The 62097-nt window shown below is 40.7% G+C and overlaps 3 protein-coding genes across 6 annotated transcripts; 1 reads left to right on the top strand and 2 right to left on the bottom strand.

The window, feature by feature from the left end:
* The first annotated feature begins 5000 nt into the window (after positions 1-5000).
* LOC121654248 lies at positions 5001-9261 on the top strand. Its single transcript, XM_042008286.1, has 10 exons — positions 5001-5060; positions 5266-5331; positions 5695-5850; positions 6007-6322; positions 6588-6783; positions 6893-6938; positions 7069-7160; positions 8211-8321; positions 8677-8953; positions 9029-9261. The coding sequence occupies exons 1-10, from the start codon at positions 5028-5030 to the stop codon at positions 9227-9229; spliced, it is 1494 nt and encodes a 497-aa protein (XP_041864220.1). The 5' UTR covers positions 5001-5027; the 3' UTR covers positions 9230-9261.
* Positions 9262-11722: 2461 nt separating this feature from the next.
* LOC121654251 lies at positions 11723-14236 on the bottom strand. Its single transcript, XM_042008289.1, has 5 exons — positions 14151-14236; positions 13379-13539; positions 12474-12687; positions 12259-12334; positions 11723-12082 (listed from the first exon to the last, which is right to left on the bottom strand). Exons 1-5 carry the CDS (start codon positions 14181-14183, stop codon positions 11739-11741), a joined length of 828 nt encoding a protein of 275 aa, XP_041864223.1. The 5' UTR covers positions 14184-14236; the 3' UTR covers positions 11723-11738.
* Positions 14237-14775: 539 nt separating this feature from the next.
* Positions 14776-57397, bottom strand: nsd1b (nuclear receptor binding SET domain protein 1b). 4 transcript variants are annotated; one of them, XM_042008492.1, is made up of 25 exons: positions 57306-57397; positions 57117-57207; positions 54472-55361; positions 52740-52884; positions 43289-43461; positions 40178-43169; positions 37806-37918; positions 37412-37664; positions 35973-36073; positions 35524-35566; positions 33294-33565; positions 33048-33185; positions 30431-30554; positions 28958-29158; positions 28699-28878; positions 26371-26527; positions 26041-26246; positions 25823-25935; positions 24618-24764; positions 22638-22760; positions 22445-22561; positions 19382-19523; positions 19163-19269; positions 18870-19071; positions 14776-17386 (listed from the first exon to the last, which is right to left on the bottom strand). In XM_042008492.1, exons 2-25 carry the CDS (start codon positions 57142-57144, stop codon positions 16725-16727), a joined length of 7629 nt encoding a protein of 2542 aa, XP_041864426.1. In that variant the 5' UTR covers positions 57145-57207; positions 57306-57397; the 3' UTR covers positions 14776-16724. The 4 variants fall into 4 exon arrangements, with proteins under 4 accessions (XP_041864426.1, XP_041864430.1, XP_041864427.1 ...); XM_042008496.1 differs by having other exon boundaries at positions 33294-33421; XM_042008493.1 differs by lacking the exons at positions 57117-57207; positions 57306-57397 and adding an exon at positions 56308-56404.
* Positions 57398-62097: the final 4700 nt, after the last annotated feature.

Below are 62097 nucleotides of genomic sequence, written 5' to 3'. Positions count from 1 at the left end.
CCTGAGCAGAGGGGCTCTGCAAGGTTTTGATGGCACAGAGCCGGTGCTTTTGTTAAAATTAAGGCCATGTCCACACGGAGACAAGTTGGGGTGTATCTGCTCTTTTTTTTTTTTTTTTTTTTTTTTTTTGTCTCCCATGATTTAAGCCTGAAAACACAAACTCTTGAACCCAGGTCCCAAAGAAAATACAGAGGTAATTGAAATCTGCTACACAACAATATTTTAATACAAATAATCTTATTAAAAAAACAAAATCTATCCAGGTAAACTGGTAATCCACAGTTGTTTGGTAGCTGCTTGAAGAGGGTCTGCAAAGAAAGCCACTGATCTGCTGGATGAACAGGATATAAAGGATGAATGTGGTTAACATGTAGAGGAGACGGGTATGGTTGTAACATGGGAAGAGTTATACCACCATAAACAGTGTTACAAGCATCCCCTTACATAAAACTAAAAAATCTTTCTTGATTTCTTTTATTTCAAAGCAAGCCTAGGCAGGGTGAAGAAAAAGACGGAGAAATGTGCCTGCTGACCTTTTAAAAGAAGGAACATCTTGGAAATGTTGAAAGCCAACCTTGAATAATCTGAGACCTCAGATGACTGAAGAATTTGTGTTGTCTTAATGGAGTCATTTGGCAATTTAAAACCAAAGGAAGTGTGGCTAAAATGTGCCCCATGCAGACTTTGGACCCATTAAACCTGCACTCCTGAAATACCAGAACTCATTTGTCAGCTGGATGGAGGGACTGACATTATTCTCGATTGTTTATTAATCTCAATATACATCTTCTTGAAGCATATTGCATGGTGTGACCTTTGCTTTTGCTTGTTTTGTCTGTTAAACTCTCCCCTAACAGTAGGGGCTGGATTAGAACAAAGGACCGCGATGTGTTTGACACAAACAAGGTCCGTGATATTCTTGCAGGTTTTTGAATTGTTGCCATTTGTAGTAGACAAATGTGTGTATTTTATATAAAAGTTTCAATAGCTCAATATTCAGTGAGTTACAGTGCTGAAGCAAAACGTGTTAAACCATACCACTCCCTACTAATGGTTATGCCTTCAGCTTGGACAGTGAGGACATAGCTGGGACATTCCGTGATTGGAGGACATTTTCTGTCCCACCTGTAAAAATTTTAAGCAATCCGTGCACAATACACTAATACATGCACTGCTTGTGTAAATTACACTTGTCCTGAAAAAAATGTAATATAGATATAATATAAAGATATTATTCAAACTAGAACATAGATCTCTAGCACCCCTAAAATGCCATTTTTCTCTTGTTCTATCTTCTAAATGACAAACTTGCACATCAAATACAATCATTGGAATAAGTTTTCAGTGCACCTTTTTTTGGATGATCTTGTCTAAGTGTTTCTCTTTTATTAATGAAATGGTTAGTTTGATAATCAATATATCTTTAATAATAGTAATAATAGAATGGCAGAAGAAGAAAAACAGTGAGTCACATGACCCAGAAGAAATGACTCATCAAGATTTATGCTAACAGCATGGTTAGCCCACGGGTAAAGTTTCTCTATAACTTTTAAAATACTTTCCCAATCTTTGCAGCCTTGACTGAGTGTGTCACTTTAACTAATGAAACCCTGTTTCTCAAACTAAGAATAACACAAACTGATTTTTTCTTTAGTTATTAATATAACTAACTCTGTCTTCAGTGTTAACAGTGACATTAAATTTCACAGCTATCACATTTTCCCATATAAAAGCTAACATTAGCACTGATTTACAACCGTTACTTGCAACCCTTTAACTCAATTAAAGTAACAGGGTTGCATCTATTTCAGTTCACTCAGAAGAGACAATCCATCATCTAAAGTAAGATTAAATATCCATGTTTAGAATGTATTACTGTGTTATTCATTATATGACTAGCCTCTCTTCTTATTTTATTGCCACGAGGCAGCATAATGTCAGTGTGGCAAAAACTTCCTGGATTATTAACTTTTTTCACTATATATGTTCTGAATATTTACTATAGACATTACATTTTTTAAATTTACCACTGAGTGCTGCTGAAAAACAGAGAAGGTATCGTGCCAGGCGTGATGAACAGAGGGGACAGCAGTACTTAGAAAGAGGGAGAAGTGGAGGAAGGATGTAGAAAAGAAACACTGCAGGAGGATTAAACAGCCCTCCAGCCAGCCCAGAATCTTCAGTCATTTCTCAACCTGAAACTTCAAGGTCAGGACAGAAGTTTGCAGGAATGCAAGTTAGTGTTTGCACGGATCAATTATGACAGTATTCATGTTCCAGAAAATGTTGATATCTAGTTTGCTGCAGCTGAAATAAATTACATATAGCAGTGTTTGTTTCTTTTAGGCAACATGATCTTGGCAGAGAGAAAAGCAGGCTGCTAAAGCTGAAATAAATAGTGAGTTGAAGAAACTACGGGATCATTTGATGTTGAACAAAAAGCAGAAAAATACAGAAACAGACTCCAAAGACTGAAGAAGGAGGACCATCCTTCTCCAAGATCTAAAGTCAATACGTTGCTTCTGCAAATTTCAGGCACATCCTTAAGAAGAACCTTGATTTTCACACAGCAGCGGCTGAAGAAGCGCTTACAAAGTATGTACTTTCAACGAGAGTCGCCGACAAACAATTCCAGTAACAGTAACTAGCAAAGTCTTAAAGAAGTACAGGCTGCAGAGATGGGCTGACGGGGTGTTTGGATTTACAAGGAGTAGGTGTAAACAGCAAGGGAATGAAAATGTCTGCAGGTTCTAAAAGAAGAAATATCAGGGCCTTGCTGCCAAGCTGAGATCAACGGTGACTCTGTTCTTTTTATGTGACGATGTCAGCAGGATCACAACAGGAGAAAAGTAAACCATCACAAAAAAGAGAAGAAAGTGCAGAAACTTGAAATTAGCTGAGCACACCAACCTCCATATATCATACTCACTGTTCTGCACACTTCACCCCTGCTGGGTTGTGCATCCAACGTTGGCAGATGGTGAAACATGCAACACCTCAAAAATATGTGTGTATGTGGAATGTAGCAATAACTCAAACCAATACACAGCCACCGATCACATCACTTACCTTCAGTGTGCCACCATGGACAAAGAGCACAAAAATGATCCTGGAGCAACTTCAATGATAACTTTGAAGAAAGAATTTGAATGTTCCCAACAAGAACTGGTGGAAACATTTGGCCTTTTACTCCAGAAGTTCAGATGATATGCTTTATGCTTTCTCACGGGCCCTGAAGCGGAACCTCCCTGCAAGTAAATGTCCAGTCCACATCGACTTGAGAAAACTACTGCTGCAAGGACAGTGCAAAGAACTTTTACACCAACAGGCCACTTTGCACACTGGTGTTTACTATCTGGGTGCATCTGCCCCCACCTCCTCCTGCACTATATCAGCATCCAAACTGAAGGGACCACCTGTAACTCCTGAATGACATTAGAGAGAGATGCCCTGATGTGACAAGCATACATTTTTTTTAGTGATGGTCCATGCAGTACAAGCAATGTGGTCATTTTAATCACTTTAGTATCAAAATCTTCAAGAATGGATTTACAAAACAAACCTGGAACCTTTTTGAATCTAGCTATGGCAAAGGTGCCCCAGGTGGTGGCACACTGAACAGGGCAGCCAAGGGTCTGATACTCCCACAGCATTCTCCTTGTACCAAGTTCTGAGTTGTGAGAGAGGGACAATCGAAAAGGAAATTGTTTTACATTCAGGAGCAGGCTGTGGAAGATGCAGTGAAGGAAATGCCAGCTGGACTCCCATCTACCATGAGGCTCCACCAGGTGGTCACTGTGTCACCTGCCAAGCTTCTCCACCACAATGTCAGCTGTATGAGCTCTGCAACAGGGAATCTGGAGTGTGACTGCCAAAAAAAGAAGTGCTGCAGCTTCAACACGGAACCACACAGATGGTCTGATGCACAGCACACCAGAAGAAGTGTAATGGTACAATCCAGAGGATGTGGGGAATGGGTGAGGCCAGGCGTCGTCCTGGAGGTGAACGAGACCCACTGCCAGGTGACATCTATACACTGAGGTTAAAAATCATTTTCTCTTACAGTGTTGATCAGCTTATGACTACTTTTTTTTTTTGTTTGTTTGTTTCTTCCAATTTTGTTGCTAGATTGTTGACTCACTTTAACACTGTTTTTCATTTTTGCCTTTAGATGTTTGATCAAACCCAATTTGTGGTCTTGCTGGCATGTAAATATTTTATTCCTGCTCAATGTTCCTTTATTGCTAACGTGTTTACAACTAGTTAGTTTACTTTATGAAATGTAGACATTCCTGTGGTGATGAGTATATATTCTCACAGCTGAGTCATTATCTACAATAAAAGTAAAACTTATTTAACCCTGTGCCTTTGCACAACCCTGTTGCTATAATTTCAACTCTGTTCATATAATTTTTATTGAGATAATCTTTAATTGTTTTATAAATTTATACAGCTTTCAGCTATGGTTTGTGTAATAGTTTTAATAATTTATGCACAGCAAATTTGGACTAATACTTAAGAAATAAATACAGAAATGAGAAAAAAAAACACATCTTGAAAAGTTGGGTAAGCAAAATTCAAGAAGTTTATTAATAAATCAAGTTTTAACTGAAATTAAATCATTATTCAACATGTTTATGTAATGGTAAAGGATTTCTTACACTTCTATAATTTCTCTCTCTCTCTCTCTCTCTCTCTGTATACACACACACACACACACACACACATATATATAGAAATAAAAGCAAATTATTTCAGTTTGTATTTGCAAACAAAGTTTTGTCATTCTGTAAAATAAATAAATAAATAAATAAAAACTACATAATAAATCCAATCTAATGAGTCCCGAACATCCTTTTTTAAAGATGCAAAGAAAAATAAAAAGTGCAAAGTTGCATAATTTTTTGGCCCAGTCTTTACACCTTTCTCTGATTGGATGGTGATAAATCAAACTGTCCAATCAGAGGACAGATTCTTCGTAGTCTTCAGCTCTACTGTGACTTCTTAAAGGGGAGGAGATTTTCAACATGGATGAAAGCGCGAGTACGTCTGTGACTCTGGTAGGTTAAAATGTATTAAAATGTCGAAATGAAAGTACTTATTTAATGTCTCGATTGTACAGAAGCGTGAAGTTATTTTCTCATCACTCCAGCGAGGTTGTCCGTGTGCTGGTTATCTTTGCTACGTGTATTGTAACGTTGTTATAACACACAACCCCGGAGACGTGCAAATGTTTACGTGTGTGCTTACTGTTTGTCCTAATAGACTATAAACCCAGACAAACCCGGTGTAGTTCCTTCCAACAACACGGGCGGCTCCGTTGACTCCCTGGTGAGTTGAATTCAGCTGTTCGCAGATGTAAATAAAAAACTGGTGGAGGTAATTATTTTACTTCTTTGTAAATAGTAGGCTGGAAAATGCATTGCCCTGAGTGTGCCTTAAAATAATTAGTTGCACTAACTAGTAAATAATTGAATTTTTAATTTCCCAGGTTCTGATTGGACTACTTTTCTTCATAGCTGCTTAATCCTAGTCATTTTTAATTTAAAGTAGTAACTATCACGTTTGTACTTGTCCCACCTTCTCAAAATGATAATTTTCTTTGATCTAATATCCTAACTGGCACGGTTCAAGCAACATGCATTGTATTTCACATCATGTCAGCAGTGTAACAACCTGTTTCTTATTTCTCAGGTTGATTTAGGAAAACGGGTCCTACAGCAATTGCAAAGCAGACTGGAGCGGGCCTGTGAGCAGCAGCCCTTGGACCTTGACCATGTGGATTTCCTCACCACCAGCACAATGACTCTAATCACCTCCCTTTCACCTCATGTGAACTTTCCACAATCGGTGTGTTCATTTCTCTCAGTGCTGAGATCATGTGAATGTTGCACTGCATGTATTTCTGTACTAACTTTTTTTAATGTCAATGTCTGTATCCAAATGTCAGGGTATGTAAAATTAACATTGTTGTTGTATACATACATATACAAATGTTTTTTATAGGTACTTGACGGTCTGGAGGAGCTTATCGCCCTCATCCAATCTGAAATGGATAAGAGAAGGCCAGCCGGTATAACCAACAGAATAAGTGGTGAAGTGGGGCGCCCCAAGCTGAGCATTTCTAAAGATCACCTTCAGGACCTAATGGAGATGGACCTTTCTGTGGCCTGTATTTCCAACATTCTCGGTGTGTCAGTGAAAACAATCCACCGTAGAATGAGAGAATGGGGCCTCTCAGTAAAAGATACCTACAGCTCGCTGTCCGATGATGAGCTTGACAGCTTGGTATCAACAATCAAACAAGAGTCAAAAAATCTGGGTCAGTTTGACAATCTCTTCTTCATGCTTTCTTCTTTTTTGTCATTAAATCAAGTCTCCCTCTTAGATTTTCATACAGAATAAGTTGTATTTATAATCAGTGGGTGAACATGACTGAGTACTGTACTCATTCATTAATCTTGTGATGTTGCATGATGGTCTCAGCTTACTGTATGTGTGTCGGGTAATTGTCTAAAATGCTGCAGTTTCCATCCATTTCTGATGTAATCTTCTGCCATCATGTTTAACCGCATGTATTCCGGCAGGTCACAGAATGGTGAAGGGACGTCTGAGGGCACTGGGCTACAGGGTGCAGTGGACCCGGGTGTGGGACTCCATGCACCGTGTAGACAGTGTGGGAATACTGGACAGGACGGTAAATCTGGGTTGTGTTAGAAGGACGCACAGTGTTCCTGGTCCTCTGTCACTCGTACATATCCACACCAACCACAAGCTAAACAGGTGAGCTTCATGTCAAGAGTTTGAACACACCGACACAGTCCTGTGTGACTCCTTGTGTATGTGCTTGATGCATTACAATGTTAGCAGCGCTTTGTGTCTATTACTGTAGATACGGGATTGTGATGTTTGGTGGTGTTGATGCCTTTTCACAAAAGGTTTGTTTCCTATCATTTCTTTTTGTTCATCACCAAAAGTAAGCAGAAGCAGAAAACTGCTGCAAAAGTAACTTGTGAACAGTTTATTTGAGTGACCGTCTGTGTAGATTTAAAGTCCTGTCATTTATAGATCCTGTACCTGAAAGCAGCCAACAACAACAAGGCATCTACAGCGCTGGACTTCTTCCTTGAAGCTGTGAAGCGTTACGGCTGTCCATCTCGGTACGATGCAGATTCTTTTTTTAACCTTCATAAATCAGCCAAGAAGTAATGTGCTTTCCAGTCATGCAGGGGTGTCCAAAGTCCTCCAGGGTTTCAATGTTTCCCTGCCACAACACTCCTGACTCAAATCAAATGCATCCAACAGCCAATCAAGTTGTGTTTGTTGGAACAGGCAAACATCAAAAACCTGCAAGATTGTGGCCCTTGAGGGCCGGCGCTGGACACCCCAGACTTAAGGCGACCTGCCACATTTAAGGGCAAACTTATAATGTCTGGTAACATTCAGGCAAGAGTGTTTTCCATGTTAATTTTCTGAGGACAGTGTATTCAACACCTGCTCAGCTTTTAAATATTGGTGCATAATTTCATACATGCTAGGAAAAGATTGATTCCTGGAATCAAAGGACAACATGCTAAAGTATAAAACTAGTTTCCAGCTTGGTGTTAAAACCGTATCTGTGTAGAAGATGACTGGCTTTTGCTCAGACACACAACCTTCAGCCTCTTAAACTCGTCTCTTCGTCGTAGTGAATAAGCCATCAGGTCATGGAGCCTCTCATCAGCAGTTCAGGCTGAAATGTGTTGGAGCTGGAATCTCACGTTCCAGTCCTTAAGGGCCTCTACCCTGCAGGTTTTTTATGTTTCCCTGCTCCAACACACTTCATATAGACGGGATCCAACAGCTTGTCAGGTTCTGCACAATGGCCCATTAATGTGAATCAGGTGGAGAATTTTAGCTCATATGGAATGAAAAACTTGCACGATAATTTCACATTTAATAAACTCTGGAACTTGTCCTTTAAAGCTGGTTTAAATGTGGGTAAAATGCATGTGCAGGTATGCAGAAGTTTTCTTCTTTTAGGGGGAACAGTTAACATTTCAGTGCTTTTACTTGAGTTTTTAGAGGCGGATGAGGGAAATCCAGAGCCATGAAAACCCTCAACATGATGAGTAGTAAAACAAAATCCACAGTGTGGATTCTCAGGGTCTGCAGGGTTTGTTGTGAGGCATATTTCAAAGATAATTTGTGCTTTCATGACTTGTTTCTAGTGTGAGAGGAAACCGAGAACTGGAGAACGTGGACATTGCTCGATACATGTTTGATGTTCGAGGCTGTGAACGAGGAAGCTTCATGTTTGGAAAAAATGTGCACAACCAAAGGTAACGTGCTAGAAGTCGACGTGAGCTTTGCATCGACTGCATTTACTAGTTTGTCCCAGTGGAGAATCTGCTAACTGTGTTGTTGTAATTCCTAGTTTGAGTGAATCAAAGAATTAATTTAAAATGGGTTCAAGCTACCACTGTTTTTCTATCACAGAAAAACAGACAAATTCTTGTGTAAACTCGAACATTAAAGGGTTTCTATGACTTTTCTCCCCTTTTTTCAGAGCTTTTCGACATTTCAGTTTATTTTCTCTCCATTTTAGTTTTCCTTCTTTCCTTATGATACCTCTTTTTCTTTGAACATTGTTGACAGGTTTGTAAAAAATTTCTCAGACCTGGTCTTTGTTTTCAGGGTAGAGCAGCTGTGGCGTGATGTGTGGGGTGTGGTGTCAAACATCTACAGCGACGTCCTCCGTGGCCTTGAGGAGAACAGGCTGCTGGATACGTCAAACTGCATAAACCTCTTCTGTGCACAGTATGTCTTTTTACCACGCATCCAGAGAGATTTGGACGCATGTGCAGAAGACTGGAACAACCGTTTGCTACAGACTGAGCAGAACTACACCCCAAACCAGCTGTGGGAAACTGGGAGGACTGGGACTCCAGTCAGCTGTCCTGAAAAGCTTGATGTAAGGCTGAACATTTACTGTAGTTTTTCTTTCACATTCTTTTTAAAAGTACTCACACACAGCGTCTCCTTTCAGGCCGGGTTTGTAGATGCAGACATAGCAGATATGGAGGATGCTGGCGTTCTCATCCCAGAGCTGATGTCGTCCCTGAACCGTGACGAGTTGGCGATGCTGAGCCAGCTTTTCGATCCCATGGCTCCCTCTTCTTGTTTTGGGGCTGATATTTACAGTTATGTTGTCCAGTATGTAGAAAATGTTGAATCACAACACTCCTAAGGCATTATATAAAAAACCTCTTGGAAAGAACATCAGTGGTCCTTGTTTTTTTGGTGGGGCTATTGTAAATGGAAAAAATGAATCTATAGTTGGAGCTAGCCACTGTTTTGCTACCTTCAGTTATTAAAATGTATGAATTATTGTATGTTTGTAGGACTTGTTAATGGCTCGTGTTGCCTCTGGCTACCTGTTAGCAAAGCAGTTGAAATAAATACTGATCAAATTAAATGGCACTGAAGTGTATAATGGAACAAAAGCCAAGCAGACCAGGTTACTTAAAACACTAATGATTTAATATTGTGGAATTATGTGTGAAACGTACTGCTGACTATAAACAGATCATTCTTTAATGAGCTCATACACACAAAATCACAGCCACATGTACAAATACAGTATAAACCCCTTACACTGCAGTTTCTTTTCTGAAACATACATATTATAAACGTTTGCTTAGTGTTGAGGTTGATCCTGTTCTTGTTTCATGCAACGTGTGTTACTTGGATAAAATTATCATCGGAGAGATGTCCCACTCTGACTCAGGATAATAACGAACCAGGCTGGTGTGTACTGGATAGAAGAATAATGCACACACACATGATATTACTACCAATGATTGTGTATGTACTGTGTATATTTTGGGCCTGGATACTAGAAATGCTGCCCTGCTGCCATTAATGCGCCCTGATAATCAGTTTCATGATAAAACCCAGAAAAACAACTGTTAGACTTTACATGCAGGGTTCCTACAGGTTTTTACAAGTTAAATTTAAGACTTTTTAAGACAACTTGGAACAGAATTTAATACCCATGTCACCGCCACACTGGCAAAAATGAATGACTCCTAGAATTGAAGAAAATGCATATTTACATCAGTGGTTATTAGTGACCTGGGTGTGTATGTAAAATCCAAAGCTTCACTTAAAGGCTGAATAATTGGGATTTTTTCCTTAAAAATAATTTAAAATGTTCTCATTTGCTGCGAGGGATAAAAGGAAGCTTCCCTGTAAACAATGTCTCCTACATCAACAATGTCTTTGTCAACTTTTACTCCTTCAAAATAAGAGTTCCATGCTGGAATAACTTGGGTGCACCGTGTTGCTCTTTCCTACTTCCTGGTTCTGTCCTGCGGGTTCTTTCGGTCTAGTTGGGTGGCTCCTCTGCCTCTCAATTGGCCGTGTGCCCTGGGTCGGTGTCCTGGCAGTCGTGGCCGGTGGGCGGCTCCCGGTGATACTGTTTCCTTAACAGGCTCATCTGTGCTCAACCTCACATTAGTCTTTTAATATGTGCAAGTATGTGTGTGTGTATGTGTATGCTTGCTTGTACACAAGCGGGGAGGGAGGGGGTTATGCGTGGGGGTGGGGGGTGGGGTGGGGGGGATTGTTTTAACCATGGAAAGCACTTTGTGCTGCATTCATGTATGAAAAGTGCTCTATAAATAAAGATTGATTGATTGATTGATATGCGACTCCCCACGGTTGCCTAACAACAAGAAGGCAGCGTTTGGTATTTTATGTTGGAAAAAGAGCAGCGGCGTGCAGGTATGGAAGCTGGTAAAAGAAGCGACCAGTTTCAGAAAAACCTAAAAAGCCTCGGCATCCTGCTCAAAAAGCAAACGACCAAAAATTGAATAAAATGAGGATCAATATTGGAGAATCTTTTGAAAGGTGGAGAAGTCTGAGCTGGCAAAGTTTCTCCTCGACAGGTACGCACCAGAATTTTGCTTAAATAAACTGAAAAGTTTATCTTGATTTACAAAGATTTTAGTCTAATTTATTTCTCTGCACTCGTTAAATGAATGTGTGTGACTGTATGGACGTATTAGTGGAGTAAACTGGTGGCCTGTTAGTTTACAACAACAAATGTAATGATGTTTGGACCGAGTGAAAACTGTGTTTGTCCTTATAAACGTATGAAATTACTATCAAATTCATTTATTCGCTCATGTGCCTCCAAAGCCTCGATCCTCATCGTTCTCAGCTTATGTTCTCCACCGAGCTTCGAACGGGTTCTCCACCGGTGTCAACCAGGCCGAGAATGACCCTTTGTCCAGCCGTGTCATATTACATTTACACTTTCTCATTTTACTCATCGAACCCACTAAATTCTCAAGTCCCTGTCAGCTAGCGCTCTTTCAAGCCAAAATGAAAGGATTCGTGTGTGTTGGGCTAAATGTTCCCCCATCATTTCTCCCTACAAAGTCAGTGATAACTGGTTCCTAATTTCAATATAACGGTCGGGTTGGAACGGGAGGAAATGACTTCACTTCTGTCACTCTGCAGTTCGGACATTTCCCGACGCATTTTAACACAACACAGCATACAGCTTTAGGTAGATATAATTTAAGACCTACTGTATAAAATTTAAGAACAAAACTGTCCAATTTAAGGACTTTTTAAGGTATTAAATTTATATTTGCAAATTCAAGACTTTAAAGACTTTTTCAGACCTCGCGGGAAGCCTGTACTTGGTAATAAATTACTTCCTCCACATTAGTTGTTTGAATGTGTCTTTATTTAACCTGGAAGGTGCCACTGGGATACAAACTCCCTTCCTCCAGTGAATCCTGAAACTTAGTGGCCTCTATTTTGCTCTGTGAACTTACCTGTCCACAGCTTTCCACATGACTAACAAATAGCTGAAGAGGCATACTCAATCCACAGCTTTCGCACAGGGACTTTGGCATTTTGCTGAACTCTGCAGCATCAAGAGGAAGAGGTGTAGTATCAATTTCTTCTTGGAGAGGAACGATGTAAAGCCCGTGCCTCCCACTGCTGGTGGCCATCTTCAGCATCTTAGAAGTGTAGCCCTGTGATCCCTGAGCTACCACTGACAAGTTTCTCTGTCCGTTACCACCTGGGACGTAAGAAAGAGAAGCAAAATATTATCCGTCACACATGGAAGCAAAGTTTTCAGTCAATATCATTTAGATATGTTTACAAAGCATTTCACTGTACCAGGCGTTTTAGAAGATTCCTACAAATCTTAAATTTGATCGACTTTCTAAGTTAACTAGTGATAAGAGTTGTTACCTGCAGCTTTATACAAAAGCCATCCTCCAGTTAGGGTCTTCATTTTGGGATATTCCTCATGAAGAACTCTTGTGATCTATGTCATGAAGAAGAAAAAAAACATTTGGAAAGACAAATATGCCAAACATACGTCTGCTATAATCCCAGAAACAAACCAGGGTTTGTTCTGGAGATGAAAGTGCCAATAATGCATCAACAGAGTCCAAGAAAAAGACCTGCTCATGATCAGCATTGTCAGCTACGCCAACTGTCCGCCTTCCCAGTCCCGCCTGAAGGAGCCGCGTTTCATTCTTGGGAGTTTTTGTCGTTGAAGCAGGTAGAAGACAGAAACTGAGCTTTATGTGGCGAACAGCAGGTATGTTGGGATGTGGTTCTGGAAAAAGCTGCTTTCTTCTCTTCTGTCTTCTCTTAAAGATTGAAGGAGATGACCTATCATATGAAAAAGAAAAAAACTCAACTGAGACATTACAATACTTGATAGAAAATAGAGCCAAATCTAAAATGTTTGCTCTGGAAGAGGCTCCTAACCCTGTACAGGAGGAAAGGCACTGCCTTACAACCCGTTTGGTTTCACCAAAGAGCTTCTTGGACAGCAAACAGCGGACCGTACGAAGGAGGAAACACCTTCACACCTTCAGTTTTTAGCAGTGATGGGAGTAACGGCATTAAATAAACAGCGGGTGATCTAACTAAGTATTTTTTTCATCGTTACACCCCCGTTACCGAGGATTAAATGTTACTGACAGTGTGTTACCATTGATAAGATTTGTTTTGCTTTTCGGTGAACAGAAGTTGTGACTTCGTTCTGACTATACTGTGCTGCTGCTACAGTGGAGAGGAGGTTTCCTACGAAAAACACACACCAAAAGAAGTAAAGAAGGATAAACTTGAGCTTAATGAAATAATAGACCAAAAAAAAAAAAAAAAAAAATCTTTAACAGCACAGAGGCAGCAGAAAAAGCATCCAGGTGTCTCTGGATAAAAACAGCTGATCCGTGGCTGAGCTGCCAGGGTACCTGCTGAGGCTTGATCAGCCGCAGGGTCGCCGAGGGAGGGTGTCTGATGTTCAAGAGACCCCAAACACCCAGGATGCATCACTGATGATCGATTCAACAGGTACCTTTGTACTTTCCTTTGTGTGCTCTCATGGGTGGTCTGCAGGCAGGCGGGTGGATGACTCCGTAAAGGTGTAGTTCCAGTTTTACCCTGGACCTCTGACTGGGCATTTGACAGAACTTCAACAAAATTACGTATAGCTCTCTCTATAGCAGAGTCCGGTTTCTGTGGAAGACAAACACATTTTTTTAAATAAATAACATCAAAATATCATTAAACTGAACTTTAAATAAACTTAATATTCAACCATCTTGGGTTATGTGGATAAGTAATATCCATAAATCTTGTGTTTATTAAATGCAGCTTTTGTCAGATATTGGTAGGGAAGTTTTTCTCTCTGTCTTATTCAGAAGATCCGACTAATATTTACTATGATCAGCCTTTCACCTCGTTGTGTACTCGGCTACAATATAATTAAGTCAGGTTTTAATACAAGTGTTTTCGTACACCGTCGCCCCATCACAGACCCTGGTGTAACAACACAACCCGTTTAACAATCTTTATGAATTATTAACAGTTGTTTCTGCACCGTAACGACTCTTCGTTTCTCCTTAGGTTGTCGCGGTGAGGACGTTTCTTTCTAGCGTGTTTTTACACACGTTTTAACGGTTTATTAGTAAGAAACCTGGAACTGTAGAAGTAAACAAGTCTGTTCGGGCTGGATTATTTGGTAAAATAAGTAGGATAACTACTAAGGCTAATAACTGAACGCTTCTACACACTCATGACATCAAATGTGAACTGTAATTTCTACAATATCAGAAATTACAACCCACCAGAGTCGCAGCTGTTCTGTCGTCATCATCCATGTTGAAAATCTACATCCCTTTAAGAAGCTGCTGAAGAAGCTGTCCTCTGATTGGACAGTGAACCCGGAAGCACCGGAAGCCCCGTATCCAAAAGCTCCTCTTGGCAAAGTCGATTTGTTCGGCACAAGACAGGGCAGGTAAAATAAAATAAAATAAAATAAAAAAAATTAAATTAAATTAAAAATAAAATAATAAATAAATTAAATAAAAAATAGAGAGCAAAAGAGAGCGATAAATGGCTAATTCTAATTGAATAAAAACAAAAAAGTTATTTTAGTAACATAATTAGATACCAAAAGAAACCGTTTTCAATGTCTTTTTTGTTTGTTTTGTTTTTTGTCACTGATTTTGTTCCACACTGCACCTTTAAAGCATTTCAGCTTGATAATTAAACAGCATTAAGCGTAAAATACCTTGAAAAATAAGATTGGTTTAAAAACATTTTATTGTTCAGAAATTTGCTGTAATGGAGTAAAGGTGACTTGAGGTTAGCTGCTTACCAAGCTGTCAGCGGTTAAAATAATTGTCTCTTGACTGATGAATTAGGATTTCTTCTAACCAAACATCCACATTGCAGGACTCCTGTATCTCATTGGTTTTGAATGTAGCTTTATTGTTAGACATACACATCTAAAAAAGATGCCAGTACAATGGGACTAATTTCATAACTTCCTTTTCTCATATATTCATATAGCAGTTGTTTTAACAGGTCAGTGGTTGAGATCTAACAGGTCATAATTACACTGGAATGAAGATTTACTTGTAGGGCAACTTTTAAAAAAGGCATTTGCAGGGAAACGTGGCTCTCACACACCAAACCATTCCTTAAAAATGTCTCAGAAGAAATACAGTCTAAGGCATTGGCAGATAACACAGACAATATTAAGCTTTCAGACAAAGCGAAACACGTGGCAAGAACACGTACTGAAGTGCAAGCGTCACAGCAGGAGTCCATCGTTTGTTTCCCCCTTGATGGAGAGTCAGAAATAACGGGAGGGAACGCTGACACCTCAGCTCCCCTTTGTTGACATTTGTGCGTCACAGAACAGCATATAAATAATGACTAATAAAGCGCTGAATAAACATTTGAGCCATCTACCTGGGTCATTTCATGTTGCCTTTGATAACATGAAGTGGTTCAGAGTCAGTCTGTGTAACAGTTCACAGCCAGATTCGTTGGGGCTGATAAATAATCCATGTGACTGTCCTGCAATGGCAAATACGGTCGAACAGAGGATGGCAGCTGCATCTAAAAAAATGATTCTGTTTGATGCAAATATTTTTCAACAGTCAAGGCCAACAATGATAAATTCCAGGCAGCCAATCACTCGGCTGTTTTTTACTGACAGTCGTTATCTTGAAGCACCAACTGACCACGTGAGGCATCAAGAAAAGCTAGAAAAAACTGGAAAATTCATGGAAACAACAACATTTCAAGTCCTGGATGGAAGTAGTGCATCCGGGCTAAAGTAGCTTTCAGAAATGTGGAGTGATATTAAGGATTAAACATTTATGGAGGAAACAGTAAATTCCAAATGTTTTAATAATTACGGACAGATAAAATTATGTCTCTTCACATCTACCCTCTGCCTAAACAGATGTTGGTCAACATGTGAGAAAACAAAAATAATGAACTGAAATTTGTTTCAAAGTTTTCGGAGCAGTTTGACATCAAATCTCCCTTGTAAAGGTGCAAAGGTGTGATGAGGTCAGGGAGTGATTATTAAGACAAAAAAACATAAGGCAAGCATAAATAAACTGTGAAATGTTTGGATATACAGTATTTTTATATCTATATATTATTAAATGTTCATATCTTTATTTATAACCTTCACAATTTATTTATGTTTATATGATTTAATGTGCTCCTAAAATCCCTCCATACATCCAACTGATGATTAAATACAAACAGTGACCGACTGTGACTCATTCATCCCGAAGTGCTGTCCCACTGTAGTGACTGTGAGTTGCTCTAGTATAAACGCCCATTTATGCTCCCTTACATATATAAATAGCAACACCCGTTTCAAACGTTGTCATACATCCCCGTCCTCACTTCCACGCATCTTTTGCATCACCATGGTTGTTAAGTCTATTCCTCCACTAGTAGGCAGTGCTAATTTCAGAGTTCCTGCGAGTCGACGTCAGTTTCAGACACGTTTAATGGACTGGTATGAAGTTGTTTTCAACTGTCCAACACGCCCTAAACACTCGCATATCCATTCTTCAAAAGCTTGCACAATTTCTACAGTTGTTGACCTCGTCTTCATTCTTCTTCTGCTTTTTTGTTCCTTTATTGATCCATTCTTCTTCTCTGGTTTGTTTCTTTCCCTAGCTGCATGTCAGCCACTCTGCTCAGCACTGCCCCTCATGATTTCCGGTGGTTTTGCTCCGTCTTCTGCGTCAAACGATGGATGGCTAAGCTGCCTGAAAACTGACCAAATTACGCGCTTAACCGATGCAGAAGACGGACAAAACTGTCCATCTGTCTGCGTGTCCCTCTTCTGTGCCGAGCATAAATGGGCCTTAATACTCTGTGCATCACTCCTCATCATCCTCCTCTTCTTCTTCTTTGAGCTCAAGGTATTCCAGCCCCATGTCCTCCACCACATCTTCCTCACGAGAGTCAGATTTCTGCCGACTTACATCACCCTCTTCCACCAAGTCCTCTTCCCCCTCTGCAAGCAGTTCCTCTTCATCCTCCCCTAAAACATCCCTCTCCTCCTCGTATGAAGAAATGGGGGAGTAGTGAGGGAGGTCGAATACATGTGGGCTGCTGGGAGCATCAGAGCTGCTGTGAGTAGGTGAGATGGCAGGAGCAGCAACAGGGATGATGGGTACTGGGATGGAAAAGGCAGGAAATGACTCGGAAGCACACATCCTGCCACTGTTGCCGACCCCTGTGACACGCCTGCCGGTTGGGTTGATAGTGTTGGTAGTGCTGGCGGTGGAGGGAATGATGGCCATGCCCAGCCCAGAGGTGATGGCTCTGGTTTCGGGTGCGTACTCGCGGATCTCCCCTGGTTCCAGTGGCTCCAGCCCACAGGGGTCATGCTCACTGCAGGCCAGCTTGCCATCCAGTTTAGAGATGAAGAGCAGGCCCTCACGATGCTGGCGGCAGTAGGAACTGGGACACATCTCACAGAAGGACGCTGCCTCCTTACCGCATATGTCGCATTGATGCCATGGGCATTCCCAGCGACCTACAAAGAAAAACAACCCAGGAAATTCTTTAAAATAATAAAAACTTTTTTTGTGTATTACAATTCAATGAATAAGCAAAATAATAAAAATACACAAAAAATAATAGCAACGAAGAGAAACAACAGCTCTGAAATTAAATAAAAAAAAAAACAACTACAGAGTGAGACATCATCTTCTAATCCTATCTCTGCTGAGAGTTGCACAATGCACATGCACAAAGAGGGGAAAAAAATACAGAGTGAGACATCGTCTTTCTTTTTTTTATCTCTGCTTAGAGTTGCACATGAGCAATAAAGGGGAAAAATATGGTGGAGGACTAGGGAGCAAAACGGCAGTACAGAAAGTCAAAAGTCTGGGATAACTTCACGTTAAACTTACAAAATAAATTAAATACATGTGAGATTTGTAAAGCGGACCTTGTGTACCACGGAAGTACGTCTGCAGGGCTCAAACATTTAAAGAGGAGGCACGTCAGACTTACATAACAACCTTATGCAAAATTTCAAAGCTGAAAGTGAAATAAGATCTATTTATAATAATCATGAGATACATAATCCGATTGGTCGACTACTCGTTTTAATAGTCGGTGACAAATCGACCATCAGAATAGTCATTAGTTGCAGCACCAGACTTTGGTGTGGCAAGTGTGAACCGAGGTGAACCACTGTGTGAGCAAGCCCCTTTATCCCCCAACTGCTCACTAGGAACTGAAATATGGTAGCCCACTGATTTCTAGTAAATATACTAGAGATGGGTGAAATGCAGAGCCCAAATGGAATGAATAATGTAAAAAATACTATTTTACCTGCTTTGTTTAACCCTATGCCTTAGAGTGGATGAGAGAGAGAGCAGAGCAATGATATGGTGATCTTTAACAGAAAGAATATGTGACACATGGACACTTGGTCCTTCTATGTTAGGTGTTCTTGGTTTAAACCACAAGACTTTTGGAACAATGGACCTCATTCAGTTTTAAAATCTTCTTAAACTCATTCTTAAGTTGTTCCTCAGAAGCTTTTTAAGAAAACTCGTCGACAGATTCATGAATGTACGAATGTTCGTATCTTTCCTCTGAGATTCCCAAATACCAATCTTCCCAAGTTGAAAGGACGTGCCAACTGGCAAAGCACACAACAGTTCAGGAAACTGAAGTGCAGACACAAAGAGTTGAGACAAAGACAAGAAAAAAACAGAATGGCAAAAGAATACATGGAAATAATTTATAATGATTAAAGGTTTCCACGAAAACGTGATTGTCATCATTTTTGAAGTGATGCATGTGTTTATAAGTAATCACAGTAAGATTCAAATCATACACATAAAAGCAGCTTTATGCACAAATAGACAATTATTTATGACTTAACTTGGAGAAATTAACCCCCATGTACAGTCTAGTCCCATGTATGTATTTTTAACGTAACTACATCAATGTCACATAGAAACCAGCACAACAACGGGACTCTGGTGAGTAAATCCACTGACCTGCAGGCCTCTTGGTGAGGTTTAAGCAGTCTGCATGATACACTTTGGGGCATCCGGGTCTCTTACAGGAAACCATCTGTCCTCCGTCTCCACAGCTGAAACACTCATCCTCTCTTTCTTTGGTCAACACCACCTTTTTCTTCTTCTTGCCATGACCTCTCCTCTTCAGCTTGCGGCCTTTGTCTTCAGATGGCGGGTTGTTCTGTTTTGAGGTAAGTGAGGTCGAGAACATTTGTGGTTAGTATTTGTTGTATTTTTGAGAAAGCTGCTGCACCTTGGAACATGTGGCTCACCTTTGGCCTAACCCCCAAGAAGCCGCTGCAGTTCGGTGCACCACATTTACACACTGTCTTCCCGTTTCCTAAGCACTCCAGGTTGTAGTTGAAGGTGAGTTCAGTGCCTGGAAAACAAACACGAAACAGTGAGACAAAAAAAGGTCTGATTAACTGGTAACAAATCCGGTCTGAAAAGTGAAGTTGGACAATGTGCGTAATCTAAATGGAGCATCAGACCTGCAGGGATGTCAACGAGAGCAAACAGTCCCACCCGGGTGTCTCCGCTCACTGTCCATTTCTGTGTCTCACAGTTTGGCTGACAACAGTGGTTCATGAAGCGAGCTTCGTTTCCTTTCGGCCCAGCATCAATTATCCTGTCCTAGAACACACACACGCGCGCACACAGTTGAATACATTATTCATTCATTTTTACAAGCTCTGGTCACCTTTTTTTAGAACTGATAACAAACTTTTCTGTATAGACAACTATGTGTGAAGATGTGCAGAGAGAGTTCTGTCGCCTTCGTCCCAGGAAAGCTGCGGGCCCTGATGGCCTCAGCCCCAGACTGCTAAAAAGATGTGCCTTTCAGTTGTGTGGGATCTTCAAACACATCTTCAAGCTGAGCCTGATCCAGATGGCTGTCTCTGACAAGTGGAAAACCTAATTTCTGGTTTCAGTGCCCAAGAAGAAGCATCCCAGCACACACAGCGACTATAGACCAGCAGCCCAGAGGCTCGTGCTTAGGCACCTTTGCACAGTCATCGGCCCACCATTGGGTCCTCTGCAGTTTGCCTACCAGCCTCAGATAAGAGTGGAAGATGCCATCATCTTCCTGCTGCACAGAGCCTACACCCACCAGAAGGAGGCAGGCAGCACTGTGAGAGTCATGTTCTGTAACTTCTCCAGTGCTTTAAACAGCATTCGACCTGCCCTGCTTACCAGGAAGCTACTGGACATGCAGGTGGATGCTTCACTCGGAGATCCACAGCTACCTCACAGGCCAGCCACAGTATGCGAGGTTGGAGAATACCACATCGTGATGGTGAGCAGCACGGGGGTGAAAAAGCACGGGGGCTCTCCCCATTCCTGTTTACCCTTTACACCTCAGACTTCAGGTTCTCTTCACAGTCCTGCCACCTGGAATGACACTGCCATCGTAGGCTGTATCAGCAGGGGCCAGTAGGAGGAGTACAGGAGTGTGGTGGACAGGTTTGTGAAGTGGTGTGGACTGAAACACCTGCAGCTCAATGTCACGAAGACAAAGGACTTGGTTGTGGATTTCAGAAAACAGAGGACCCGTCTGAACTCTGTTACCATCAGGGTACAGAAGTGGACATTGTGGACAGCTACAAGTACCTGGGTGTCCACTTGGACAGTAAACACTGATGCCATCTACAAGAAGGGTCAGAGTCGCTTGTTCTTCCTCAGGAGGCTCAGATCTTTCGGTGTCTGCAGGACCCTGCTGGTATCCAGCGTCATCTTCTACACTTGTAGTGTGTTGGGCAGCAGGCTGAAAACAGCAGACACTAACAGACTCAACAAGCTCATCAGGAGAGCTGGATCTATCCTGGGAGTTGAACTGGAGTCAGTGGCAGAGGTTTCTGAGAGTAGGAAGCTCCTCAGTATCATGGACAATGTCTCTCACCGCCTGCATGCTACACTGACGTCTTGTCAGAACTCTTTCAGCCGTAGACTGAGACCACCGAGGAGCTCCACTGAATGCCACAGGAGGTCTTTCATACCTGAGGCTATCAAACTTTATAACTCCTCCCCCTTAAGCGGCAGGGAAACTTAAAACACTTACTGTAAATAAGAATTGCAATATTTACCTGTTCATACCTGATCATAACCATAACATGAGCAATATTTTCCTATTCTTTTCTGATCAATAAAGTATTGATATTAAAAATATGAAGCTGTTTGGTGGGTTGGGTTTTGTTTGGGTAGGTGGGATTATAGGATTAATTTATGTATGTTTGTTTACTATAACATTAATAAAACATTTTGGAATAAAAACAGGCTTCAGTTTGTCTTAAAAAAGCTTTCTCTATTGCACTTAATCTACTGTATATGTATATTCAGACAACACATTTAAGGGCTTTGTTTTCAGTTTAAGCAGCAATCTTAGAGACATAGCATATAAATGATGGTGTCGTCTGCATAGAAATGAAAATTTGCATTTTGGACATATTTTTCTAAATCATTTATGCACATAGTAAATCGAATAGTAAGTTGAATTGAACTGAACTGAACTGAATTGTATTGAACTGAATTAAATTGAGCTTTATTTGTATGGCACCAATTCACAACAACATCATTTCAGGCACTTTCCAGACAGATCAATAAATAGCCAAAATGTCAGGGGAGCAACCATCAACTTTGACACACTGAGTTCTGTCTGAAAGGTAGTTAGTGAACCAGGTCACAGCAGAATCAGACCGCCCGATGCTGACCAGCCTATGCTTCATTACCTTATGGTCTACTGTATCAAAGGCTTTGGAGAAATATTTTCTAAATTTCCTCTATGGCTATTAAAGAAGATAAACTCAGCCATGCCATTCTTAAATTTAAAAACCGGAAACTGACTAAAATGCCATATTGTTCTGGGAAATCTACATCTAAGGTTGCATAATGTGCACTAGCAATAAATGAAGTATGCCGTTAACTGCATGCCTTGTGCTACAAAGTATGTATAGTATGTAGTAGAGGGTTTCAAAAACAGCCATGACCTAAGGTCATTGTCAGTGTTTTAACCTCAAAGATTTGTTTGAAAATGAATAGTTTTTAGTCTGAACATGTCATGTTGCTGTCATGGATCTCAAATCTGTGCAGGTTGACTGCATTTTGAACTGATCTATATCACCTTCAGCTATTTGTCTTCAAGCAACTACTAAACTAAAAGGCTTTAGTAGGTTAATTTTATATTCTAGATGAGTTCTCGAGAGCTACAATCCTGTAACTTTTAGATACATACCTTTTCCAACACACCTGAATCAAATGAATGTCTCATTACCAGAGCTGAATGACAAGCAGATGAGGGCATTCAGCCATTTGAGGTGTTTGGAGAAGGGATGCATCTAAAAGTTGCATGATAGTAGCTCTGTTCTAGATGTTGTCAGAAACGCTAACATATGAAATACTCGACTGAGTGAATGAGAAATGAACCTGATGACTGCCAGCTTTTATTGAATATTGGAGTAAATCCATTTCTCAGCATCGATTAGTGACAGTGTACTGTTAGATCAATATAACACCAGTGTAATATTTCTGGATGTGGAATTCTGCTGCTGCAGCTGTACCTTGTCCAGAGTTAACATGTAGAAGTTACAGATGTCGTTCTCTTGCGCGTGTCTGATCCTCGACCTGCATTCTTCCTCGTCAATCACCTCCCCAACGTACTCACTCACAAAGTGACCCTGAGAGAAACACAGGGAGCATTTTTCATCAAGTCTGCAGCACAGTATGAGTAGTGATTACAAGGACAACAGTTACCTTCTTGATGTCATGGACACAGCGGAGCCCCCACCCTCGAGACAGCGTCCTGAAGATCTCCACTTGGCTGTACTGACGCTTGGTAAATGCCTGGTTGAGGCATCGCTCGCCTGCAGGGCAAACCTGCAAGTTTAGAAAGTCATCTTTTATTTAATCTTTTTATTGTTTTATTATAAAAAACCATGGCTGTATCACAACACTGACTGGTACTATGTTTCCATAGCTTCCCAAGTACAAACTAGCATCTGCTTTTACTTTATTAAAATTTATTTATTTAACCTTTGCTTTACTAAGCAGATGCTTGACATCACATGATCTCTTTTACAAGCAAAACCTACCCAACATGGCAGCAATAACACAAACAACAGGGGGGTTATACAGGACAGCATATTATACAATACCTAACAATATCAAAACACACATTAAGACATTAAAACAAGAATAAGACAAAGACCATCCACCAGGTCAAAGCAGATCTTGCAGCATCCCATAAAGCACCTGTTCCATCCCTTATTACCATCAACATGTCTGTGACAAGAGTGTTAAACAGGGAGGCAACTTTGTGAAGCTTGATAGTGTTTTGAAGCCTGTTCCAACTAAAAAGAGCAGGCTATATGAATGCCCTTCACCCAAACTCTGTGTGGGTTCTGGGCACTGAGGCAGAGAGACAGACCTGGGATCACAGACTGTGAGGAGGGTTGTGTTTATGAAGGCTGCATCCTGATAACAGCTTTATAGATAAACGTGTACCAGTGAAAAAGCCTCTGAGCAGACAGGAACCAACCAGCCGTAGTATAAAGCGTACAGTGATGTGTTTGTAATTTATACCCAGTAATTAGTCTAAACGCAGCATGCTACACTGTATGCAGCACTGGTTGCACTGGCATTCATGTAAAGTAACTCTCCATAGTCCAACAATGGCAAAAATGATGCAGCAACAAACTTTTTTTTTTTAATTCAAATCAAAGAAAAATATGCTAATGTCTGAAACAGATGCTCAGCCTTACTTTTGGTTTCTTGGCCAGAGAGTCAATGTGAGGTTTAAAAGGAAAATGTAATCTAAAATAAAACCCCACTTTTTAAAAGTAGGGTCAATCTGAATTTGACCTCCCCTCTAGACAAGCAAACAGTAGGACAATGAAGTTTTTCTTTTGACTGAATGAAAATGATCATTTTTGTTTCTTTGCATTAAGAACAAGCCTCACATACAGACCTCAATTCCCTTAAAAGTAATTAACAAATGTTCCACTGCCTTAAAAAAGTTTCCTCACAGCAATAAATGATGGTGTCGTCTGCATAGAAATGAAAATGTGCATTTTGGACATATTTTTTTAAATTATTTATGCACAAAGTAAATGGTCATTTCAGGCACTTTCCAGACAGATCAATAAATAGCCTAAATGTCAGGGGAGCAACCATCAACTTTGACACACTGAGTTCTGTCTGAAAGGTAGTTAGTGAACCAGGTCACAGCAGAATCCGACAGCCCGATACTGACCAGCCTATGCTTCATTACCTTATGGTCTACTGTATCAAAGGCTTTGGAGAAATGTATAAAAAAAGAGATGTGCAGGGCTGTTTGCTGTCTAGTGCTGTGATTATCATTCACAGTAGCTGCTGTGACTGTTTGTGAGACTTTCTGAAGCTGGACTGATAAGAGGATAAGATAGTATTGCTATTTAAAAAGGCCTTTAGTTGATCACTCACAAGTGTTTCCAGAATCTTTGCTAAAGGTCTGCAAAACATGATTTAGCATGTTCTTTATAATGACCATATATTTAGGAAATGCCCTTACTATCTGACATTAAAAATCAATTATCTTTAATAACAGAAGTTTGCTATCCCATTTCTTTTTTTTTGTTCACAATTTTTTATGCTATGATTTAAAATTTCTGTAAATGTTTTCCAGAAAAACAAGAAAAGAAAGAAAGTGCAGCACTTCTGAAACACATAAGGAGTGTGTTGGTGGTTTGTCAGTACCTGCGGGTGGCATTCATACAACAGCATGCGGTTGATGCACTCAGAGTCCATCCCACATGGACTCTCGTCTGTCACCTTGCAATTACAGCGTGGGATCTCTGATAGGTCAGCAGTAAAGATCTGAACCTTTCCTATCGGCCGATTAACCTGGATGAGTCAGAAAGGAAGGATGGTTAAATTCTTAGAAAACTGTAATGTGTGTGCTTCTCTAAATACAAACACTCTGAATAATGATAAAACTACCCAGAAACAGGCCTTTCTTAACTTTGGACTTTTAAATATTTCTAATTTAAATATGATTACCCTGTTTTTTTTAAAAAAGAAAACTTTAATATACGGGTGTGTATTTAAAAAAAAACAAACAAATATCATAAAAAATGTTAACTTAATTTGGGATAGTTTCAGTAATAATCATTTTAACATTTTTAGCAGGATGTTTTTGGTAAGTTCAGTACAACGTTAGTTTCAACAGGATGCATGGGTTTCTCTTTAGCATAAGCTATTAGCACAGAGTTAGCATGTGTGGAAGACATTTTACTTATTATGCCCTGTATATAATATTATAATCACAACTATAATTACTTTACTATATTCATTTATAAATTGTATTTACACTGATTGTTACTATATTACACTTTTTACATTTTTACTCATCAAGCTTTTATTCACTTTTAAGGTTTATTCTCTTCATGTACATGCTCTGTTAAAAGTTCACTACAAGGGTAAGATGAGCTTTATCTGGTCCTTCCTCAGACCCTCAGACTGGTTCTGGTGGAGACACAACTATGTGAGGTTGTTTTGACGCCAGCTCTTGGAGTTGTGTGTCCACCCAAGGTCTTCAGGAGGAGGATTTTTTCTACAGAAATGCAGAACTATTGTTTTTCCTCTTGCCTCCCCAGAGTCTCTCTCGACTTCACGAGAGTCGGGACGACCACTCTCATTACTTGCAAGTAATTCTGTATTCAATATTTCTCCTGTAATAAACTTTTTTATACTTTTACTCGTTTCAGACTCTTGGTGAATTTTCTACAACACATGTTTGGCTAACCAGTGTACAACCAACAGTAATAAAACAATATTTTTACCATAAAAGTGTTTACATTTTAACAAGATAAGCCTAGAAAACAACAAATACAACTACCCAAAGTTACACACAAACTAGTTTACCCAGTTTGCAAAGGAAAAGCACAAGTGTTGTCCCTGACCTTAATGTGTTTGTATGGTGGCGGTTTCCTGTCATTCTTCCTGTCCTCCTGTAGCTGCCGAAGCTCCTTCTCTGCCTGCAGTTCACGAAATCGCACAGCTGCCTCCTCCAGAGCTGTAAAGGTACGTCAACCGATACCCAGCATTGTCACGTCAACATTAAACAAAATAAAACCGATTACAGTATTACTCCCAGAATCTGTACAAGAAACTATTTTACCTTTCTTGTAGGTTGCATCAACACCTTTTCCCATCTTTTCCTTGCTGTTAGCATCCACGTCCATGTAAGGGAAAACCCTGGCTTGGTAGGTCCACAAGTAGTCGTTGGAGCCGAAGAAGTGAACGGGGAACTCTCCAACATCGTGCCTCATTCTCTGGATGTTATCGGGGATTGTTTTGGGATGGCTGACCTCTGCTGGCCACCACCTTAACAGAAAAACGAACACATGGGATAAATGAATAAATAAAAACAGATATGCTGCTGTGGGGCAGGGAGAACTTTTCATCTCCATTTTATTCCATTTAGGAGTCTCTGAGATTTGTCACTGACCTGTAGCGTCCAACCTTCACCCAGAGGATGTCCTTGTAGCGAGGTTTCTTCCCAGCCTTGCAGTCATTGCAGTACCAGCTGCCTTTAGGCATCTCAATGTTCAGACACTCCCGGTGAAACGCAGCAGGACATGACTCACAGCACAGCAGGCTCCCACCTGGAGCCAGAGAAATGAAAAATGGAGGTTTTAACCATTAACATGCACATTTTTAGATCTTTTTGAATTTCATCGTTAAGTCTAACAAGAGTGACACAGAAAAACTTTTTCACAAGTATTCTGTTAATTTATTGTAAATAAAATAAGAAATATAACTTTTATAGAACAGTTCAGACGCTTTGTCTGAGGTGTTCTCTGCATGCTTCGAGAAGCTGAATGGATTTTAAGATTGTTTGGAGAGCTGCAGAGCCCAATAACAGATTTGGGAAAGATACAAAAAAGCTTCTGCAGCATTCGGAACTATTTATCCACAAATCTCAACAGCGTGTGGAGGACACCAGATACGGAGCATCACTTCACACCACTCCTACAGTCAAACACGGTGACGGCAGCACCACGGTGTAGGTACAGCATGTTTGTCAGCTTCAGGAACTGACAGACTGGTAACGACAGCATTCTGCAACGTTCACTAATAAAAGAGCCATTTCTACCACCTATTCCTCCAAATTAACATCGCTTAGAGCACAAAACCAATTATTCATTAAAGTAACTTAAGATAAAGTTACTTTATTTAGTTTTTTTAAGGTCATGACAAATGAGAATGCCACATCTGTGCACCTTCTGGAGTTCCTAGACCTACACAACAGCTCTGTCTGTATCATATCATTATTTAATATCGACATCAATATCATTATTTTATCAGTAGTGTATGTTCTTTTTGTGGCCATATTGTGACCTATTTAATTTTTAGGGAGCTGCTACCTCAGTTTCATTGAACCCTGTGCAATAAAAATAAATTAGATTCTGATTCTGTCTGCTCAATATCGCCAACATCATGGGACTATCGAGTCTGCTGGAGCTGAATTAATTTGCTGAGTCATGATATTTGTCATTGTAATGGTCCTGTCTTTGATATTCTTTGCTGAGTGGCACATATCTTTGATTTTCAGAACTATTTTATGATAGTTTTTAGCTCCAAGATTACATGTATGATATTTTAATTAATCATTATTTTGTGTCTGTGTTCATGAAAGGCTGTCCATACCTTACTAGCGCTTGAGTTAACTTGCAGCAGGAGATAAGCTTGGAGACTTGATCCACCTCTTTTAAGTATGTTTGCACTGCTCAGTTTGTTCAAGGAATGTCTTAACCATTACATTTTTTTAACTTCTTGCCACAGTTCAAGCAAACAGGTAAGCCAGCAAAATTGGCAATGAATGTAAATTATTGTGTCTGTGCAGAATTCTACTCTATTTCCCCCTAGAGCCAGTGCAGAAGGCCCGAAGAGCCACATGTGGGTTGCAGACCCCTGAGTTAGGGTCAAGGGGAAAGATGAATGCAGAAAAATACAGAGAAAAGCTGAAACATTTCTGCACTGTGTGGGGCCGACAGTAATTGCAAGCTCAGAAGCACCCACGTGACACATGATCCACTGCACACGCAAATGTGGCCAAATGCGCCACACGATGGTGAAGAGTGAGCTCGACTCTCAAAGCAAACTCAGCTGCTCATTCCACTCATTCCTGAGCTGTTGCTGTCTGGTCTTTCACAGCAGAAAAAGAACCTTGATTGTTACAAATATCGTTTTCACTATTCAGAACTGAAAATTATGAGACAAGTTAATAGCCTATGAGGTAGCACTGGCTTATCTTATGTGCCCAGTGTATGTGCTGGGGCTTAACTCCGGACCTTAAGCATATTACCACTTTAAGTCTGAAGTGAAACAACAGGGTAAGAGAAGAAAGTAGCTGCAAGCTGACCCTCCCCGTCCAATCCAGTCAACCTTAAATGTTTCTGCCAAGAGGAATGGAAGAACTATAGAAAGTTAAGCAAGCTAGTTTAAATATATTTTGACATTCATGAAAAATGACATTTCAAGCTAAAACTGCATATTTCTCTATAAAGATAAAGGCAGATATCTGAGATTAAAAGATTAGTTGGGGTTCAGAGATATAATATTCCATCTTTTTATTTAACTCCATAAACATTTTATTATTATGTTTGATAAGATGAAATGGTGAATAACAAATATCAAAAACACCTTTATTACCTGTGGTGCTTTCTTTAAAATTTTATACATATCATTTTTATACATTAGAGAATAAGAAAAAGTCTCCACACTACCCTTCTTTTACAAACAATGAAACCAATTTCAAAAAGGAGCGTAGTACCTTCAGTGCAGACGAAGCACCAGCTGACATTGACGTGTTCGTGGTTCTTGACACCACGGCGGGCGCTGAAATGGTTGGGGCAGATGATGCTGTTGTTGGAAAGCACAACGGTGCCCGCTGCCATGCAAAGGTCTGTCGCGTGATAGGCTACGGGGCAGCGCACGCACCTCACCAGACGACCTGCAGGCGGACAGGAGACAGTCAGTGAACCACAGCGAACCACAGCAGAGGCGATCCTCCTCAGCATCCTCCTGTTCACCTTTAGAGAGGGACGAGCTGTTAGGATTGGTGATGAAGCAGGTGAGGCAGACATGGATGGAGCAGCGGAAACCTCGGTTTACAGGTGCGGTCGGGCCGTAGCTTGCGATACACTCCCCGTGGTAAAACTTCCCACACACAGGAATCATGCAGCGCCGTACGTCTTCGCTGCGCTTTTTACACACAAAGCAGGTGTGGATCCCTACATAAAAGAAAAGCATGGGTCAGCTGGCAGCTTTGGCTTCATATTAATTTGAAAGTAAAAGAACAAAACATTGAACCGAGGAAACAACATATTATTCAATGATGGTTTCAAAGCAGCTGCATTCTGAAGGACAAAAGCTGTATGATTGTGTATTTGGACTTAAATCAGAGAGCATAAACTGCTCAAAGGTTTCAGCTCCAAAACCTTTGGGTATATGTCTCATTATCTACAAATGAAAAAGTTAAACGAGTCTGCGTGTACACGAGCGGTTCTCAAACTTTTTCTACCATGCCCCCTTTGGAGGAATAAGCATCTCACTCTTACTGTGTATAGCTAAATATCTCCTTGTATAAGTCTTGTAAATATTGAAATTTTTATACTGTTTTTTTATTTTTTGCTACCTTAAGAAGCACAACTGCTAAATGACTGTACCGCTGCAACACCTAAATTTCCCAGCTTGGGATGAATAAAGTACTTCTATCTATTTCTATCTATCTATTCCCATATATATATATATATATATATATATATATATATATATATATATATATATATATATGATATATATATATATATATATATATATATATATATATATATATATATATATATATATATATATATATATTTATATATATAAACTGGTGCATTACCAGAATGTTTCCAAGAGCCCAAAACATTAGTGTGTCTGCTACATTTTCCCAATCCCATGCCCACCCACCCCGTAATGTTGTTGCGGCCCCTCGATCAGATAAAAGGCTCTGATCAGGATATCAGACACATCCACACTGAAATGGTCCAGAAAGGCCCTTATGTCATACGTAAATGAACAACCTTGGAGTGTGCTGTGCAGGCCAGAAAGTCCACAGGGTGTAACACAGTTACAGTGTTTAAAACCAGCAGTATTTATTTTTCACTTAACACTCGGTGAGGATGTAGTCAGCTCTAATGTTGGAGAGATAGTTAACTGCTAAATACTTTACTTTTTTTACATGTCAGTTGTGCCTTTAGGCGAAAGAAGGCATCATTGTCACCCTGCCACAGTTTATTCAGACATGCCAAACAGAGGCGGCTCAGTCCAGCATCACTGTGTGCTTGCACACATCAAGCTGGCAAGTCATAACAAAGGCGCGTCAGTCCTGGCTTGACAAGGTATGTGTAAAAGGAGCTATAGTTGAAGTGTATACTTAAAATAAAAGGATAAAGGGAAAGAACATATGCCATTACTATGCTCATTTCTCAGGAAGCAGCTAAATTGCTTCAACATACCTGATTTGCACTCTGGACAGACGAACTTCCCTTTGGGTGCCTCAGCCAGAGAGATGCAGGGCAGGTGATAAGCTCCACAACACTGACCCTCACAGAGCAGCAGCTCGCCCGTCTTCTCACACACCTGAAACAAGAAATACATGTCACTTTCAAACATTATAACAAAAGAAAGGCGAAAAAGAGCCCTAGAAACAATATAAGTCTTGTGTGCATTCCCTCTGTGGATTTATACAGTATCTCCACAGAAGAAATGGTAGTGTTGAGTTTTTGGAAAGAGAATAGGAAAATAGGAATTAGTGAATTTACATTTAATATAACTACAGTTTGTCTTTTCATTTTTCTCTACATTGCAAACCTTTAAAAGTGGGTTGTTAGTGTAAAACACCAATAACTCGACTCTTATGACACAGATTTCAGATTTTCAGAAAATAACTGGGTTTTTACATTTACAAACGAGGAGCGTGTCAACGAGCCAACAACCTTATGATTCGACCTGAAACTAATACAACAGCTGGAAACACACAAAACACCACAGCGGGAGGTCGGGACTTTAAACAGAAGAAACCTGCCACGTGTCTGATGGATCATTTCATATGATTATGTATGATACGTATGATTTGTGCATTCATTCAATTTGTTTTAATAAGAATAAAAGAGAAACATGAAACATATCAAACTCTTGAAAATACCCATCACAAGTACCCATTAAATTAAATTCATAATCAAGTGTTTTATCTGCTTTGCACAATGTGCCACCTGCACACCGTACCTGACCCAGTAACAATAAAAAGGTCAAACTTCTGTGTTACAGTGTGTAATCCCCTGCTGTCCGTTAATCTGGCCTGATGAACTTGATGTCGTGTGTGACTGAGCTGGGGTTGACAGTCTGACCAGGTCAGACCAAACTGTCCTGATCATTCTCAACACAGCACAAGTGTGAACTGCAGCAACCACATAAACACACACACAAGAGCAGTGTGTTGACACATGATATGATGATGAGAGATCATGTCGTAAAAAATATCACAAGTAACAAATGTTTGACATAAAAAACTAAAGCTGCATCACTTCGTCTAGTTATACACTTACTGGCCATTTTATTAGGTCCACTCAGAACGGCCTTAATTCTTCATTGAGATTTAACAAGGTATCAAAAAATGCCTCAGAGGTTTTCTCCATACTGACATGACAGCCTCACACAGGTGCTGCAGGTTTGTCGGCTGCATCCATGATGAGAATCTCCCGTTCCACCACATCCCAAAGCTGCTGCTGGGGTATCAAGCTCCGGTCTTCAAGAGCCACTATCCTGCAGGTTTTTGTTGTTTCACAGCTCCATCTCACCTGATTCAAATCACATGGATCCAATGGCTTCTTGCCAACTTCATCACAATGACCCATTAATTTCAGTCAGATGTTTTAGAACAGGGACACAACAAAAACGTGCAGGATAGCGGCCCTCGAGGACCGGAGATTGACACCCTTGCTCTACTGGACTGAGATCTGGTGGCTGTGGAGGCCGTTGGAGTCCAGTGAACTCATCGTCATGTTCTAGAAAGCAGGTGGAGATGATCTGAGCTTTGTGACATGGTGCATTATCCTGCTGGAAGTAGCATCAGAAGATGCTCCACTGTGGTCGTAAAGGGATGGACATGGTCAGCAACGATACGGCTGTTCTGGTTAAACCAGTTTACCCATTCTTCTCTGACATCAACAAGGCATCTTTGTTAAGACACTCACTGGATATTTTCTCTTTTTTGGACTATTCCCTGTAAACTGTAGCGATGGGTGTGTGTGTGAAAATTCTATAAGATCAGCAGTTTCTGAAATAGACCATCCCGCCTGGCATCAACCACCAAGCCACGTTCAAAGTCACTTAAATTCCCTTTCTTCCCCATTGTGATACTCAGTATGAACTTCGTCTTGTCTACATGACTAAATGCTTGTGTTGCTGCCATGTGATTAGCTTTGTGTTACCTTGCTACTAATTTTTATTGCTAAATCAAAGGTTGCTCTGACAAAACTTACAGCAGCAACAGCGTGAAAACAGGCCTCAGGTGAAGTAAACATCATATGATTATCAGGCTGCTACTGTTGTCCATTTAAAGTCTCGCTGGTATAACATATTGCTAAATAAGTTTAAACATTTAGAAACATATTTTCTGCTGAATTTACAGCTATTTTGTTTCACAAAAATACTGTGCGCTTTGCACACTAATATAAATTGTTATGGTAAAAGAACATGTTTTAAGAAAACTGCGATTCTATAAATATTATATCATACCACACTTTGTATAGCATCCAGTGACAGAAAAATAGCACTTTGTTGGCTGTTTGACTGGGCTTTATTGTCTCAATTACAATGGTATTTAGCTACATTACAGAAGCTGATTATGAACAATTAACTCTGCAACTCTTAGCTGTCTTTCGTCTTTTCAGTTCATGCATTGTTCCATCGTTCAACATTCTGGTGGAGGCCCTTCATTAAAACACTGTTTACATAAACGACTACCTCTTGTCGATTATTTTCTCTTATGTGTTTTTGTTGTTGTTGCTGAAAAATAACTGGGGGACACACCTGTAAAGGTAATTTTCCATTCGTAAAGTGGAGGAAACTCACCTGACATATGCTCTCCTTCATGGAGGCTGGCCCTCCTCGGTCCCCTATAATCTTCCTCACGGGTAAAACTGTGTCATCACATGACAACAAGTCGTCTTTCATGGAAGAGAAGCTGTGGTCCAGGCTAGACTGGTCACCCTTAGAACACAAGTAAAAAAAAATCCTGAATCAAGACTTTATTGATCAGTTTTGAACACACAAAGAACAGTTATAGGTAACAGTGTGTAAAAAGAAAAGATGGCTGACCTCAGACTCTGTTGCCTCCTTTATGTCCACCTGAGTCTTAGGATCATCATGTTGAGGAGCATCTGCATCTGCTGCCGTCTTTATCTGTCTGGGTTCAGGTAGGGGCGGGGCTGGAGCTGGAGCTGGGGCTGGAGCTGGAGTGGACGGTGCAGGAGTGCTGTGACTGGTCCGAATGGACGGATTTGGTGTACATGCTGTTATCTCAGAGGTTGGTATGGAGCCAGATGCTGTAACTGGTTTACTCTTTAATTTTAAAATAGGTGGTGCAGAATCTGTGTGTAAAACAATAATATAAGAATCAGCCATCACAGGCAGCTTGACACGATTTAAAGATCAAAACACCAGTCTTTTAAAGTCAACATAACTTTTTTTTCAAAGAGAAAGTCTATTTGGCTTGATAACTTTACACCCCCAGTGTTTATAGCTTAAACTTTCATCCCTTCATCCCAGAAGCAAAAAAGTGGACATAGACTGCTAAACAGGCTGTTTCTCACAGCCAAGTTTCTTTGCTCCGACTCAGACCTGCACTGTATCAGACCAGCTGACATGCTGTGTGTCTCTCTCTGTAGCTCCCTCTTAAAGGGGCCGCACCGATTTTCTAACACAGTCAACTGTTAAAAATAGCCGTATACACACACACACACACATATAATCTCAATCTCAATTAAATATATATATAAATATATATATATATATACATACATGCTGTCAAACGATTAAAATTTTAATCAGATTAATCACAGCTTACAAATTAATCATGATTATTCACCATTCGCGACTATGCTTGAAATTTGCCTTTTACTGTATCAACATAACGAGCCGATGCTACAAATATTTACTGTTAACTGACCTTCTCTTGGGTAAACGCCAGATGTCCAAGGGTCAGTAAATGTAGCATGTAATGTGATGTTGTTCTAAATCATCTCTACCATGTTCTAAATCATAATTCAGAATTCATACATATTCATTGCACCAACCGTCTCCATGGCGATAATTTCTGTCACAAAACCTCCAGATGTGACGACTGAAGTTAAACAGCCGACATCGATGAAGAAACTCTGATAAAACTGATGATATGGATAAAAACAGCTTTTCCTTTTATCACTGAAGTGTGTGTGTTTGTGCAGCAGTGATAAAAGTCCTACAGCAGCATCACCCAAAGTAAACACCTCCTGATAAAATACATCATTAGCTGTTTGTTTTACTAGTTTTTCTTTACTTTTTTACATTAGATGATCACTTCAGTTGTAATAATCAGTTCAATATTTAATCAAATCAAGACCTAAAAAAAGGTCTCATTTGTGGCCCCCTTTTGCTGGTCAGTGTTCTTGCCTGGCCCCCCATCAGAACTTTTCTAGAACCACCCCTGCATATCTGAAGTATAAACTCTAACTACTGTGTTATAGAAGGTCCTGCCAAATACAATTCTTTTGAGTAAATAGGTGATGGTATGATCCATGAACCGCTAGTTTCTTTCTTCTCAGCTGAACGATAAACAAATGCAACAAGAGAGAAAAGCCGATCAGCTGATCACCGACAGCTGCCGTGATTCATGGAACGACGTGCGAGTAGAGTAGAGTAGAGTAGAGTAGAGGAAGCAGCTGCTGCACAGAGACGACCAGAGAGCTGCTAGAGGAGACAGGTTGGTGCAAATAAGGTATATTTTTAATAAAATGTTTTATTGGTGATATATTGTTTTATTACATGACAATGTTTTTGACTGTATTAATACTTTTATTGTTATTATTGTCATGCCAACATCTTTCATTAAAAACTAAAAAGACAAAATAAAGCAAAAGATCCTATTATTTGTATTTATATTTTGGAATTTTACGATTTGGTTTCTTCCTATTATTTTACTGAATTCTTCTGGTGCCCTGCTGCCAGAATATTTCTGTTTTTATTCTTTCTTTTTTTATATAGTGTATTCTCCTGACCAATAAGCTGGTTTAACTCTGATTGATCAGCTACAGACAAGGCCCACCGTTAGGATTTATTTTGTGAGACTGAAATGAATTAAATTTGCTTTTCAGGAAAAGCAAAAAACTGTATTTAGAAGATCCATGTTTTACAAAATACTGATTGTGGAAATCAGATTCTATTTAGACAGAAAACATGGTTTTATGGGAACTTCTAGTTGTTTCAAATGCAGACAAAAAAGCATAATAAATGCAGTGAGAAAGAGTCATATTAGTGTATAGTGAAAACTATTGAAGGAGAACTCACTGACCAGATTGAGGAGCAGTACTTGAATTACTCTTCATTCCTTTAACCTGAAACAGATAGAAATATTACCAGAAACTTTAATCTTTAACTGAGAAGAACGTTTCCTGTTCAAACTGGTTTAAACTGTATCCTGACTACTTTGTTTTTCTTTATATTCTTAAACTTAAAAAAACTACATTAAAATGCACTCAGCAGTCTTCTCAGGCTGAAATGCCTCCTTAAAAACAACATGCGTTGTTTAATTAACGCTACATGCATGACGATTAACCCTGGTTTAATACCTGAGACATGAAGAGAAATGTTAATGTGAATAAATGAACATGTGGCACAGTCTGCATACCCTACAACACTGAATTTATGATGTCCTTACACAAGAGAAGTAAGGGAAAAGTTAGTGGCACAGTGAATAATGAGATGTTTATGTTTATACCAGTTCATCAGACATTGCAGTACCTTCTTTTTGGGCCCTGCCGACGCCTCGGCCCCCAAACAGTATTCCAAGATTTTCTGAGTGGGTTTCCTCTTCCGCTTCTTCTCTAAGACAGGAGCAGCTCCTGTCAATCACGTTACAGCAACATTATTATGAAGAATTAAATGCTTCTGTCACACTTCAACAAAGCATCTGAAAACTTTAGAAAGATTCACAGCAGACTGAGGGATGTCCATTCGCTCTGCCTCTTTTCCAGCTAGCTGCAACTTAACATCCCACCCAGCGATGAAAGGATATCAGCCGGCAGAGGACCAACTGATATAAAGTAACTTCAGCAACATGTGAAAGAAAGCAGTTTCAAAACAACCAGCGACAGCAACAAGGTCTGCCAAGAAAACAGACCAGCAGCTATGTTACAACATCTAGAGTCAGTGCACCAGACAGAGAAACTCAAATAAAGTAGCAGCATAGGACACAGATTTTTCCAGACTGGATGAACTGATCAGGCGGGCTGGCTCTGTGGTCGGCATGAAGCTGGACTCTCTGGTGACGGTGGCAGAGTTGAGGATTCTGGACAAACTGCTGGATATGATGGACAATACCAGCCACCCTCTGCACACCGTCATCAGTAAATAGAGGAGCCTGTTCAGTGAAAGACTGCTCCTTCCCAAGTGTAGGACCAACAGGCTTAAGAACTTTTTTGTCCATCATGCCATCACACTGTACAACTCCTCACGGGGAAGAGGACAGAGAGGACAGAGAGGAGGACATAGAACATAGAGAACAGTTAAAAAAGGGGGGTTAGCCATTTACATCTACTTGTGCAATACAGGCACACACACAGAGAGATGGACGCTTTCCCTGGTGTAATAACCTCACCTTCACCCGTAGTGTAATCATTTCAACTCATATTTATACAAGCCATTTCTGGCTCTTTTGTCTTTATTTATCTTTATTTTTATCTTATTTATCTGTGTTGCTCTTCTTACTCATTTTGCTCTTTCGTACCTGTGTGCTTATTTACCTGCTTTTTCTATTGTGCTGCTGGAATTTTGAATTTCCTGAGGGACTCATCCCAAGGGATTAACAAAGTTAGGTCTAAGTCTCTAAGTCTAAGATGAGGGCAGCACCCTGCCACAAGGCCAAAACAAAACTGGCTTTGGGTTTCCCGCTGTGCAAAGTTATCCATTAAAGCTTCAGGTTCGGCTGTCAGGCTCTCATTTTGTTCTCTTTTGCATCACCACTCGCCCTGCTTTTCAGTTCATCGCTGAAAATACAATTTTCTGTTATTACTACTATTTTATCAACATCCTAGTTGATTTTTTTCCTTGACTATGTTGTAGAGGTAGGAAGTGTTGAAGGTGCCACAGGTAGTATTTTATTTTTCTGTTACCAGTCAAGCTGCTAGTGATTTGACAAGGACAGTTTTTAGGTTTTTTTAAAAGGACAAACACTGCCTTACTATTGTCTTTGATGAGGCCCTCTGACAGAGGGGGATCCACATCAGGAGGAGGGGTTAATGTGTCTGTGGAAAGCAGCGGAGTGTCTTGGGAAGATGTGTTTTCAGAGGTGGGAACTTGTAGTTCAGACGGCATCGGTGCAGCATCTTCCTCAGGAGGTGGGGTCTGTATTTCAGGTAAACTGGAGGGTGGATGGTTGAGTAAGTTCTTGTCTGACCCCGAAAGTTCAGGCATGGAGGTAATGGGTTGTGTGGCCTGTGAAAACAAACGGTGTGAATATAATCTTCAGCTGGATACACTTATATCGACTGTTTAATAATTATTATGAGCATGTAACGACATGCAGAAATGATGAAGTCACAAGCTGCAACAGAGCTTACTTTGTATGATTTTTACCTTTCCAATCAACTGGAGAGGCTTTTTGGTTTTCTTCCTAGTGGAGAAAATCTGGTCGTACTCTTCAGTCCATTCAATCAGCCTCTTGCTGGGTTTTCTTATTCGTTTATGTGCTGAGAAACAAACCAAAAAAATAGCTTTTAATATTAAAAGACTTGACAGATTATTCCATGAACGAATGATTGAATGAATGAGAAACTTTCTCACAAGTTAGGTTCAAACATACACATTACTTATTAGGAAGCTGTTTGCCTCTTAATCTTTGCCTGTTTTTTGCTATTTTCATTGAGATTAAATATTCTTCAATATTTAAGATGGAATTGAGTTTTTTTTATTAAGGTTTTAACCAGGTAACATACACACTAGATTACAAAGACCAGCAGGCTGAAGCAACATTTACCATTTCTGTGTGACTGACAAAAAACTTGAAAACAAAAAAACAATATTGGGAAAATATGACGTGATATAATTGTGCAGCGTTGCCACAGCAACATCATTTGAGCTCTCAGGTGTAATATATAATGTGTAGATACAGTTCACACAATTTGTATCGTCGAACTGAAAGAATGTGTAGCTAAATGGTTCACAACTTATTTCTGCTGGGGTGAAACATCAGTTGGCACCACTGTCTTGTCAAAACTGACATACATGCTGTAGTCAAAGAGAAAAAAAACTACCCTTTCCATCTAACTATATTACGTTACTAATTCAAGTTGTAATTTCAAGATTAATACAGTTTTATTCTATTACATCTTATTTTACTAGAACATTATTTTTCAGTAAATACTGCTTTAAAGACACACTATGTAATTTTACGACCTTTAAAACTCTGCTTTCCTGTCTTGTTTGATGCTACAGTGACACTTATTATGCACATTTCTAGAGCTGTCACTGCCCGGCGGTGTCCCAAGGCTGACAAACCACACTTCACAACTTTTTCTTCCAGGACGCTGTATGATGTTACGGTTTCACTTTACGCACCGCATAACATGCTAACAAGACAATATAAACACACCGGCCAGTTTTAACACGCACCGTGTCGGGTTCAGCAAAGAATTACAAGAAGACATTATCGGAGGAAGAGAGGAAAAAAGAGACAAAGCAAGAAAAGAAAGAGAGCTCACAGTGCAGCAGAATTAACGACACATGCTAAATTAGCCGTTGTTGGGCGTGTCATAGAGAAAATCTGCCAAGGTTCTGTGACGTGTCTTTAATTAGTTTGTCAGCTCAAAAGTTTATTTGCCTTTTTATAGTGTCCATTATGTTAACTAAGGTCCTGTTGGGGGTGAAATGCATGAAAAGGTATGGTATGTATTAGGGCGGGGGTACGCTGAGTCTAACAGATACCAAATGAGAGTCAGTCGTTTCCTTAGTTTTTAGTCAGATTAAGGCCCAATCCCATTTCACCCCTTACCCCTACCCCTCTGTCCTAAAAGGAATTGGGACACCCCTACCCCTACACGTGAACGGAGGGGTAGGGCTAAGGGGTGAAATGGGATTGGGCCTAAGTCCTTGCTTGTAACCCTCTGCTCTAAAGACCAAAATAGTGATGGGCAAAAGGCAGAACTCAAGGGTTCAAAACATCTAAAAACCCATGGGTCACACAATGAAACTAAATTTAAAAGAAGAAGAAGAAAAAAAAGGACAGTAATAAATTTATTGTAGTTAAAAAGAATCTCTAAATCCCAATCAAGTTCACAAAAAGGTTGCTCAGAGAGACAGATCTTATTGCATAATAAAAATTGTAACAGTCACTACGCACATCAGTTTTATACAGTTGGACTAATTCAGGATGATTTCTAATTAGTACCGTTGACATGTATTTTGCAGCTGCATTAGGACTCATCTGCACCCCTCTGAATGTAATCCAGCTTTGGCAATAACCCACCTACTGATTTCTAACAACACACTAACATTTATAACACCAATCCGCTCTTGTGTCTTATTTTAATTTCACGTTTTAGAAGTATAAGTCTTTGATTAAAATTAAGCTGTGTTAGGTATCAGTAGCTCCTTTGGTCATGGATTTACAAACAATTCGGCCTGGATTACTACGATACTGGGGAAATGTTCAATATCTCATAATTCTCATCAACTTATGAATGAGTCCATTTTCAATATAATGTATAAAATATTATAAAATTATGCAAATTTGTTGGCACAGGGATATAGATGTAGGTATCCCAAAGAATACATCTAAAATATGGGGGATGGGTATGTGTTAAGACTTGACTGAGTGATGCTGCAGGACACTACTAATCAGCTGTTGCATAACCACTGCAGGACTTCTTAACCACACCACATAGATCAGCCTTTGTGTCTATGTGTGAGCCGGACTGTGTATCAACACTTGGTGCAGACTTTGTTCTTACCTGCTATAGCTTTGTCTGCTGCAGCGTTGTGCGTCAAGCTTGTGTTCTTCATAGTACAGTCTGCAATGAGGCCATTTGCCTGTTCTAGACAGGATGTAGTGTCACACTCACTCTGCTCCAAAGGCACCATGATCGGTAGATTCTCCTTCACTCTACTCCATCTCTCTTTCTCTATCTCTGCCCCAACCACTCCTTCACCCCCTCCAGCCTGCCTCTCCCAGCTGCTGCTCTGTATGTCCAGAACTCTTGATGAGCAGTCTGCTTTTGATGATGACTCCAGTCCTGGAAAACCAGGTCCAGATCTGGCAGGACGACAAGGCACTCTGCAGTTGACTTTCTTTTTCGATCCAGTTGAGCTGCCTTTTCTGTTATAGGGCCTCTTAGGTGTCTGATTTGTGCTGCCTTCATTCTCTGTGACAACAGTTTTGTCTGGACTTGAACTTAAATTGCTGAGACCGTACTCACTTTGTTGGTCTTGTGTTGCAAGATGAGCTTCCTTTGGCAACAATAAGGGCTCCTCCTTAACATGTGCACTTGGTGGTCCGATCTCTAGCTCTAGGGGTGCCCCCTCTCGCTCTCTAGTGTCATGTAAGTCCTTCAACATCATAAGAAAAGTGCTGAACTTGTAGTTTGTGTCTGCCTTGAAAGAGATGGGTTTCCCATCGCTCTCATTTGTGAGGGACTGGAAGGAAAACTCTTCCACATTTTTAAAGGCATCCATGAAGGAAAATGGTGACGGAGGTGATGATGAAGAGTATTTATCTGAGGACTGATCTTCATGCTTTGCTTTTACTCTAGAAGTAAGTGGTATGAAGTCCATCGGTGGAGTTGAGGATATTGAGAGGTCTTCGTCTTCGCTCTTGATATCAGCTTCCAAGTCTGTTGAATCAGAAAGTATTAAAGATGGGGAGCTACAACTAGAAACTGTGTCTGGATCACATTCACCACCATCAATTTTAGGTTTAGGAGATTTAGTGCAAATGTCCAATTTTCCCTTCGGATTCCAGACAAGATCCTCCACATTTCTGAAAGGGTTTAAGAGTCTTTTGCGTTTAGCCTCCTTTCGGCCTTTTTCTTGATTCCTTTGGTCCGCCTCATGCATGGCCTTCAGCGCTCTAGTCATCAATCGATTGCTGGCTGGAAGGTGGGCAGGCTGCTCCTGTAGGACTTTATTTGCTTCTGGAACTTGTTTTGATTTGTGAACGTTTTTTTTGGACTTCCCAGAGGACATGCATTCAGGCACATCAGAGGTCCTACATCCTGATTCTTCATGATTGTGAGAAGGCAGAGCAGATGCAGCAGAAGCCGGGACAGATGACTTTCCTTGCTCTGAACCATCTAACTTGTCAGAGGACTTGCTTGTCACATCAGAAACAGGAGTCTTCTGACCCTCTGACTGGTCTGGTTGTTTGGACGGTGAACGAGTCACCTTACTTGGACTTACATTTAGAGCAGGAATCTTCTCTGCTTCTGAGCTATCAGACTTTTCAGTAGACCCACTGAAAACCACAGTTTTATTGCCATGAGATGATTCTGATGAGAGACAAAGCATACCAGAAGTAGAACCTGAACCAGCTTTTAACTTTTTGACTGAGACTTTTATGGATCCTAAACTTGCTGCTTGCTCACCGGAGGCACTCTGCTTTCCATCTATTCGCTCTGATTGATGAGATCTTTTAGCCACATCAGCGTCCGGTGTTTTTTTTGCGCATCCAATTTGGTCAGTGTGACAAACAATTATACTGGAGTTGAGATATCTTTTATCCTTTATCTCCCTGCGGATTAATTTCACAAAGGGTAGCCTACACTTAGAAACCAGACTTGTTTGCTTTTCTAGTCTTGATAATGCATCAGTAGTTTCAGCTTTTAAACGGGATGATGAAGTCTCATTGCGCTTTTTTTCTTGGTCAGATATCTTGTCAGTTAAATTATCCTGTTTAGTGGCAATCACAGCTGAATTCTCAGCTCGGCTGACACTTTTTATGCTCTTTGAAAAGGTGGATTTGCAATTATTATCATCTTTCTTTGGGGGCTTTAAGTCCCTTTTAATATCTGAGCTTCGTAATTGCCCAGAACAAGGGTTAGTAAAAGTGTCAGCTGAATTACTAAGTGCCTGCCGACCCTTTGAACATAAACTCTCAACTAAGACCAGGGTCTTCTGCTTGTCCAATGATCCTGGATGGTCAGCAGAACTGCTGGTTGCATGAAAAGGCTTAATAATGGCCTTTGTGTTAATGGACTTCAAAGGTCCTGATTGTTCAGGTAAAAGATTGGTTTCAGCTGTGCTCTGCTTGTCTGACAACACTGCCTGGTTACTGGATCCCCCACTATAAGTGGAGGCAGCAGGGGCCAACGTTTTTCTACTAACAGCGGTTGAGTTCTTTTTCTTGCAGGGACCCTTACTAAAGAGAGAGCGGTCTGGCATCGGGCTGGTTGTCTTAGGCCGCCTGTCTTTCCCTGATTTGCTAAACCAAAGACCGCTCTGAATCTCTGTCTGTTTCTTTAACTCTTTGACAACTGTGACAGACGGCTGGGATGAAACAAGCTTAGGCTGACGTTCAAGTGCTTTAGGACACAAAATCTTAGGAACTGAGTCGAGGTCAGAGTATGGGCAATCTTCATTGTCTCTATCTGACAGGTCAGGGCTACAGTGCTGAGTCTTTTTTAAGTGTTTACTACCCGTGTCCTTTGAGGATTTACTCTGTTTCTTCTTACTGGAAGATTTCCTTAAAGTGCTTGGCTGCGTTGGAGTTGTAACTGGGGGTGAAATGGATCCATTAGTTATGTGCAACGTATCAGAAAGGTTGGAGACAGGTGAAGCGGAAGGAGGAAATACTGGCTGGGACTTGTTCTCCCATTCCAGCGGGGATCTACAGGGCAAGGTATCATTTATGGATGAAGACAAGGAAGAAGCCATTTTGTGTCTTCCAGGCAAAATGGATTCAGCTTCTGCCACACCGGCTTTCCAAGAATCTTGGAAACGCTTCGGAATCTGCAGCAACACAGAAACAAATTGTTTTTGGACATAATAATCATACCACAGGGATGTGTAAGACCAACCTTCTATAAGACATTCAAGTAGCACTTTCTAAGCATCAAAACAATGATTACAGTGTATTTCTTGTTCTGCTCCCTTTGCTTGCCCTTCTGCCGCAGTAGGAGGAGCTGCTCAAATTCAAAGCCTCCATGGAAAGTGTGGGTTGATTTTTCCTCTACCCACACCATCTCTTCAGGCTCCCCGAAGGTTCTGACATGGTAGAGCCGACAGGGGCGGTCACTGGGCTCTAAAACAGCAACAAACCATAGGTCAGAATTTCTTTGCTTTAAAGCACGCAGTACATGAATGAGGAAAACCTTCAAAATCTACACTCAAATGTGCAAACTGGTGTCATAATTTGATGTATGACAGTTTACTTCACGAAAATATAAATAATCTGTGGAAAAAATCATTTAAAATTGAAAAAAATTCAATTTAATGTTCTAAAAAATTCTATTGACTTCAAACTACTATTAGGTACTATTAGACAACGCCAACTAGGGCTGTGCGGATCGATCCAAATATCAATATTATTGATACCAAGGCGAGTATCATATTGATCAATACCAGCGTGATGGGATCTATATATCGCTGTGTCAGCACCAAAGCCTCGCTGTCTGTCTTTAAAACTCTTCTTAAAATCCACTTATTTACTTTGGCTTTTAACACCAGTTGAGGTGATGCGTTCATGCTTTCATGTTTGTTAAGGGTTTATTGTTTTTGGTCGTTTTTAATTTCCTTACTGGTGATGTTTTTTACATATGTTTTAGTGTATTTATCGATATACATGTTTTGTAAATGATTTGTTGTTTTATTGTTCAGCACAACAGTGTTGTGTTTATAGTGGTCTATAAATAAACTGGATTGGATATATACATACTAGGGCTGTCAAATGATTAAAATTTTTAATCAGATTAATCAAAGCTTTCAAATTATTGAATGATTTATCACAGCTTTCAAACTGATCATGATTAATCACCATTTGTGACTATGCCTGAAATTTGCCAGTTTTTACTGTTTATACCAACAGAATGAGCCGTTCTACAAATATTTATTAACAAACCTTCACTTGGGTAAACGTCAGATGTCCAAGGGTCAGTAAAAGCAGCATGTAATGTAATGTTGTTCTAAATCGTCTCTACCATGTTTTAGATCAAAATTCACAATTCATCTATCATCATGACCAACCGTCTCCATGGTGACATGGTGGTCAGCCAACATTCATGAAGAAACTCTGATAAAACTGATGATCTGGATAAAAACAGCTTTTCCTTTTATCACTGAAATGTAAGTGTTTCTGCAGGAGTAATAAAAATCCTACAGCAGCATCATCCAAAGCAAACACCTGCTGATAAAATACATCATTGGCTGTTTGTTTTACTAGTTTTTCTTTACTTTTTTACATTAGATGATCACTTTAGTTGTAATAATATTCAATATTTAATCAAATCTAGACCTAAAAGAAAAAGGTCTCATTTTTTCCTGGTCAAAACCTTTCTAGACCCACTCCTGCACAGCTAAAGTATAAACGCTGTCGACCACCAGCCAACTACCGTTTAACTGCCAAAAACAATAATTTGGGGTAAATATGTGACAGTGTGAACCATGAACTGCTAGTTTCCTTCTTCTCAGCTGAACAATAAACAAATGCAACAAGAGATAAAAGCCGATCAGCTGATCACCGACAGCTGTCGTGATTCACCAGAGAGCCTGTAGAGCAGACAAGTTTGTACGAAATGCAGGATGAGTTAAAAAAAAAACTGGTTTGTGGAACCCTCTCACCGCCTCTCCGTGTCCCGCTGTCATAACACAGAAATGACGGTTGTATGGGCTTGTCATGCTGCACATTTTAAAAATATTAACGCTAATATTACATAAATTAGTTACCACTGTTATCGCGTTATGTTTGATGGCCCTTTATAATGTATGTGCAATTGATGTACTTGAGTCATCAGCCACCTTTCCTGTATGCTAGGAATTTTTATCTCTATGTTTTTATGTAAATATCAATGTATATCTTTTCAGCTTTTGTTTATATTTTCTTATATCTTAGTTGCAGCTTGCGCTTTGAACTTGTTGCTATGACAACGACATTTCCCCCCAGTAATTTATAAAGTATTTGGAATCTGAATTCTAACAAATATCCAGTGTAAACTGAGCTAACTAGGTAAGCTTCAAATGCCAAAGTGCAAGTGAATGCAGCATGTAATGTACTCAGAGAACATGCATACCTCTCTCATAATGTAAGCATGCACAAACCCATATTCATATTCCATATGTGGCCAGGTACATAAAACATAACATAATAAATATGCAACATAAAATAAAGTTTGTAACATTTAAATTGCCCTAGTAGTTAATATCAGGATGCTAATGTTAAAATGCCTGTGCTAATCATAAACCAGGTCATTTTAGCAGCAATTTTATCTCTCACTTCTACATAAATGCTACTACGTTCTTGATCATGAAGCAGCATTTATACAGCAATATCTCGTCAACTGCTTACATGAATGATCAAATTCGTCCGTACTGGCTGACTACTTTTTATGCAGAGGATGCAACAGTCATAATATCACCAGATGTAATGACTGTTACGAGTTAATTGGCCAAGAATATACTGACAAAATGTCAAAGCTATTTCATCTTCTATCAGTAAAATCTTTACAAGTCTTGGGCAATAGTAATTAAAGTTTCAAGTTGTTTATTTGTCACATGAACATGCAAGATGGCAGTAAAATGCATATAAACCTTGTTAAGGTGACATGAGTAAATGACAGTATTTTTATCTGACCAGTGTCACTACAGGGTAGAATTCATAGTTCTGACAGCCTGAGGGAAGAAGCTCCTCCTGAGTCTCTCTATGCTTGCAATAAGGAGCCTTAGGCGCCGGCCAGAGCGCAGCCACGCAAACAGACCTTTGTTAGGATGATGAGGGTCTCTCATGATCATGTTTGCTATGGCTGTTGTTCTCCTAATGAAGATGTCCTGGAGGGTGGGTACTGTTGTACCCGTAGTACACTCTGCTGAACATGGCACCCTCTGCAGGGTCCTCCAGTCACAACCAGTACTTTTCACATACCACTTGGTGATGTTACACAGTTAGAACACTCTCGACCACTCCAGTGTACAACATCCTCATGATTTCCAGAGAGACTCTGAACTTCCTCAGCTATCTGAAGTGAAAAAGTGCTGCCTCGCCTTCTTCACCTGGCTGTCTTTGTGCCGAGTCCAGGCTAGATCATCGAAGATGTGCACACCCAGGTACTTGAAACTGCACACCCTCTCCACCAGAGTCCCAATAAATCTCAGAGAGGTGTTGTTCCTCTACTGTCTCCTCACATAGTCAACAATTATCTCCTTAGTTTTGTCTACATTTAGCAGGATATTGTTAGCATGTCACCACTCTGCCAGTTTCTCCACCTCCCCTGTATACGCCTGCTCAACTTTGTTGTTGATGCAACCAACCACCACAGACTGGTAGTCCATGGCTACTAGGGATGTTCCGATACCATTTTTTTCTGTCCGATACCGATACAGATACCTGTGTTATTTTATTAAGAGGTCTATTAAATTTATAAATTAAATAAATTATATTCATTATGGGCTTTGATGTATGATATTGTTACTGTCATTCAAAGGCCTAGCATAGGTTAAATTATAAAACATGAAACGTATATATTAGATATCAGCTTACAAATGAATTAATCATGATTAAACGCATGTAACAAGAAGTGCAACATAAAAGCCTATCAGCTGATCACCGACAGCTGGTCATGAAACAACAGGAAATGGAAGAAAAATAGAAGCAGAGGCGGAGAAGGCATATAAATACAGAACTGTGGGAAAAGTTTTATTCTTTTTCTTTTTCCTTTCAATGAAGGAATGTTGAACCCTCTCACCGAAAGCGTGTGGGGGATAAGGAAGTGTTAATTCAGTTAAAAAATGCATAAATTAGTTACTGTTAACGAGTTATTTTTGACAACCTTAATGTTTATTTATATAATTCATGTTTTATTAACACATGAAAACCATGATACCCACATAACATCTTTAATTATTGAGTAAAGAAACTCGGAATAAAGAATTTCTGTTAAAAACTATCTTGAAATTGGACGTACAGTGGACATTTTCCACAAAGGACAAGGGTTGTTAATCCAGGACAATAAATTCTAAAACATTGTCTTTTATTGTGGTGACTTTCTGGCTTTCTTCTGCAAATTCCCCGCATTTTTTAAAAGAATTTGACAGCATTTGTCCGTTATGCCTTTCCTTTAAGGCAAAAAAACTCCTCATGCTCTTTTACGCGATGACAACTCAAATGCTTTATAAGGTCACTGGTGTTCGATTTTGCAGCATTCATGTCGCCTCTGGAAACTTCAGCCCTGCATACGAGGCATGCCGCTGTTTTGCTAGCGGGATTTTCTAACGAGTAATGAGGCCAAATTACTATCATACCGCTAATGCTAAATGTTAGCACAACAGTGACTCACGTGCAGCTGTTTCCCTGCCTACCAACTCAAAGCAATGGTCACGCAAGACCTTGTATCTTCCTGTGTCTGTGTGTGGTTGTGTTGGGCAGAAAAGCTGGAGCTGGAGGTGTGCCTTCCCACCAGCACCACCATGAATTCTGTTTGACAGGAAGTCCAGGATCCAGGCACACAGGGTGGAGTTCAGCCCCAGGCTGAGCAACTTGGAATGGAGCATGGTGGGGACTATAGTGTGGAAAGCTGAACTAAAGTCAATGAACAGCATCCTCACATAGTCCCGTGTGCTTGTCCAGGTGGATGAGAGTGGTGTGCAGTACCTAGGAGATGTCGTTGCCCGTGCATCTGTTTGGCCGGTGAGAGAACTGAAGTCAGTCCAGAGACTCAGGGAGGGAGGCACAGATGTCCTCCACCACAGATGTGCCCCCTGACCAGTCTCTCAAAGAACTTCATGAGTTCAGAGGTGAGGGCCATGGGGTGGTAATCATTACGGCTGGCTGGAGAGGCATTCTTTGGTACAGGGAGAAAGCAGGCAGGGACCACAGACTGGCTCAGAGAAAGGTTGAACACCGTGGTGAAGACAGGAGCTAGCAGGTCAGCATAGGACTTAAGCACCCGACCAGGAATGCAGTTAGGTCCCGTTGCCTTCCTGTAGCCCACTCTCCTCAGTGTTCTCCTCACGTCATGTTCTATTTGGGTAAATGCATGTACTACTCTGGCAGAAGGAGCCGACGGCTACAGCAGTTAGCATGCTAACACCAGCAGACCTAGTACTGTGCATAAAAACTATTCAGGTCCTCAGCCAGAGCAGCGTCTGCACTCACCAGAACGAGGGCTCCTGTAGTCCGTTATAGTTTGCAGTCCTTGCCACAGGCCCCTGGAGTCCTGATGGTTGAAAAACTGTGACTCCACCCTGTCACAGTCTGTGTGACATCACTTTGTAGTCCTCCATCTTGCCGGTGAGAAGTCCTGAGTTGTGGGAGGTAGAGCTTTGCAGATAGATTTGTCCATCAATGGCTTCTGGTTTGGGAAAACCCAGACAGTTATCATGGGAACAACATCATCTACCAGCTTAGCAATGAAGTCCGTAGTCACCTCCGTAAATTAGCTGACTGGAACATGTCCTACTCGACGTCCGACAGAGCGTCCTACAGTGTAGCCTCCACCTGGTCATTCCAGTGCCTCACCTGCCTCGAGGAGACGTCCTCCTGTGCCATCCTTTGTTTTTACTTTGGCACAAGCGTTCTCTAATTTCCAGAGAAGAGGCAAAGACACCACTTTGTAGCCGTCTTTGAATTGTGTGTAAAAGTGGTCCAAGATGTTATTCCCTCGGGTGGCTGGCATAACTTTGTTAAGCTTAGCCTTGTTAGAATCTCCCACCACGATGAAGTCAGTATCTGGGTGTTTGGTCTGGTGGCGACACAGCACATCATGTAGGTCCTGTAGTGCTGTGTCAGTGTCGACGTGTGGTGAAATGTATATGACAGTCACGATGATGTCTGTAAATTCCAGGGGAGATAGAATGGTTGCCACAGGATGGAGAGACATTCCAAATCTGGCAAGCATGAGCTTGAAAGAGTTTTGGTGTTTCGGGGGTTACACCAGTTGTTGTTCACTATAAAACAAACTCTTCCACCTTTAGACTTGCCTGATTCCTTCGTTCTGTCCTTGCAGAAAACAGAGAAGGATTCTGACAGGGATAGGGCCCGGTCCGGCACCAGAGGAGTAAGCCATGTTTGGGTCAGGCAGAAAATGTTGCAATTCCTCACCTTCTACTGGTATCCCATGCAACCCCTGAGTTCATCCAACTTGTTTTACAGGGTCTGGATGTTAGCAAGTAGGATGCTGGGCAGTGGTTGGCAATGGGCCTGGGATCTTAGTCTGTTCCGAACACCGCCTTAACGACCTTGGTGCGCTTTCGTTCTCTGTTTTGACGATACATGTCCATTGTTATTATCAGGCCGAATCTCTTCCAGCCACTCATGGTCCCTGTGAAATAAGTCTGAAAACTTTTTTAGCAAGTTTTTCAATGTCCAAAAGTGTGCTGCAGTCATGAGTTATTCTGTCTGAAATGACTGGGATAACAAAAGTTAAGAAAACTAAATGAAAAAGAAATAAAACACACAGCCTAAGTGGAGTTATCCGGATGGCGTCTGGACAATGCCACACCATCTTGGATCATCTAGGCATACAACGTATAACAATTCTAAATAAGAAATTGTTGATAGAAAAATACTATTAGCTTTTAGCTTTAACAATATTTTTTCTTTACGTTTTACATTTGATGACCACTTTATTGGTAATAAACAGCTAATTATTTCCTAAAATCCTTGTATGTGTCAACCTTTTTTCAGTTTGCGCCTCTGTCTGCCTTTAAACAGGAAATAGGGGTCAACTGGAAACAAAACTTTAGGAAAGACGAGGCAAACAAGTCCAGCCATCTTGTATAACGAAGGAAAAATTAAGACATCTTCAGGAATTAATTTTAACTGGGAGTGTTGTGGTCCATTCATGTCAGTGAGTACTGACCACTTTCCCAAAAGCAGAAACAGCTTAACATAATCAGCCGTGTAACACTTTTCACGGCTAGCATATTTGGAAAATATATTTCTATCTATCAACTCTTTAAAAAAAAGTATCTAAGGTAAAACTTAAAAATGGACACAAAAAATATGAAAACATGAGTAGTAAATAGAAGCTGCCATTGTTGAATGTCCCCAGTTAGAACAGCTATCAACAAAGGATGGCGACACAAAAGGAAACTTTGAACAGGAAAGAAGCTGCTCCACCAGGTTAGTGGGCAAGAGATCCCTTTGTGATACAAATCAGTTGAGGTATGGATTCCTTTTACAATGGTGCCCTGGCCACATGGTCACAACCGTGGGGGGTGATGGTGTTTTACCACCCACACCTTTGTCAGTGAGAAGGTTTGACATCTGCACTTTTCCCACAGTTTTGTACAAACGTCTCTGCTCTAGTCGCTCTCTCGTCCTCTTTGTGTCGATGCAGCACAGCTGCTTCCTCCTCTCTCCTCTCCCTCTCCTGTTGTTACCAAGCGGCAACCTCCACCTGTAAAATGTGAAGCCTGTGCAGAAGTGCAAAAAAAAATTGCAGTTCACCCCTCATCCGCTAGGGGCTGGCTCCAAAACAGAGCAAATCCCCATAGACTCCTGTGTTCAAAAAAACAACTTCACAGCAGAAATAAACATGTTTAAAGCCTGGTACAAAAATCCATTTTAGGATTAATAGGTCAAGTTTACCTTCAAGACAACTTTAAGGTTGTGAATTTTTTTCTAATTCATCAGTTTGGATGTTATTTAATTTTGAGATTTAGCATAATTAAGGGCATGTCATTTTGATTGACAGGTATCCAATATCAGCGGAAAAAAGGGAGAGTGCAGCACAACCGCGGTTTTTAGCCGGCTAACAGCGCGCCTTAGCTTTAGCCCGCCTACCTCTGTTAACTGGTTACTGTTAGCTCCGGGTTAGCTCGGTTAGCTCTTAGCTACAGGCAGCTCGGAGTTTGATGGTTGTCAATCATCTACCTCCACCTTTACAGACCCCCTCTCAGCCCGACCTCTTTGCACATTTTTGGATTTCCTGAGACTAACGACACGTGTGACGCTACCAAGATGGGGCCGGTGGGAACGCCCAACGAGTGTCACTTTTGCTCTTAAGAAACCTACGGGTGACGTCACGGAGGCTCCGCCCATCTTTCATATACAGTCTAAGGTTGTTACGTGAATTACAACCGGCTGAACGTGATCAGCTGATTGGCTTTCCGTCACTAGCACCATCTCTCTTCTTGCGTTTGCTTATTGTTCAGCTGAGAAGGAGGAAACTAGCGGTTCATGGTTCATACTAGCACATATTTACCCCAAAGTATTGTATTTTGGACATAATTTATCAGTCTCATGTAAATCAGACCCATGTCTCTATCATGTAAAACTGAACAATGAAAAATGTTAATAATAGCAGCCTATTTCAATTAGATATTGTTGGCCTTTGTTTCATATTGCTTTTCAGCATTAATGAGGATGGTTAGTCAAACTGCTGTAAAATCTGCTGGTTATAATACAGCTATGCACACATCTTTAAAGACAGATTAGTTCCGATATCTAGTTAGAGTGAAACACCAAAAAGAAGTATAATTTTTTTAAGTATTGAACTGATTATTAGAACTAAAATAATCATCTAATGTAAAAAAGTGAAGAAAAACTTGTAAATCAAACAGCCAATTATAGTTTCTTAATCAACAGTTTACTTTGGGTGATCCTACATTGTAGGAGTTTTATCACTGCTGTGTAAAGACACTTAAATCATAAAAAAAAAAAAAATAAATTAAAAAAAGTTGTTTTTAGCCAGCTCAGTTTCATTCATTAATATTGGCTTATCTGGTGGTTTTATGTATTATCACCATGTAGATGGTTGGCTAGATGATCCTGTATGAATTCTGCATCATGATCTAATATGACCAAGATTTTGCAGAACTTATAGAAGTACTTTACATGCTACATTTACTGACCCTTGGACATCTAACATTTACACAGGTTATGAGCCTTGGCCTCTCTAGATTATTACAGGTGGCAATTGAGATGATAAATGCCAGCCAGGTGTGACATATAGGAAACTGGCAAAGAGTGAAGGAAAGCCAGGTGCGAGAAAGGCTCCTTTCTCATCTCCAAAATCTCGATGCACATTATTTGTTTTTCATTACTGTCTTTGTCTAATAAATAAACTGATTACGGAATGGGCTGGTAGACGCCATGAGGGCTGGCCAAACGCCCGTCAGACAAGTGGACCTGCAGCGCAAGATACTGGGACACAACAGGTAGGCCCTGTTCGCTTAACGCAGCTGACAGCCAGTGTTTTTATATGTACGGTGCTGAGCTCTGGATGCTTACACTGGTGACCAAGTAAAACTTTTTGCAGAGTGGTTCGCTGTCATAACACCGAGTACTAGCAAGGTGGACCTAATAAAATGATCGGTACATCTCTTGGTCTCAGTTTTTACAGCTAGTAAACAATGTTTGACACCCACCTTTCACTCTGTGATAGACTCCCTGTACAGAGTCAACAATGACCTCGCAGGGCCACCACGGTCTCCGGCTGAACTTCGCCCAAATGATGTCACCCTCAACAAACTTCACAGGTGGCAAAGACTTTTTCTTCAGGCTGTTTTGCTGCTGCAAGACAATGAATGAGTGTAGAAAAAGAAACTGTAAGAATGGAGGCTGACTACCTTTTCTGTTCAATTCAAAGGGTCAGAAGTTTCAGTTTCGGATCTGTGGCTTTTATATTTTTATTTTGTCATTTTTCAAATAACACAAACTACAAAAACATCACAAGCTGCACCAGAAGCTACTACATCTTCTGCGAGGTGGTTGAGCAGGTACATGAGCAGGCCTGGGTTATGAATGGCATGTATCACAACTGGCCTGAGGGCTGCTACTAGCTAATGCTAACATTAGCACTTTAAGGAATAATTCTTAGTTTTCGTTTTGTGAAATGCACTTAATCACTTTACAGGAAAGGGTAATAAAATGAACAGAGTCTTAACTGGTAGTTTCTTTGGTGAAGATGACTATTAATATAAAGGAAACTGACCTGAAGTGGTAGTTAACATGATGCTGTTATTAGCAAGCCAACACATAAAAATTGCTACCAAATGCAAACAATTGCTTGCTGTTCTACATCTACATAAGAAAATCTTACAAACCTGACATTTTCCATGAAAAATTGTTGTCATGTAAAGCAGAAACTTAAGGTTTAGGGTGATGGTATTGTTGATGGAAGCTAAATGTCACTCACTTAGGACATACTTGGTCTGAAATGAGTGGCCTTTGATGATCTAACGAATGCTTGTGCAAAAAGTTAAAATCTGCGCTACATTTAATGTGTTCACACTAACTTCTCACTGATCTGAATCTGCTACTCTCAAAACTCACCCAGATAATCACAGAGCTATGTGTTATTCTGCTGAAGTTCATATGATTAATAGCTCTCACTCATATAGCGATTCTTTGTTTCATTTTACATAGGATAATTAGTTCATGGGTTTTCTAGAACTACAGTTCCCATAATGCCTTGAGGTATGTAGACAGGAAGTATAATTGTGCCATGGATAGTGCTTTGAGACATTTTGTGAAACTTGTAGTTTCTGCAATACTAGTGATGTGTAAACATGATTCCCTAAACCATTTACACCTCTTATATATATATATATATATATATATATACACACACATCTGTGATGCCATTTAAGTTTGTTGGACTTAGTGACAACTTGAGATCATTACTTTAGCTGATATTTGTTTATATTTATGGAAACAAATCACATTAAAAGTATGCCAAATTACATTTTAGAAGCTCTGGTTTGCAAATGATGCCATGATAATTACCATTTACTGACTTATTACTGACCACAACACAAATCTGTGTTGTTAAAAAGTGTATATTTCCAGTGTATATTTATTTTAAACCAAATTACGGCCATTTATGACGTAAATTGCTATTTAAATGGCTAATTATTGCAGTCACCTCCACAGGCACAGCCTCTACTGCAGCTGGAAAAGCAGATTCTCTAGATAAGCAAGCCAAATCAGTTGGCCATCAACACATGCAGTCCCTTTCATTTCATGTAAAAAGTGCCATATTTCTCCCTCCACACCTTTCAGCTCTACTCAGTACTGCAACAGGAGGTGTATGTATTTGTTTAAACCTTTGTCAATCCAAACTATTAGGTTTACTTCAGGTAAAGAGGCGAAACTTGCCATTGAATGCTTTAAAGTACTGTCTTCAAACAGGAGGAGGTCTGAATCGCTCTCCCACTCGTCTTCCGAGCCGTCCCAGTATCTCCTGCGCTGACCTGAGGACTGGGAGCGAGTAACCACCTTGGCTGACGACAGTGCCGCATCCTTGGAATCCAAATTAGACTTTTTTGGAGAAGACTGAATAACATTACCCACGCTTTCCTGTTTGACACGCGTTCCTCCAACGATCGACCCAGTCCCTCGCTCGTCATCGTTGTCTTCATCCTCAAACAGAGAAGACTCGAAGTGGAGTAAACCATTTGCAAAGGGGCTGTTGCTATCTAGAGAGAAGGCTGGGCTGGGTGGGCCAGAGAAACAACCTTCTGCCTTTTTCTCTGGAGCAGCAGAATCCTTACAACTCACAGGAGGAGAGTCTCTACTTCCACTTTGGACCTCTTGTTGCTTCTGTCCACAAGTAGAGGGAGTAAACCTCTTCTCTCTGTTTGTAATCTGCGAGCCAGAATAATCCTTACAATCAGCCCAGGAATCCCTTACCACCTTCCCCCTCTCCTTCTTGTGTGACCCCCACTCCCAGCTCCTCTCAGGCTCCCTTACTGGCAGCACCAGGTCAGGCTGACTAACCATGGTGGTGAGATGCTGCAGCCTCCTGAGAGGACTGTAAGAGGAAGATGAGGATGTTGGAGAAGAGTGGTCCCTTTGTGAGAATCCATAGACAGATGTATGTTTGAGAGAGGAGGCAGCAGACATGCTCTGGCCGATCGTGTGGTCTTGCCGTCGGGAGATGTCAGAGTAGGCGGATAGGTCACGGGTAGGGGTCAAAGGGCAGCTGGACTGATGACTTTTCCTTGCAGGGCCTGTGTAAGGCCCACTCATGCTGGCATGATTCCTCCCTGAAATGAAGGGACAAGATTATCACTGTGAATTCTACTTTCAGAGTAAAAAAAAAAAAAAAAAAAAAAAAATCAAACTCATGAAGGCTTTTCATACTACACTCGTTACCACTGCCTGTCAAGATTCTTCTAAAAACTAAAATTGCAATTTTGCTTAAATATTACAATAAAAATATCACCAGGTTTTTCTATAATCTTCCATCGATTCAGTACGATGTCATAACACTGCTACAGTTATGTTGGGATGTAAGAAGATCTTTTTCAAAGTGACAGATGAAAAACATCAGCTCAGACATCAGATCCTTAAAGACACAACATCCTGCCTCATATCACGTCAAAACTGACATAAAAAGCATAAATAGGCTCAATGACGTCGCGTGGATCGTCTACAGGCTGTAACACATTAAAGGAAAACATCGGATGGAAATCCTTTCTAAATGTTAACGCGATGTGATAAAGAAATAAAATGACATCAAACGCGATAAGGTCAGCCGGTAAACTCACTCGCATGCACGCGATCTAAACACTCATGAAAGCCAGCCTCACAATTACAGCGCCATCGTGTTAAAATAACCCCCACGCTAAAAACACGCCGGCGCCGAGTGCGCGAACTGGGATTAAAATGGACCCTTTGTGCGCGTGCGTGTCTTCACCACGCGGGTGCATGAGAGTGTATAGGTGTGTGAAGCGCCACCGTGTGTGTGTGTGTGTCTATGAGTGACATGCATTAGCTACCATGATTTGCACAAGACAGACACACAAACGCCACACACTGCGTGCAAAGGCGACGACACACAAGTTCGTGTTCACACACTGACAGACACGCACACTGTCACACACACTTCCACAGGCTTCCTCTCTCGGACAGATGCAGGCTATGTGCATCAAACAGCCAAAATCACGGAGAAAACGCCACATGACGCGGAATATGTCGCGGGAATCTTACCATTCCTGTGTCGCCCACCGCAAAAATGACCCTTAACCTGCTCATTTTGGGGTTTAAATGTGCCAAATTTCAATTTTTTGAAAGCGGATGAGGAGAGTCCCAGCGGCAATACTACTAGGCCTGGATCCTGTGAAACGTACTCACTCTCTCTCACCCCCCTTCTCCACTTCCCTCCTCCTCCTCCCGCCTCCTCTCTACATGCGCTAACAGCCTGGTCCAGCGGCCCCTGGAATAAAAAAATGTATATATATCAGCCGTGTCGTGCTCCCCCAGAGTCACTCCCCTTTTTTGCTTGTGATAACTACAACTTTATAATTCCCCGTGTTTTTGGGTGGATGCATGCACGGTTGGCTATTTCCTACTCAGCCTGCCCCTTGAAAGTCAGTCTCTCTGTCGTGCGCACTGCCAGTCGTCACCACTGCCTCCCCAGCCGGAGGAGCAAATAAGGGGCCGTAAATCTCTGTCTAATAATCTTTTTTTTTTTTTTTTAATCTGAGCTGTCAGCTGAAAAAAAACTCACCGGAAGGAGCACATGTCACCTCTAAAAAAAACAAACAAAAAACAACAAAAACAGCCCGCCCCTTCCCTTAATTACAAGCATCACTTATTAACCTAAACCTGGCTGCCATCACCAATGACATGGCACCTGAAAAACTTGTGGCAACAACTGGCATCCTCACCACAACCAACACCCCTGACGCACACATGCGCCTGAAGATAAGACGAGAGATTCAGTTAAATGAGCTCATTCTGAAATGTCGTCTACCACCACCTCGCCTGAGATGCAGTGAAATGGTGCAGTAGTCTACCCGGAAAAAACAGATGGTTTCCTTTCATAAGACGAGTTTCTGTGTAGGCTCTGGCTGCACACCCGGTCTCTTCAAAATGGAGTCCTCCAGCCTAGAGAGAAAAAAAGAAAGAAAACAGGCCACAAAGTGTTAATATATGTTCGATATAAAGTTCACCCAGCCACGGAGACACAGAGTCACAAAGCGCACCTCTCCTCTGCTCTGGAGCAGTTTCTGGAAGCTGCTTTGAGGCTGGCCACGACAGGAACATTTTCTTTACATGTTATGCCTCCCAAAGTCACTGTCTTATGAGCGTTGTGCCACGACAGGGGGGGACTGAGGCACACTTAAGACTGGTGGTGTGTGTGTGAGTGTGTGTGCTAAACGCACGTCTGACAGCAAAAGCCACAACATTTAATGGCACCTTAACCGTCGACCGAGCTAGTTTGGTTCCAGTTTTTGTGCACGTGAAGGGAAAGCACACGGTCAGCTTTAATTCTCAGAGACACGGAGGGGTGAAAGCTGGAAAACAACTGCAGCTCTCGGCCGGTGAGACTGAGCTGAGCTGGGAGAGCTCTGCTTTGGTCTGCTTGGTTATCAGGGAGTCGAAAAACCTCTAGTTTTGAGGATTTTGAGGCGATGTCATTGAGGAGACGGAGAGGGTGGATGTGGGGGGGTATTTCAGGTGTAAAAAAATACCCCCATACACACACATACGCCAATCCAGTCACCGGGTGGCGATGTGGGAAACGGCGTTGATAACCGACATGGTTGCCAAATAGAGAAGATCCTGTAACTGTATCTAAAAGCGTCATAAAGAAAGCTCGATTAGATCACTGATGATCCAGCATAAAATAACAAACGTGCATATTTTACGTTTGATCCAGTCTCTCTCTCTTTCTCTCTCTCTCCCCCTTTCTCTCTCTCTCTCTCTCACACACACACACAGATAGCAGCTCACTGGGTTTCCCTTTCAGGAGGAAACTCAGAGGATTTGGGATTTTGATTTTCAGCCTCGATAACAGCAGGAGGAATTTCGAAGAAAAAATGATAGAGATTTATGTAGACGGACAGGACGGAGAGAGAGACAGGCGACCAGGACAGACAGGGCCTGCTGTGGGTTTGCACAGCGCAGAACAGCGCCGCGTAGCGGCAGCGTTGCGCAACTTTTCATCGTCGTACTCGCATGGTTTCATTTTTGAGCTGACTATCCGCCACTGCAGGAAAGCGGTGTTCTCACCAAGCAGCATGCTTCATCTTCTGATGCAAGACACCAACGCAGGCCTAAAATAGAATGAACAATTCATGTAGCATTAATATTTTTAAATGACGTGTAAAGTATGCAATCATTCATAAATATACCCAGTTACCACTCAATGAAGTCAAATTTAACCGGGCTTCAAATTTGTTAAAATACTTAATAAATGAATAAATAAAAATAAATAAATAAATTACTTTAAAGGTGCAGTGTGTAATAAAATCAAAGGTCAATGAGTCAAAGACAGAAAAATTAATATATAATTTAAAACAGTTTCTATTGGTTTGTAGTCTTTTAACTGAAATAACTTCAGTTTTATTCTCTTAGAATCAGCAGTTTATATAACGTACGGTGGATCTACATACATGGCAGCTGACATATTTCTGCCACCATTTTTACTATAGTGTCTCTGAATGGACAAACTGTGTTTTGTGTGTGTGAAGTCAGGACCCTCTGCAGTACAAGCTTTACTTGGTTGGTTCTAAAGCCCTGTACGGGATGAGTAATGCCTTAAAAGGACCATAGAAGAAGACAGTACCTGTAGTGTAGTTTGCACCTGACACCACTGGATAAACTTGAAGATGAAACCATGTTTAAGTCTGGAAAAATTCTGGCCGCTAATGGCCACCGTCCATTTACAACTGTACTTGGCATTTGAAGTCATTTCTACGTCCATCTTTACCACAAGATGTCAGTAATTCTTACACGGATTATAAGGAATTATTTCAGAAAATTATTTATTCCTCCTTTTAAGCAATATGACTCATTTCTGATTTATCATAAATGAGTAGAACAAGATGTTGACAACTTTCTGAAAAAAAAAAATGCATTCATATATCTGAGAAAAATCAATAATAAAATAACTGGAGAACAGATGGTGATACCACACTATAAAACCACATGTGGCTTTTTAGTTTTCGCTAAAATGAGCATTTCTCTTTAGCTGGTTGAAAAGAGTAGTATGATGATGTATTATATATATATATATATATATATATATATATATTGTAAGTCATCATGTCTGCTTTACAAGAAAAAAAACTTAAAGTCACTCCTCACTAAAACCAGCTCTAAAGCTAATTAAAATCCCTTAGTTGTCTTTGTGAAAATACTCTAGGTAATCGAGGGATGGATGTTTTTATTCTGCTCTATGGTGTGGTGGTTAGCTCTACAGCCTCATAGCAAGAATGTCACTGGTTTGAGCCTTGAATGGGGAGGGTTGTCAACAGGGGCCTTTCTGTGTGGAGTTTGTATGTTCTCTCTGTGTATGTGTGGGTTCCCTAGTCCCCCCCCCCCCCCCCCCCCCCACCGTCCAGACATGTTAGGTTTATTGGTCGCTCTCTATTCTCCTTTGACCCAAGGTCTGAGTCAAATCTACTGAATCTTTTATCTGATCAAAGATAACATTGGGGTGAGAAGGGAAAGATCAAAAACTTCTTTTGATATATTTGGCCAGATATGCGTTATACATCTAAACAATTACTTTTAGCTGTTTAGATATCAGTTAATTATTAACTGGTACTAACATAACCATTAACACAATTTCTTCAGGAATAGTTTGGATGCTCAGCAAAAGTTACCATGGTGACCTACAGCAACCTTTGTAACATTACAAACTTGGGGTTTTGGCCCATCATACCTTACCATCCCATTAGCCTCAGTACTTTGTACATTTCTTAAAACTCATGGAATCATAACTTTAAACTCAATATATACGACACCAGTGGTTCCATAGTGTGGTGGGCATCACATCTGCTTTACATGCAGAAGGTCCTGGGTTCAATCCCCAGAATAGTGCACTACACAAAGATTGATTCATTACTGAGTTACTATAAATGGAGTGTGTACTGCTGAAGTCCATGCTGATGTTCCAAGCAAACAAGTGCATGAGGAGGAAATTGGCATCAATAACATGTCAAGCACAGTCCTTTTCCTCTAAAACAAATAATTCTAATCAGGGATCCCCAACTCCGTTCTCAAGGCCCACCGTCCTGACCTTCAGTGTTTCACACTGCAACACACCTGACTCTAATTAATGGCTCAATAACAAACTCGTGCAGACGTTGTCAGAGCCATTTAATTTGAATCAGGTGTGTTGCAACAGGGAAACATCTAACTCCTGCAGGATAGTGGGCCTGGAGGACTGGGGTTGGGGATCACTGGTTTAAGTGAAAAAAACTGAAAACCAACTGATCTTCACTAGATGGAGAACTAAGCCATGCATGACATTACCAAAAACCCCAAACACACACTGCTACATTTAGAATTCAAGAAAACAAATTGGGGTTAATCCCCAGGACCATCCCCACTGTTAACAGTGTTGATGGAGTTATGAGTTATGCTGCTACCAGAATGTCTTTGAGGCAGTTTGCTTGACCTGTTGGTGCCTGTCTGCTGCCTGAGGTTCCACAAGTTACCCAAGTACTGTAATCCTGAGAATATACTTACTGTTGAATAAGTTTATAATGTCTGCCTTGTTTGATTAGAAGCATAGTTTGTGCACATCCTCAGAAATGAATGCTGCATATTCTTAAGTTTCAGTATGCTTTGAGCTGGTAGGTGCAGTGAAGGGACCACTTTGTTCAGATGTAAGGTTACAGGGAAACTGGTCAAAATTATTGAAAGTTTAGAGGACAGTAAATGCTGTGGTTGGTTTAGGGGCCTTACATACCATCTGTGACACTCCTACTGTAGTTTTTTTCTGCCTTGATTTTAAAATGAACTAAATACTAACCTCCCCCATTGTCACAATGTTTATCATCTTGTTTACACCCTACACATACGACACCTCTATCCAGTATTAGTTCTCTGATGTGCCCCCTATCAAGATCCTCTGGTAATAAGTATAGTATATAAGCTAGTATGGGAACAATTACACTCATGATGGCCCACAAGGACTTAATGTTTCAAGCCACGGTGGAAATGTTTAATAAAATGAAAGTTGAAGAGGATGTACCATCACAGTTATCAGAGTTCTCATTCTGATGGATGTTTCATTGTAGAGAACGAGGGAATCGAGCTCTGAATGGTCTTCCTTCCAGGCCTATTAAACTATATATGCTGAATGGGCAGTGGAACAGATATCTGTAGTTTGTGAACACAAAGACTTTAATCCATTCTGAGTTTTCTTATTGAGTATATGAATAGTGCTAATTTTATTTCTGTTCATTACTAAGGTTGAAGTGGTTGGTGATGGTGTGTCAGGCCGATTTACATCAGGAAGTGTTTCTAACTTTTTGACCGATGCAAAAGTTTTAGATTTTAAATCTTAGTGAGGTCACCTCAGTTTAACTCTGGGTATTCAGAATCAAGAAGGTGGCCCACTTCATCCTGGAGGCTCAACAAATCTTTAAACAACTGTCACATTTTTGGCAGATTTAACAGGTAGTTTAAAAGTGGTGGTTATCAGTGCTCAGGTATGTTTTAATATATCATGCCCAGGCCTAAGTCTAACTTTGTTCTGCACCCTCACTTTAACTCCCAGTAGAACCAGAACTTCAGAGTTGCCTCCACCTAAATGCTTCTTAATGGTTGTGGTGCTTTTGGATGCTCATTGCACATTTTCATGTGTATCTTTGCATTTCCCAAATCTTCACGCACCAGGCCAGTGAAAACTGTGGGGAGGGATCGGTTGAGGCTACTGGTGACATTCAGGCCTGGTCGCAGCTCACTCAGCTTTGGGAGCTAACAGCTAGCGTCTCCTCATTCAGGCTAGATCACTGCAGCTGTCCACTTTGGACAGGG

Source organism: Melanotaenia boesemani, chromosome 15 (assembly GCF_017639745.1).
Source record: "Melanotaenia boesemani isolate fMelBoe1 chromosome 15, fMelBoe1.pri, whole genome shotgun sequence".
Lineage (NCBI taxonomy): Eukaryota > Metazoa > Chordata > Actinopteri > Atheriniformes > Melanotaeniidae > Melanotaenia > Melanotaenia boesemani.
The sequence above is the reverse complement of the archived record's forward strand: the minus strand, read 5'-3'. Positions and strand labels throughout refer to the sequence as shown.

Coding starts and splice junctions, on each gene's coding strand:
- LOC121654248 (XM_042008286.1), top strand. CDS start 5,028: ATGGATGAAAGCGCGAGTACGTCTGTGACTCTG. Junction 5,851..6,006: donor ATGTGAACTTTCCACAATCG/GTGTGTTCATTT, acceptor TGTTTTTTATAG/GTACTTGACGGTCTGGAGGA. Junction 8,322..8,676: donor AAAAATGTGCACAACCAAAG/GTAACGTGCTAG, acceptor CTTTGTTTTCAG/GGTAGAGCAGCTGTGGCGTG.
- LOC121654251 (XM_042008289.1), bottom strand. CDS start 14,183: ATGGATGATGACGACAGAACAGCTGCGACTCTG. Junction 12,335..12,473: donor ACAATGCTGATCATGAGCAG/GTCTTTTTCTTG, acceptor TTCATGACATAG/ATCACAAGAGTTCTTCATGA. Junction 12,083..12,258: donor GCTTTTGTATAAAGCTGCAG/GTAACAACTCTT, acceptor CTTACGTCCCAG/GTGGTAACGGACAGAGAAAC.
- nsd1b (XM_042008492.1), bottom strand. CDS start 57,144: ATGAAAGGAAACCATCTGTTTTTTCCGG. Junction 52,885..54,471: donor GTACTTTAAAGCATTCAATG/GCAAGTTTCGCC, acceptor ATTGTCTTGCAG/CAGCAAAACAGCCTGAAGAA. Junction 25,936..26,040: donor TGATGCAACCTACAAGAAAG/GTAAAATAGTTT, acceptor GTACCTTTACAG/CTCTGGAGGAGGCAGCTGTG.